Genomic DNA, 72,089 nt, shown 5'->3' on the forward strand with positions numbered 1-72,089 from the left:
ATGTGCATCTGTCTCAATGATGAGTGGTTTGAGATTTTTTTGGACAGCAATTTTCAGGCCCATGAGCAAGGCTAGAAGTTCTGTCTGAATACTTGTCCCATGTATTGATGTTCCTACAAATCCTATAATACAGTTGCCTTGGTGATTACGAAAGATACCACCAATGTCATATTTGGTCTGGTTAAGTGAGCAAGATCCATCAATGTTAATCTTATAAGTATAGTTGTTTGGGGGGGGGGGTGCCATTTTATATATAATGGTATTAGAGAATAATTTTTTGATATGGGATTTGTTAAGTAATAAAATTCTGCAGCCTTTTTAAATATGAAAGATATATGTAAAAAAACTTTTTGATGATCAAGTGTGTTTTTATTCCGTATAATCCATAGCTCCCATAATGCAAATGGGATGAAAGTGGTATTTGGAATTTTATGATGGGTGACTAGTAATGGTTGATGTATAAATTTGTATAACCAATTTATAGTAGCATTATGGGATATAGGAGAATTGGTATTGAAATTTGACATCTTAAGCATAGTCCAAAGTTGTATGGCAGTTGGATATTCCAGAAATATATGTTTTAATGTTTTAGGGGCCATATGACACTGCGCACATATAGATGAATTAAGGATACCTAATCTTGGGAGATACGTAGATGTTGGAAGTCAATCATGACAAAGTAACCATAAGAAGAATGATATATTTTGAGGAATATGGAGTTTCCAAATTCAGCTATAGCTATTTATTGGATTAGTTGTTATAGGATTTATATCATTATTGATAGAATTGTACATTGATTTAACAGAAAATATTCCATTTTCTGTGTGGGCCCAATATATTTGATCATATGTTAAGGGTGCTATTGGTATATAAATATCTTTGATTGCAGAGTGTAAATGATTTGGTAAAGTGAAAGGTAATATATTGAAATGCCATTAATGATTATAATAACAGTAATTTGAAACATTTTTGTTTTCCTCAAATTGGGGAAGAGTCTGTATAAGCAGTTACGAAGTAAGTAATTCTGACTAATCCAAGGATCATTCCAGAATTTTACATGATGTCCCGTTGTTAGATTCCATTTATACCCTAAACCACAGTAGGACCATCCTTTCATGATATTACGCCAAGTTGTTGAAATTTGTTTTTTGATGAATTGAGGTGGTCGTAAGTAATTATGTAATAACACTTGTGCCCATAGTTGATTAGGATTCTGAAATAACCTTCATACAAGACTTTCATGCAAAACTTGATTCTTTATAGTGAGGTTGTGTATTCATAACCCACCTTGATCTAGGATTGTGTGATGGTAGACCACTTGATTAAATGTAATTGTTTCTTCTGCAGGGTTGTGCCCCATAGGAAATTACGTTGATAACGATTGAGGTAGGAAAGTATATAAGTAGGTATTTTAATGTATTGCATAAGATGGTTAGGAAGATGGTTTAAAGTTGAACGAATTAAAGTAGTCCTTCCTGCTTTTGATAAAAAAATTAGTTTTCCACCCTACTAATTTATTTTTGAAATTGTCGATTAAGAATTGATAATCCCTTTTAGCAGGCTTCTGAATAAATATAGGAAATCCTAAGTATTTTCCAAAACTCTTCCCTTCATTCATGTGGAAGATTTGGAGTATAGTAGATCTTATATTAGGTGAGCAATTTTTGGAGAATTTTTTTTTTGATTTATCAAAATTGATAGTTTGTCCAGAGTGATATGTAAAATGAGTTAAGAGTATTAACAATTGCTTGACATGATTTATCTGTAATTTTAGATGTGAGAATAATATCATCAGCAAAAAATAAGTGGGGTAACCGAGGTCCTTTATTCCCAATTGAAAGTGGTATCCAAGCATTATAGTCAACTGATGTATTTATTTGTCTTGAAAGCATTTTCAAGCATAGAATAAACAAGTAAGGTGATAATGGGTCTCCTTGTCTAATACCTCTTGTGGGTGTGAAGTAGTCGGTAGGGTTACCATTAATCAAAATTGAAGTAGTAGTAGTTGTTACACAAGACATAATTAGTTTAATAAAAGAAGGTGGGAAATTAAGGGTGATTAATGTATTATGTATAAATGACCACTCTAATTTGTCAAAAGCTTTTTCAAGATCCAACTTTAACAGCATATTTAAATTATTTCCTTGCATTTTTTGAAATTTGATAATGATTTCCTGTACAATAATAGCATTGTCAGCTGCCCTTTTATTTTTCTAGAAGCTAGATTGAGTTGGATAAATAATATGATCCAGAACGATTTTTAGTCTATTTACAACTATTTTTGAGATAATCTTATGTATTGAATAGGGCAAAAGTGCGATATTGTGGATGCTTTATTATTTTTGGGAATTAAGCAAATGAAAATTGTATTAATAGAAGGATCAATATGGTGGTCGTAGAAAACTTCATGACAGTAAAATTTAACTGAGTTACCAATTATGTCCGAATATTTTTGATTAAATAAAGGGTGAAGCCCATCCGGTCCAAGTGCTTTTAGAGCTTTAAAAGAATAAATAGCACTTATAATTTCACAGTTTTGCAATGGTTTTGTTAAACTAAATTGATTATGTGTTGTTAGAACATTGAAAGGCTGTAAACTATTCTTTGTAGTAGAGGTTATTTTTTGAGTAGTAAATATATGTTGATAATACTGAGTAATATGATCCTTAATGTGATAAGGATCAGTTATCCAATTACCCCCTTGATCTTGAATCGCAGTTATACGATTATGTCTCCTACGATTTAGAGTACTAAGATGGAAAATTTTTGTATCTGCATCACCATCATTTAACTAGTCAATACGTGACTTTAATTTCCATAAATCCTCCTCAAGCCTTAGGATTTTATTAAATTCCAGTTTTAAAGCGTATTCCAAGTTATATAAAAAGGTACTAGTTGGATAGTTGATAGAGGATTAAATACTATTTAAACGAGCCATAATTTTCCTTTTACGTTTAAATATATTACCAAATGTGGATTTATTCCATTCCTGTATTGTAGTAGTGAATTGATTAATAGAAGGTATTAAATACAAATTATCTAGCCATGCTTGTTGAACTACATATGAAAATGTTGGATGTGTAATCCAAATTGTTTCAAATCTAAAAAATATTTTACGAGGTAATGGGCAATGTTGTAGTTCTAATTTAAGAGGACAATGATCTAAGTGGGTACGGGAAAGATGTGTAACCAATGCATTAGGGTATTATTTAAGCCAATCATAATTAGCCATAATACGGTTAATACGTTCAAGTATATTAGTGCTATTATGCCTACTATTCATCCATGTATAACGATTGTCTTTGTATCCCAAATCAGTTAGATGGTAATAATTTATACAGTCTAAAAATTTATTTGATCTTGAATTATTAATAGGTAAACTACCAAATTTATCATCTGAATGCAGTATTTCATTAAAATCACCACCTAATAACCAAGGACCCTTATAATTATCATATACACACATTATATTATGCCATAATGATTCTCTATTTGCTAAGTCAGTACTAGCATATATGGTAGTAAATAAACATTTAAAAGGAAAAGGAATCACCTGGATATGGCAGTGAATTTCCTGTGCAGTAATGGCCACTAATTCCACATGAAGCACACCTGAGAGCCATAATATAACAATTCCTCCGGACTGACCAATAGTAGCAACCTCAATCATACCAGTAAAACTAAAATCCTCCTTGACTGTTTGGTGTCTTTGACAGTGTGTTTCCAGCAATACCACCAAAGATGGTCGATTGTAGTCTAGTAATGAACAAAAATTCCTTCTGAAATCATCTGATTGAGCACTCCTGCAATTCCAGATAATAAAATTCATATGATTATCAATTAGTTCAAGCAGTTGGCTGCTCTTGTGGTTCCTCTGAGTGCTTGTCTGTCCTGGTCGAAGAAGAAACGTTGGAAGTAGAAGCATTGCATACTTCCCTACGTCTGGATTTGTAGTTGGCCTTAGTCGAAATGATGTTATTAGTAGATTCGGAGGACACCTTATGAATATTTTTCTTTCGTACTCCTCCTTCTGGATAAAAACCTTGATTGCATCGAGACATGCATGAATTGGGCGTGTTTCTCTATTGTAAATGACTGTTGCTGCTAGTTCTGCTTGAAAGTTCAGGTTTTGTTCTACTGGAATGAGATTGTAGAGTGGTGAGTGAGTTGGTGATGGAGTTGGGGTTGGAGGAGTCACTGGCTCCATTGGTGGTGTATTAGGTTAGGGATCCATGTATGGTTGGATCCATGGGGTGGTAGGAGTGGGATGGGGTAAAATGGAATCTGAAAAATATGTGGGTGAAGAAGGAGTGGATCCCAAGATGGTGTTGGGAGAGGAAGTGGATGATATGGTGCAAGATAAGGTGCTTGCATCATTGACCAGTGGTATCGTCCATATATTTCCGTCCCTAATTGCATGCCCTCTACTACTATTTGTGCAGCGTCCCTTGAATGGTTGATGAGAATTGTCACCTCTTGATGGTTGACCTCCATCGTAAAGGTTAGAGCGTGATTTTGTAAGCCTATCTCGAGCCAAGATATGAGATGTGTTGGTGCATGAGGTGTTTGAGCAGTGTAGACAATGGTATTGGGCTCCATTACCAGGTGTGAAAGAGGGAGGGAGTATGGAGTGTGGTTGTGACGAAGACAATGAATGGGATGCCTAGTTGTATTGTGTGGTATGTGTAGATAATTGAGATTTTGGGAGAACATCTTCCAGATTGATAGAATTGGAGAGTGGTTTGAGTGTAGTAATTGGTTTAAGTGTATTAGGTTGGTCCGGATTTAAAAGACCTATAGAAGAAACTATAGCTATGGTGGAGATGGGCGGTTGGATTGATTGATTTCTAGTTTGTGTTTTTAAGTGGTTTGTAGAGTTGAGGATTCCATCATGACCTAGTTGCATGGGAGATACAATAGGGTTAGTCAAAGGTGGTGGTATTCTAGTTGTTGGATAATTGGCTAGATTGGGTGTTAGATTTTCTTGGGGTGGTGAATAAGGTGTTTGTGGATAGTGTAGTATGCCTTGCATGTGAGAGTGGCTAATGTTACTATCTCCATGGCTTAGGATAGGTAATGAGTGTTGTTCATTTTCTAATTGGACCGAGTGGGAAGATAGTTCAGTGGAAATTAAGGGAGGTAATTGGCTATTTTTAGCAATGTGATTAGAAGGTTTAGACTTATCAAAATCATTAGGAAGTAGTGTAGAAAATTTATTATGGGTTAAAAAAGGATTTATAGACGGTTTAGAGATAATCTTATGACTAGTGGAAGGATTAATATTAGTAATGACTAATTTTATAAAAGGAAGAGTATTAGGAGGAGGTGACACATACTAACCTAAAAGTTTGTAGAATTAGCAGCCAAAGGTTGTACTTGTTGTAATTGATTTGCCTTATACGAATTGATTTTCATGGATGTTTTTTTTTTGGGGGGAATTGCACTATCTTCCATTCTTCAGTATTAGAATGATTAGGGTTAGGAATTGTTGATGGGTTGATGGTAGAGGAAGCAGTATGATTTTCATCTTGAAATTGGTAGGTACAAGCTCATTGATTGTGCCCCATCCGATCACACTTAGTACATAGCAAAATTAATCCTTCATAGAGGATATTTTGCTTATGATTCCCAATGTAAATATGTGTTCGTAAGGGTTGATCCAATGGTATTTCCACACATAATCTGGCATGTCTTCCTCTTGTTGTTGAGGAGGTACAAGTATCAACACTTAATAATTTTCCAATTTTATTCAACTTTCTGAATAATCTGAAAATCATAAAATTCAATAGATAATTCAGGCAATTACCATATAGCAGAGTAATTGATTTTTGTTTCAAAAGCCATAAATTTTGGTTCCCATTGACGAGCGGAGAGAAAGTGATTTAAAATGATCCAAAGTCCATCATGTAATACATGAATCTTATTTTCTTCCTTCTGAAATTTAAGAAGGGAAAATTCTAATCCTAAATCAATGAGATGTAGATTTTCAGTAGGTTGCCATAAAGTATAGATTTTTTGCCTAAGTATTTGATGTGCAATTTTACAACCATAAACCTTGACAATTACTGCATGTTGCCATGGTCTATAAATCCTATTTTTTTCTTCAAGAGAAAGTGGAATGAAATTAGAAGGATCAGCTGGTGCCTCTAGTTCATCAGTAAACACCAAACCAAGGTTTAATGGTTCATGTTTGATAGATGATGTATAGGAATCATTATGAGAGGTTAAGGTATTAAGATACGATGTGGTAGGAGAAGGAGTAGAATTTTTTATAGGTTCATGTATAACAATAATCATGTTGTTGTTTGGATTGTCATTGGAATTGGTTGTTGTAGTTGAATCCATGAAGATATCAGGTGGTTTAGGGGGTATAAGATTGGAAGATTCATAGTTTTGGGATTTCATGTAGACAGAGTTTTCTTCGCACATTTCTCTTATATGTGAAACAAGAGAAGTCACCAAATACTGATATCTGCCACCTTCCTGTGCACAACTACATTTGGTGTGATTATCCATACCTTTAGCATTGTTTCTGCGTGCTACAATATACAGAACTCATTCCTCTCTATTAATATCCCTTACCCTACCACTACAAAGATCCTGTAACATACAAAAATCAGGAAAAAAAATGACAGCAAGAGACTACTCTAGTTAACTTGGATACAGACATTAGATTAAATTTGAAATCTTGGACATATAATACGTTTAAAAATTGTATATTCTCAAGAAACTCTGCATTTCCCATGTGTCTTATATTAGAATTTTCTCCATTAGGCAATTGTAGTTGTTTTTTGTTAATTTTAATATATTCCTATTCTTAAGAAAATCTAAATTGGCAGCAATATGATGTGAATGACATGAATCTACAATCCATTCTTCTGAAGGTAATTTTGTCATTAGTGAGGTAACAATACCTGCAATTTTGACATGATACATGAGGTTGCTTGTTCAATATCCCCAAAATCTGTCTATACTACTTCTAAGTGAAGAAATGTCCTCCTTTGGCTGAATTACTGCTAGATTCACCTTCAACCACCTGATGTTTGTTCTTCAAATCAGTTACACTAGCAAAACTATTTACTGCATACTTCTTCCTTAAAACTAGTTGGATAATCAATTAATTTGTAACTTTTTTTCACGTGATCTTTCGTATTGCAAAAATATGCTTCTTGCCTTTGTAATGTTGTCCTCGATCAACCTGCATAACACTAGGATCAACTTTCATCGCCAATACTAGAAAAAGATTAGGTCTCTAGCTCTCTTATACTGTAATCATATCACAAGCCTGATTTAAAGTGGGTTCAATAGATTTCATGAGAATTTTCCTTCGTGCTTGCTCATATGACTCATTGAGCACCCTAAGGAGCTGCAGCAGTCTTGTCACAAACCAAACTTGTGGGGGGGGGGGGGTGAGTGGAGCGAACCAACTATCGTACTTTGTATACAGCCAAAATCATATGCATCCGATTTATAGACTTGAGGTTCCATCCTAGGCCCGAGTCCGGGCGAGGTCGAGTTCGAGACCGGCTGACCAGACTTGAGCTCGAAGACAGAGTACGATGCCTGGAGATAGGAGTGCGAGGAATATCAGGGCTAAAAGTGCTCGACCCCAAAATAGTACTGTTATGGATTTATACCAGAACGAGCGACATTCCTGCCACGTCCCCAAAGTCATGGCGCAAATCCCGGAATAGAATTGTACGATTCCGTACTAGGCGGTTAGACAACTGTACCAAAAATACTTCTTACTATAAATAGAAATATACCTTATTTAGGGGTTCCACTATTATATAAACGGGACCCAATCATTTGTAACATCATCAAATTTTTTAGAAAAGAATATACTCTCTACCTTTTTGCCTACTCTTCATCAGATTTGTCCTTAACTTTACTGCTCTTACTTTACTTTCCTTACTTAATTGTTCTTACTACTCTAAGTTCACCTCGAGGTCACTAAGCTCTAAGCTACCTCTGCCAAGTAACATGGGTTTGATTCACTTGTCTCTTTCATTTCTACTTCAGATTTTTTGATTATTAATTGTTATTTAACTAAATCACATATCTTTAAAACCATAAATCAAATTTAATTGTTACTCGTATTTTCGAGGTAAACAGTTTGGCTCCCACCGTGGATTAGTGATTTTCGTTACACACGTTGCTTTTACACTTTTTCTTATCGAGATTTTTTTATTTTTTAGGCCAAAACATGTCTAGCTCACGAAACGCATCCATTCATGATAACGAATGTCTTGGAGAAAAGAGCAATGCAGGAGTCGGTATACCAGCGATAAACTCAGGGGAAGTGCCAAATGTGGAGCCTGTTGATGTTAGTTCACGCACTGCTTTGAATGCAGATCTAGGTGCGGAGCCCGAAGGAAATATACACGAGGAAGACCGGTCTGATGGCCAAAGAACGCAAGGAATGGGAGATGGGGGAATCAGCCTCCAAGTGATATTTGAGATGCGGCAAGGTCGGCAAGTCGCCATCGCTCAACTTCAAAGTCAGAATAAGTCTATGAATACAGCTTAAATAGTAAACACTAGAAAGGCCCAATGAAAGTGGCTCGAGGACTGACCCTACGATTATGAGAAAGCTCGAGGAGCTTACCAAGAGGATTGAGTCCGAAGAAAAGAAAATTAAAGACATTGATAAAAAGGTAGAACTTACAACTCCCGTGTTGACCAAATACTGGGGGCACCTCCAGTTTTGAAACGTTTAGATGTTGTATGCAGCGAAATCAAGGGGCTTAATTTCTCGCTATAAAGCCACTTTGGAAGAATATCTCGAGACCCCAAGGATGTAGAGTTGCGACCGAGTCCCCTCCCTCGGGGCTCGTCGAGGCCTGACTCAGAGAAGACGAAGATCAAGGCTGGAACAAAAAGGGGAGTTCCCAAGGCACGTCTGAAAGAGTCGGCCTACCCAGAGCCTGTGTCGAGGCATCACATTTAGCCGTCCCATCTCCATGCTTTTACAATTAATATATGTTGTACTATAACCAGATTCCCATCCGATATAAAGGGAATTCACACCACCTTCTTAGGGGTTGTTGGTGCTCCAACTCTTCTACCAAGATCAATAATCTCTCTCTCTCTCTCTCTCTCTCTCTCTCTCTCTCTCTCTCTCTTTTCTCTCTAATTCATTTGCTCGAGGCTACTCTTTGCATTTATTGCTTTCCTACTTGTTCTTCGTGTTTACTGTGAAAATGGTAACAACAATTAAATTTATAAAATGGGATTCTAAAAATACATGATCTATTTTTATGCTAGTTGTTACAGCAGTTGATGCTAAGAATGTGAAGTTTTACGATGAGATACAAGCTAAAATGCTTCAGTAATCAAACCGAGGGGCTTGCTGTCTGGGCTTGGAACTGATTCAATGGATGGCCTCGGGGTTGATATCCGGCTCGAGCTTGAGCTATCGGGGGCAACCGAGGAAGGGATAACAATTAGAATATAATTAAAGAAGGCTCTTTATGGACAATATGAAGCAATAAATGAAGAACAAGTATGAAAGCAATTAATGCTAAGAGTGGCCTCGAGCGAGTGAGAGCGAGTAAGTTAGAGAGAAAAAAGAGAGAGATATTATTGATATTGTGGAAAATAGTTGGAGCAACATCAGTCGGGCTTTACAAAGTGATGGGGATCCCTTTTATATAGGAGGGGAATCCCGTTATAGTACAAAATGTGTTAATTATTAAGATATGGACATAGGACGGCTGACATGACATCTTGAGATAAGCCCCGGATAGGTGAGCCCTGTCAGATTAATCCATATGCCTTGGAACTCTCCTCTTTCCTGCTATAGCCTGCTACAGCCGTTGGAACGCAATGTCCTCCCGATTGGTACCTGACGACCCCCGAGGGTGAGTCTTCGACCTTGGCTTTGAGCTTCGAGGATCATGACCGCGAGATGACCTTATGACGGGGAAATTGGATGTCAAATTCGCCGTATACAGATAGTCTCCGCATTTCTTGGGGTGAAAGTGGCAAGAAATGATAAGAAATGATCCTGAACTCCTGTTTCCCTCGATGTTCTTGTAAATAGCTATGAGGTGTCAAGACTTACCATGCGCGCTATTCCTGCAGGTCTCCGCATTGACTGCAACGGTTGGCTTCCTTCAATATACACACGGTGCTTTAATAAATACTCCCCCCTTTCTTTCTAGACCCCATCTCGTGCCAAACCCCTGATAAGGTCTGTTTTTCCCTCGTTCTTGCTCCCTTTCAGGAACGCAACTTCTTTTTTCTTCCTTCAGATTCTCCTAAGGATGGCGAAAATTTCCACTTCTACTTCCCAGGAGGTTACAGGCTCATCCTCTTCGTTTTTTCTCTCAAGGCGAAGTGGCCACTTCCCCTCGCGTTGAGGAATGCGTCCCAGGATCTTTTGTAATGGCCTCCAATTTCAGGGTCGAGAGACCTTCCTCGAAGTCAGGGCAACGCGAGCCCGTAACTCGGTATATCAGCTTTATAACGGACATCGAGAGAGAGAGGGCCGACTATCGATGGGAGGATACTGTGCTCATGGAGATTCCCGATCGGGAGGAAGATATCACGTCTCATAAAGCCGACTTTATGAGTGTGTACGCCTACCCATTTACCTTGGGACCAGTGGGGCCATCCTCGCCCCAGATCGACCCTGTGATTCTCGACTTCTGCCGAAGTTATCAAGTAACTATGGGCCAAATTCATCCTATGTTCTGGAGCATGGTTTATATGATCAGGCATTACTCGAACATGCTAGAGGAAATAGCCTTTACACTCAATCATCTGATCCGGATGTATAGTCCTCGCCTTCTTTGTGGGGGTTTAATCAAGCTTCGCTGCCGAGCCCCGAGATCCCTTTTTGCCTACATCGAGGAGTTTGGCGACGAGGTATGGGTAAGCCGATTTGTCCGAGTGATGACGTTTGACCTGATTCCAGTGGAAATTATGTCGTTCCCTGAGAAGTGGAATATTGGGCGTAAGTAGACGTGATGTCTTTGCTCTTTTTTGATGATATCTCCCCATGCATCTAACTCTGCTTTTCTTGCCTTTTCAGCTGTAGCGATCTACCCTGGTGCGGTGTTGGATCTCCAGGTTTGAGTCGGCCGCTTATACTAGATTTTCCCGTATACCGAACGAGCGTGGAGGGATTTGTACCGAGCTTAGTGGGAATCCAAAGACCATGGTAAGCCTCAAGCCCTGTTGCATCCGCAGATTTTGACGTAGTTTGTTGTTAGCAGCTTTCTTCATCCTTTGCATTTAACCCCTATATTTATGTAGGTCTGGGGGAAATCCCTTTGATGAGGGAGGTACCATCCGTTGGAGGGGATGCTCTGGTGCTTGGCGAGGAGAATAAAAGGTAGGGGAATTTACCTGTTGGGCCTCCGGAGCCCAAGAGGGCCAAGGTGGAAGATTCCGAGGTTGACCCAGCAGCTTTAACCTTCGAGGTGACGGGAAACCCTCGAGCTGAAGCTGAGGGAGAAAGCATCTTCTCAATAACCCTTGATGAGCGTATAGACTTGGTATCCTTGGTCCATGGTGATGGATGCTCCCGGACCGGAGTTTAATGCCGTCGTGGCCCAGCTTCATGGTGATGAAGCAATGGATAGAGTATCGAGCACTACCCCGTCGGCGTCCTACAACTTCTGGCCTTAATTTGTGCAGTTTGAGAAGGAGAACGCCCAATTAAGAGGGGAGCTTCGGGCCAGGGATGCTGAAATCTTCGAGTTTAGTCAACGCGTGAGCGAGATAGCTTCCGAGAGGGACAGCCTTTATGGGAAGGTTACCTTGATCGAGCATCATCTTCAGGACACAAAAGAGGATAGTGATAAGTACAAGAGCCTTCACTCTAAACTGGTGGCCGCATTATCTCGGATCAAAGCTGAGGCCATCTATGCACGGGGGGAGGGGGGGGGAGCAGTCGTTGCGGATTCTTGTGTTGAGAGGATGTTTGAGGGAGCTATCCTGATTTTGCCTCAACCCGCGGATCGTGCCCGATCGGATTCCCGAAAGTAGACCGTTGGGGGCGCATTGGAAGGCAAGTCGAGTAGTATTAAGAATGGGGGCGAATTCCTGGAGAGAGATGATGCTGTTGAGAAGGGGCCGTCAGGGGACTCGTAATCGCCTAGGTGTAACCCTTGGGGAGCCGTTAAGGATGCTTGTTCGGCAATAGATTAGGATCTTTGTAATGTTTTCCTGTCGATCTTCCTGTTTGTATATAGTACTTTCATTTTGGCATATGTATAAAGTTAATCTTGCGGCTTTGTTTCCCCTATTCCCCTTTCTACCCTGAATTTAGCAAGAATTGGCGAAAACCCTTAGACCCACGATATGACAACATGGCTTTTTTAGGCCGGCTCGGGAGTTTCCATGTGCCTGGTCGATGCGACCTTTAATGTGAACTACCATTAGAGCTCTTACACTTTTGCTCAACTGTTTTGCGTTGAGTCTCTTAGTCAGGTTTTGACTCGAGCCTATTCGACCTTCAATCTTTTGTGCCTGCATAAGCGGATGAAAATGGCTTTTATATGCCTTGGGTCGAAGCGACCTTTTAGGTATGTGGCCCTGAGGCTCGTGAAGCTGGCGATGGTGGCTCCTATGTTGTGCCCTTAGGCATGTGTAGTTAACTATTTTGGATCCGGTCTCCGAATCAGGTTACGACTCAAGTTCATTTTATTCCTCAAGTTTTCAATTTTCAAACTGGCGATAGTGGCTCTTAAGCTATTGGTCGTTGCGACCTTTTAGTGTGCGACCTGGAGGCTCGTTTGGATGGCAAAAATGGCTTTTATGCTTTTTCCTGTGGGAATATTGTAGGCTTTGTTTTCCTCTCATTAAGGTCTTTGTAAAATAATTATTCCTGACCCGTCGTCGGTTTGGGAAGAACCTCAATTTCAAGTCGTTAGCAGCGATGTTCGAGCACCTAGAAAGGTTTAACTCGTAGGCTGAGTAACTCAAAGCCTTGTGATTTGGAGCTGACATGGTCGAAGCTCATTTGCCTGTTGAGGGTAGCCTGTTTTAACCGGTTCTTTTTGAAGTAGATTCAAAGTAATGGCCTACGATTTTGTTAGCGACGGTCGGGCATCCCCGAGTTGTGTTAATTTGGCTGGTGCAGCCGTTTTGACCGTAGTCATATGTGCTTGGCCGCAACCATTTTTAATCCCGAGTAATAGTTTAGGCGTCTATATCGAGGGTATGCCCTTTCGGGAGTCTTACAAATGTGACATATAGCCTAAACTTCAGGATTGAGTTTCATGCCTATTGTGGTCTTACAATTTGTCATGTCTGTTGAGGTCTTACAGTTTTTCATGCCTATTGAGGTCTTATAGTTTGCCATGCCTATTGAGGACTTACAGTTTGTCATGCCTGTTGAGGTCTTACAGTTTGTCATGCCTGTTGAGGTCTTACAGCTTTTGTTGCTATGTAAAATAGATCTGGCTAGACCGAGTCTGCCCCATTGGGTTTTTTAGGTTATGGCGATTGACGACAGTCTCCGAGTCATCAAGTTTTTTTAGCTCGAACGTCGTTATTCGTGAGCTCATAATTGCCTTGTTGGGGTCTTATGAGCTTGGAGTTCGACGCTGAGGTCGTCCGAGCGCCAAATTGTTGACGCTAAGTCTCCGAGTATTTTAGGAAGTATTCGGTGGAGTGAATCCTCGCTGTGAGCATGCCAAAATATTCTTCTTTGGAGTACGAGATGCTGGAAGATATTCTTTAATTGCTTGGCGTACATACACGTTGTTTTGTTGTCGTGAGCTCGGCCCGCACGGGCACGGTTCGTTCGACCGTTTGGCCTGATACATCATTTCCTATTGGAACCTCGTTTGTCATTTCCTCGGATGGGGCTGATTGTAAAGAAATTCCGGTAGGCTCATTGAATCCTTCTCGAGAAGTGCGCGGACGGTGCCTAGTTAAAAACATTGCCGGTAAAAACCCGTATCAGGGTAAAAAACTCGGTCGAATGAAAAAAGTGCGACGTTTGCTCGAGGATCTTTGTGGGATTTTGCTATCGCATGCCTTAGCAGTAATACCACTTAAGCATCGATACATTCCAGTTGCTCGGAAGTTGTTCGCCCTCCATGGTGCCAAGCTTATAGGATCCTTTGCTAACTATCATGAGGACACGGTATGGCCCTTCCCAATTCTGGCCCAGCTTCCCTTCATTAGGGTTTCGAGTGTTCAGGGTAACCTTCCTTAGGACAAAGTCCCCGATCCCGAAATATTGGAGATTTGTTCTCCTATTGTAGTATCTTTCAATTTTATGCTTCTGGGCAGCCATCCGAATCAGTGAGGCTTCCCGTCTTTTGTTGAGCAGCTCGAGGGTCGTTGTCATAGCCTCGTTGTTTGAGCCCTCATTAGTGTGCTAGAATCTAGCACTCGGTTCCCCGACTTCCACTGGTATCAATGCTTTGGCACCGTACACTAGAGAGAAAGGTGTTTCCCCGGTGCTTGATTTTGAAGTTGTTCGATATGCCCACAGTAACTCGGGCAGCCTTTCTCTCCATTTTCCATTGGCGCTCTCCAGTTTCTTTTTCAAGTTCTGAATGATGGTTTTATTCGTAGATTCGGCCTGACCGTTTGCACACGGGTGGTAAGGCATTGACAGGGTTCTCTTGATTTTGTTGTCTTCAAGGAACTATGTTACCTTGTTCCGGATGAACTGCCTCTCGTTATCGCAAGTTATTTCGGATGGGAATCCGAACCAGCATATGATGTGATCCCATTTAAATTGATGACTTCCTTCTCTCTTATTTTCTCGAAGGTCTGCGCTTCCACCCATTTTAAAAAGTAATCAGTCATAAACAGAATGAATCTGGCCTTACCTGGTGCCGTCAGCAAAGGGTCAACGATGTCCATTCCCCATTTCATGAATGGCCATGGAGATAAGACGGAATGTAGTTGCTCGTCGGGCTGGTGGATCATGGGAGCAAACCTCTGGCATTTCTCACATTTTCGGACTAATTCCCTGGCGTCTTTTTCCATGTTGTCCCAATGTTAGCTCGCTCTGATCACCTTTCGAACTAAAGAATCGGCCCCAGAATAATTTCCCCACGTGCCCTCATGGATCTCTCGGAGCACTTAATCCATGTCGCCCAGTCCCAAGCATACCGCTAGGGGGCCATCGAAAGTTTTCCTGTACAGAGTACCGTTTTCATCGAGTGAGAACGGGACTGCTTTGGTTCGTAGGGCCCTCAATTCTTTTGGATCTACGGGCAGCTTCCCATCCTTTAGATAAACAATATATTTATTTCTCCAACCCCAAGTCAGGCTGGTGGAGTTAATCTCCGTGTGACCTTCCTCGACTACTGATTTGAACAATTGGACGACAACTCCGTGGAGCAGGTCCTCTTCTTCAGCAAAAGATCCCAGATTTGCGAGGGCATCAGCCTCGCTGTTCCGCTCTCTGGGTACATGGACTAAGGTCCATTCTTTGAAGCGACGTAACATGCCTTGGATTTTGTCCAAGTACCTCTGTATCCTGTCCTCTCGAGCTTCGTAGCTTCTGTTCACTTGGCATACTATGAGGAGCGAATCGCATTTTGCCTCGACAGTCTCGGCCCCCAAGCGTTTGGCCAATTGTAAACCTGCAATCATAGCCTCGTATTCGGCTTCATTGTTAGTTAGTTTTGCGGTTTTTATGGATTGTTTGATTATGCCGCCAACGGGCGGCTTTAGGACTATGCCGATCTGGGATCCTCTTATGTTTTTGGCACCATTTGTGAATAGGGTCCATACCCCAGAGGACGTGTGTGATTTCAATAAAAGTTCCTTCTCTATATCGGGCATGAGAGATGGCGAGAAATCGGCCACAAAGTTTGCCAGGATTTGGGATTTGATGGTCGTTCGAGGTTGATACTCAATATCGTACCCTCCGAGTTCAATGGCTCATTTGGCCAATCGACCCGATTACTCAGGTTTGTGTTGTATGCTCCAGAGGGGATAAGTTGACAGAACGCAGATACAGTGACACTAAAAATAAGGCTTCAGCTTGCGTGAGGCGCTTATTAGTGCGAGGGCCAATATTTCTAGATGGGGGTACCGGGTTTCGACGTCCCCCAAGGTTTGGCTCACGTAATAAATAGGAAATTGTGTACCTTGCTCCTCTCGAACCAGTATGTTGCTTACTGCTATTTCAGACATGGCCAGGTATAGGTATAATGTTTCATCCTCCTTGGGTGTGTGCAACAAAGGCGGGCTAGTAAGGTTTCGTTTCAGTTCTTCTAGGACGTGTTGGAATTCAGGAGTCCATAGGAAGTTGCTCTTTCTTTTGAGTAGGGAGAAGAAAATGGTGACTTTTGTCTGATGACCTTGATATGAATCTGCCCAAAGACGCTCTCCGCCTTGTCAGCCGTTGGACAGCTTTTACATTGTTCACTACCGTGATCTCTTCGATGGCTTTTATCTTGTCATGATTGATCTCAATCACCCTGTTTGAAACCATGAAGCCCAAGAATTTGCCCGAACCTACTCCGAAGGCACACTTCTTGGGGTTGAGCTTCATGTTGTAGCTTTTGAGCATGTTGAAAGTTTCCGGCAAATGGGTCAAATGGTCCTCTGCGTGCAGGGATTTGACTAGCATATCATCAATATATACTTTTACTGATTTACCTACTTGATGCTCAAACATTTTATTAACTAGGGGCTGGTATGTTGCTCCTGCGTTTTTTAGCCTGAAGGGCATTACGTTATAGCAATATGTACCATACTTTGTAATGAACGAGGTTTTTTCTGTGTCCTCAGGGTTCATATGGATTTGATTATACCCCGAGTAGGCATCGAGAAAAGTGAGGGTTTCTTGGTCGGCCGTAGCATCAGTCAGACGATCGATATTAGGCAACGAGAAGGAATCTTTGGGGCACGCTTTATTCAAATCTTTATAATCTACGCATATTATTAGCTTGTTTCCCTTTTTGAGCACTACTACTACATTAGCCAACCATTCGGGATACTTTACCGATCTAGTGGATCCGATTTTAAGAAGTTTCGCTACCTCCTCTTTGATGAAGGCATGTTTTCCCTCGAACTGTAGTTTCTCTTCCGCTTAATGGGTTTGAATTTGGGATCAATGCTTAGCCTATGGAAGGTTATTTCCGGCGAGATTCCTGTAATATCTAGGTGGGACCTGTTACAACCCATATCCACATGTGTTAGTTCATGCCATATATTAGTTAACATAAATCCAAGAAGGAATTATCTTTGAGATTATAAGAAGTCAATCCTATTGGTCTTAAGTGATACAAGAGTGTATAAGGGTGATTAACCAGTATTAGAAGTTAAACGAATCAAGGATGTTGTAACTCGTATTTTCAGGTAATCTAGCGGTGCTTAATACACTCAAGAGGTCATTTATTAAGGTATTTTAATCATATAATATCCGTATCATAAGTCTTGAAGTCAAACGAGTTATGAAACAAAAGTCGACAAAAGTTGTCGCAACTTAGGTTCATAATTTTACTTAAACATTAGGTCAAATGTTTCTAATCTTTTCTCATAATTTACAAGGAATTACGGGGTGATATACCCACCAAATTAAAGATCTATGAGTCTAGTTTCCAACGCATTAAACCGTTCATCGATACGATCTCGGAGTAGAGAGATATTCGCGTTTTCGCGAGACTGCGCCAAGCACCTCTCTATGGGGCCCACTAAGTCGGTTTAAGATATTTGGACCTATATAGGATGACTACAACCCGTTTTAAGTCATTTCTTTTCACTATTTTCAGACCTTAGAACCCTAGGAACATCCTCTCAAGGTTCTCTCAAGATTCAAGACCCAAAAAAGGGCAAACAACACAAATCAAGTGTCGGGAATTCCGTGGCGCTAGTAAGTCTCTTGTTCTTCTTGTTGTTGCTCATTTTTGTGTCGTTCCAGCTCGTGTGGGAGGTTGTTTTAAAGGGTTTATGTTCTGTAAATACTACCTCATGTTCTTAATATCAATCCTAGGTGATTTCAAGCCTTCTAAAGTGATTCTAGTGCCGAAAAACACTAATTGATCGCTAGTTTCGCTTTTTTGTTGTTGTGGCAGCATTGGAGGGATATTTCATGGAAATTTAAGGTCAAATTGGAGTTTTTATTTCTGTATAAAGGTAAGGAACCTCTTACTCTATATGTATTTAAGATTATCCAAGTTGCGGCTAAGCCATTGAAGCTAGAACTTGTGAGATATATATCGAAAGGTTTGGTAGTAATGTTATTGTTTTGTGGACTGTTTTGCGTTGTTGTTGGGCTGCGTATTTTACTACTATCTTGTGGAGTTTTGGAGGAGTAAGGGTGTGGAGAAACACCATATATATGTAGGGTTATGGGCTGATAGTTATTCGTAACATTTCCAGGTTGTTTGACACGACTACGGTGGTCGTCGTATGTATGGAGTGATTAGGCTGTGTGTGGACTATTTTGGGAGGCTCAATATGTTTATTATTGATGTTGTTTGGGCTGTTTGGTGATTGTTTTGAATGGTGTGAGGTCATATATATAGGGGAGGTGCTGTCCGTTTCATCGTAAAATAGGTTGTGGTCGATACATAATAGTTATGACGCTTAAATGATAACGATAGTATCGTTTCTCTTATTGTAGACTAAGGAGTTTTGACAATTGCATAGCTTGAGATTGGGGAAGTATATACAAGGTATGTGAGGCTATCCCTTTCCTTCTTTTGCACGACTCCGATTGTACATAATGTAATGAACGAGCTTCCAAAGATACTCTACTCTTAGAAGCTAGCAGTACTTACATTGTTTTCCCTCTTATGGAACGATTGATGTTAATGTTGCTTCTCTTATTCTTATGTTATCAATGTTGTTGGTACTTCCTGATTCTTATAAGGTTCATAGTGAAGAGTTAGTCCTAATAACGTGTACAGAGGATACCGACCTTACGTCACTCCGAAAGGTTTAGAATGTGATTCCATGAGTCGAGCATGCATTATATATATGTATCTATTTTACTCTACCGAGCCACGCTATAGTTGGCCGGGTACGACACCTATTGTGCAACCACTGATCAGTTGGGTTTTACCGAGCTCCACGTGGCCGGGTACGATTCTACCGAGCCTATTATGGCCGGGTACGATATGATGATGATGATGCCCACAGAGGCGAATGCTTTAAAGGTTTATGTATTTATACATATGTATCATGCATTTCATGTAAGTAGCCCTCAGAGGTACTAAGATGTTACAGGTTGTATATTCTCTATCCTTGCTTACATTACTGATCATATTTATGGTTCCTTGCCTTACATACTCAGTACTTTATTCGTACTGACGTCCTTTTATTTGTGGACGCTGCATGTCGTGCTGCAGGTCCTGATAGACAGGCAGGTGCAGCTCCCCCACCACAGTAGACTGTCCAGTTCAGCGGTGATTGGCGAGATCCCTTCTCCGGACTTGCCTTGGTCTTGGTATGCAATTTTTGTTATAGACATTATGGGTATGTCGGGGCCCTGTTCCGGCTATGTTGCAACACTTATGTTCTTTTAGAGGCTCATAGACAAGTGTCGGCTCATGTATAGTTTGGTATGCCTTGTCGGCTAGTTTTTGTTGTATAGTCTTTCATAGTAGCGTGGTAGCTCATACCTTATATGTAGTTTCTTGATTGTCTGGTCATCCCCTGCTATGTATGTTCATGCCGTCATATTTTATTGCTGGTTGTCCATGATCTAGGTCTACCATTTATATTGATCTCTTTAGCCTTAAAAGATAATAATGAAGGTTAGATGAAATGTACGTTGGTGCTCGGCAAGTGTGGTCGGGTGCTAGTCATGGCCCTTCAGTTTGGGTCGTGACAAACTTGGTATCAGAGCAAGTCTGTCCTAGGGGTTGTCTATGAGCCGTGTCTAGTAGAGTCTTGATTATGGATGTGTAGCGCGCCACATTTATAATCAGGAGGCTACATGACATCTAGGGTTGTTACCTTCTTCCTGAATCTAGATCGTGCGTAGAGTTGAGTCGTAAGTGTTCGTCTCTAATATTCACCTTGTTTTTTTCAGTGATGCCTTCGACTAGGAAGCAAACGATTAGTAGACGGCTTGATACAGCAGCGGGAGAGGGTACCAGTCAGGTGCCCCAAGTCAGAGCAGGACAAAGTGAGGCTCAAAGTGAGATGCCCTCTCATACCTTATCTACTCCATCTCCTCCAGAGGATATTAGAAGGCACCCAGCGCCTCCAGTTCCTCCGTCTGGCACTCCAGACCAGGATATGCAGAGTGCTTTGCAGTTATTGACTAGCTTGGTAGCTGCTCAGGCTCAGAGGCAGAATACAGGTGCTGCTGAGAAACCAGTTAGTACAAGAGTTCGTGATTTTATTAATTTAGACCCTCCAGTGTTTACCGGATCAGACCCCAAGGAGGACCCACAGACTTTTATTGACCAGGTTCATCGTACACTTCGGGTTATGCATGTTAGTGATACAGAGGCAGTAGAGTTGGCTTCTTATCGGCTACGGGATTTAGCAGTTCTCTGGTATGATAGTTGGGAGAGATCCAGGGGTCCGAACCCTCCTCCAGCTGTGTGGAAGGAATTTTCTGAGGCCTTTCTTCGTCACTACTTGCCAGTTGAGATACGACGAGCTAGAGCTGATAAGTTCTTGAACCTTAGACAAGGTAATATGAGTGTGCGAGAGTACAGTATGCAGTTTGATTCTTTGGCAAGGTATGCTCCCCATATGGTGGCCGAGATGAGTGATAGGGTGCATATGTTCGTGAATGGGTTGGGACCACATTCTAATAAATGAGTGTACGACAGCCTCCTTGGTGGAGGGCATGGATATTTCCCGTATTCAAGCTTATGCCCAGACCCTAGAGGATCGTAAGCGCCAGCAGAGGGCAGTTAGGGAGCAGGATAGAGGCCAGCATAAGAGGGCGAGATTTGCAGGGTATTCTGATGACTTCAGAGGCCGCATCAGGCCACAGTTTTCGAGGAGTTCGGCGCCACCTGTAGCTAGTGCTCCTCCACAGTTTCAGAGGCCTCGATATGATCGATCCTATTCTGGTCCAGGTCAGAGTTCGCGGGCATCTGGCTCGCAACATCACAGGGATACTAGTCAGATGAGACCCCCAACACCACATTGTGATCAGTGCGGCAAGGCCCACTTTGGACTGTGTCGTCGAGGTTCTGATGCATGCTATTCGTGCGGGCAGCCTGGCCATATGATGCGGGATTGTCCTAATAGAGGAGGTGATGGTATGGCTCAGCCGACTGGATCTGTGTCTGGTTCTTCCTCATCAGTTCGACCTCCAGCACGGGGTTTTCAGCAGTCGACAGGTCGTGGTAGGGGTAGAGGTGCAGTGCCGAGTTCGAGTGGTGCTCAAAATCGAACCTATGCTCTAGTAGGTCGACAGGATCTCGAGTCGTCTCCAGATGTTATTACAGGTATTATATCTGTATTTTCTTATGATGTATATGCGCTGATTGATCCGGGATCTACATTATCATATGTTACACCCTTTGTGGCTAATAAGTTTGGCATTGAACCTGAATTGATAAGTAAACCCCTCGCGGTATCTACTCCGATAGGAGATTCTGTGATTGCTAGAAGGGTATATAGAGGTTGCACTGTGATGATTTGTAGTCGTCAAACCTCGGCAAATTTATTTGAGTTAGAAATGGTTGATTTTGATGTGATAATGGGAATGGACTGGTTGGCCTCATGCTATGCAAATGTTGACTGTCGTACGAAGATGGTTAGGTTCCAATTTCCGGGTGAACCCGTCATTGAATGGAAAGGGAACATTGCTACACCAAAAGGTAGGTTTATTTCCTATCTTAAGGCAAGGAAAATGATTTCAAAAGGTTACATTTATCATCTCGTTCGCGTTAGGGATGCGGAGGCGAAACCGCCTACTTTACAATCAATCCCTGTGGTCAACAAATTCCCAGATGTTTTCCCAGATGAACTCCCAGGCCTTCCTCCTGAAAGGGAGATTGAGTTAAGCATTGATGTGTTGCCTGACACTCTACCGATCTCTATTCCTCCATACAGAATGGCCCCGGCAGAGTTGCGAGAGTTGAAGGTGCAGTTGAAGGACTTGCTAGATAAGGGCTTTATTAGGCCTAGCACTTCACCTTGGGGTGCACCAGTCCTATTCGTGCGGAAGAAAGACGGGTCGTTACGGATGTGTATCGACTATCGACAGTTGAATAAGTCTACTATAAAGAACAAGTATCCACTTCCAAGAATTGATGACCTGTTTGACCAACTCCAGGGTGCCAAGTATTTCTCTAAGATTGATTTACGTTCAGGGTATCATCAGGTGAGGGTTAGGGAGAAGGATATTCCAAAGACGGCCTTCCGGACAAGATATGGGCACTTTGAGTTCTTGGTGATGTCGTTCGGGCTAACAAATGCCCCAGCAGCTTTTATGGATCTCATGAATACTATATTCAGGCCCTATCTTGATGTGTTCGTGATTGTATTCATTGATGACATTCTAGTGTATTCTCGTTCGGAGGTGGAACATGCGGGCCACTTGCGGATAGTATTACAGACGCTTCAGGATCGTAAGTTATATGCTAAGCTCTCCAAATGTGAATTCTGGCTGAACTCAGTAGCATTCCTTGGCCATGTGATATCTGATGAGGGTATTAGTGTCGACACTCAGAAGATCGATGCAGTAAAGAATTGGCCGAGACCTACAACACCATCAGAAGTCCGCAGCTTCCTAGGGCTAGCAGGATATTATAGGCGGTTTGTAGAAGGATTTTCCTCTATATCATCACCATTGACTAAGTTAACACAAAAAGCTACCAAATTCCAGTGGTCTGACACTTGTGAACGTAGTTTTCAGGAGTTGAAGAATCGATTGACATCTGCACCAGTGCTCACTCTTCCTGAAGGAACAGAAGGTTATGTGGTATATTGTGATGCCTCAGGTATAGGTTTGGGGTGCGTATTGATGCAGCATGGGAATGTGATTGCTTATGCATCAAGACAATTGAAGAAGCATGAAAAGAATTATCCAACCCATGATTTGGAATTGGCTGCAGTAATATATGCTTTGAAGATATGGCGGCACTACTTATACGGCGTCCATGTTGACATCTACACAGATCACAAGAGTTTACAATACATCTTCAAGCAGAAAGAGTTGAATTTGAGGCAGCGTAGGTGGCTTGAATTATTGAAAGACTACGACGTCGAGATATTGTATCATCCCGGTAAAGCCAATGTTGTGGCAGACGCTCTCAGCCGTAAATCAATGGGAAGCTTAGTACATATTGAGGCAGGTAGATGGGGGTTGATTAAAGAGCTTCATCAGCTAGCCAATATGAGAATCAGATTGTTAGACTCTGATGACGGAGGTGTTACTGTACAGAATACATCAGAATCATCTTTGGTAGCCGAGGTAAAAACACGACAATATGAAGATCCTATCTTAGTACGATTAAGAGAAAGCATTCAACAGTGTAAAAGTATGGCTTTTGGGATCGGAAAAGATGGGGCACTGAGATACCAGAGCCGATTGTGTGTGCCTAATGTGGCAGGGTTGCGAGAGAAGATTATGAATGAGATTCATCAATCCCGATATTCCATCCATCCCGGCTCGACAAAGATGTATCATGATGTCAAGGAGCAGTATTGGTGGGATAATATGAAGAAGTCTATTGCAGAATTTGTAGCCCAGTGTCCCAATTGTCAACAAGTAAAGATAGAACATCAGAAACCCGGTGGATTGCTTCAAAATATAGAGATTCCGACCTGGAAGTGGGAGGTGATTAATATGGACTTCATTATTGGATTACCTCGCTCTTATCATAAGTTTGACTCCATCTGGGTGATAATTGATCGACTTACAAAATGTGCCCATTTTCTGCCAGTGAAGACAACTTACACGGCTGAAGATTATGCAAAGTTGTATATCAAGGAGATTGTTAGGCTTCATGGTGTGCCCATATCTATTATATCAGACCGAGGAGCTCAATTTACGGCTAACTTTTGGAGGTCTTTCCAGAAGGGTTTAGGCACACAAGTAAATCTCAGCACTGCATTTCATCCGCAGACTGACGGACAGGCTGAACGTACCATTCAGACACTGGAAGATATGCTACGAGCATGTGTTCTAGATTTTAAGGGGAATTGGGATGATCATCTTCCACTCATAGAATTCGCCTATAACAATAGCTACCATTCCAGTATTAAAATGGCCCCATACGAGGCACTATACGGGAGGAGATGTAGATCACCAGTTGGATGGTTCGAAGTCGGTGAAACAGAATTATATGGGCCAGATTTGATTCACCAAGCTATTGAGAAGGTGAAAGTGATACAGGAGCGATTGAGGATGGCACAAAGCAGGCAAAAATCTTATTCTGATGTCCGACGTCGTGATCTAGAGTTTGAGGTTGGTGATTGGGTTTTCCTGAGGATCTCACCAATGAAGGGTATTATGCGTTTTGGGAAGAAAGGTAAGCTGAGTCCAAGGTATATCGGGCCGTATAAAATTCTTCGACGGATTGGACAGGTTGCTTATGAGTTAGAATTGCCATCCGAATTGGAATTTGTCCACCCGGTATTCCATGTATCTATGTTGAGAAAATGTATTGGAGACCCTTCTCGAGTCATCCCTATCAAAGATGTACAAGTTACAGAGGACCTATCATATGAAGAAGTGCCAGTGGCGATATTAGATCGGCAAGTCCGCAAGCTGAGAACAAAAGATGTAGCTTCCGTCAAAGTATTGTGGAGGAACAAAAATATGGAAGAAATGACATGGGAAGCAGAAAAGGAGATGAAGTCAAAATACCCTTACTTATTCCAGAATGAAGATAACAAGGATGCTGGTGGAAGACAGGATACATTGGAAGAAGAAACGGCTCTATGAGGTAAGCAATAATTTGAGAATACTCCTCCTTAATACAAAATGATGATATGTAGATAATGTAAATACGCATAATGCTTTGTGTAGACTTGTGAAACCATATGTTGGGCTTAATTACTTGCAAGTTTTGCTAGTGACCATTTTATAGGGGAAAATTGATCGGAAATTTCCATTGGAATCCACGATGATTTAAACTCCCCATAAACCCTTACATTCGAGGACGAATGTTCCTAAGGGGGGGAGGGTGTTACAACCCATATCCACATGTGTTAGTTCATGCCATATATTAGTTAACATAAATCCAAGAAGGAATTATCTTTGAGATTATAAGAAGTCAATCCTATTGGTCTTAAGTGATACAAGAGTGTATAAGGGTGATTAACCAGTATTAGAAGTTAAACGAATCAAGGATGTTGTAACTCGTATTTTCAGGTAATCTAGCGGTGCTTAATACACTCAAGAGGTCATTTATTAAGGTATTTTAATCATATAATATCCGTATCATAAGTCTTGAAGTCAAACGAGTTATGAAACAAAAGTCGACAAAAGTTGTCGCAACTTAGGTTCATAATTTTACTTAAACATTAGGTCAAATGTTTCTAATCTTTTCTCATAATTTACAAGGAATTACGGGGTGATCTACCCACCAAATTAAATATCTATGAGTCTAGTTTCCAACGCATTAAACCGTTCATCGATACGATCTCGGAGTAGAGAGATATTCGCGTTTTCGCGAGACTGCGCCAAGCACCTCTCTATGGGGCCCACTAAGTCGGTTTAAGATATTTGGACCTATATAGGATGACTACAACCCGTTTTAAGTCATTTCTTTTCACTATTTTCAGACCTTAGAACCCTAGGAACATCCTCTCAAGGTTCTCTCAAGATTCAAGACCCAAAAAAGGGCAAACAACACAAATCAAGTGTCGGGAATTCCGTGGCGCTAGTAAGTCTCTTGTTCTTCTTGTTGTTGCTCATTTTTGTGTCGTTCCAACTCGTGTGGGAGGTTTGTTTTAAAGGGTTTATGTTCTGTAAATACTACCTCATGTTCTTAATATCAATCCTAGGTGATTTCAAGCCTTCTAAAGTGATTCTAGTGCCGAAAAACACTAATTGATCGCTAGTTTCGCTTTTTTGTTGTTGTGGCAGCATTGGAGGGATATTTCATGGAAATTTAAGGTCAAATTGGAGTTTTTATTTCTGTATAAAGGTAAGGAACCTCTTACTCTATATGTATTTAAGATTATCCAAGTTGCGGCTAAGCCATTGAAGCTAGAACTTGTGAGATATATATCGAAAGGTTTGGTAGTAATGTTATTGTTTTGTGGACTGTTTTGCGTTGTTGTTGGGCTGCGTATTTTACTACTATCTTGTGGAGTTTTGGAGGAGGAAGGGTGTGGGGAAACACCATATATATGTAGGGTTATGGGCTGATAGTTATTCGTAACATTTCCAGGTTGTTTGACACGACTACGGTGGTCGTCGTATGTATGGAGTGATTAGGCTGTGTGTGGACTATTTTGGGAGGCTCAATATGTTTATTATTGATGTTGTTTGGGCTGTTTGGTGATTGTTTTGAATGGTGTGAGGTCATATATATAGGGGAGGTGCTGTCCGTTTCATCGTAAAATAGGTTGTGGTCGATACATAATAGTTATGACGCTTAAATGATAACGATAGTATCGTTTCTCTTATTGTAGACTAAGGAGTTTTGACAATTGCATAGCTTGAGATTGGGGAAGTATATACAAGGTATGTGAGGCTATCCCTTTCCTTCTTTTGCACGACTCCGATTGTACATAATGTAATGAACGAGCTTCCAAAGATACTCTACTCTTAGAAGCTAGCAGTACTTACATTGTTTTCCCTCTTATGGAACGATTGATGTTAATGTTGCTTCTCTTATTCTTATGTTATCAATGTTGTTGGTACTTCCTGATTCTTATAAGGTTCATAGTGAAGAGTTAGTCCTAATAACGTGTACAGAGGATACCGACCTTACGTCACTCCGAAAGGTTTAGAATGTGATTCCATGAGTCGAGCATGCATTATATATATGTATCTATTTTACTCTACCGAGCCACGCTATAGTTGGCCGGGTACGGCACCTATTGTGCAACCACTGATCAGTTGGGTTTTACCGAGCTCCACGTGGCCGGGTACGATTCTACCGAGCCTATTATGGCCGGGTACGATATGATGATGATGATGCCCACAGAGGCGAATGCTTTAAAGGTTTATGTATTTATACATATGTATCATGCATTTCATGTAAGTAGCCCTCAGAGGTACTAAGATGTTACAGGTTGTATATTCTCTATCCTTGCTTACATTACTGATCGTATTTATGGTTCCTTGCCTTACATACTCAGTACTTTATTCGTACTGACGTCCTTTTATTTGTGGACGCTGCATGTCGTGCTGCAGGTCCTGATAGACAGACAGGTGCAGCTCCCCCACCACAGTAGACTGTCCAGTTCAGCGGTGATTGGCGAGATCCCTTCTCCGGACTTGCCTTGGTCTTGGTATGCAATTTTTGTTATAGACATTATGGGTATGTCGGGGCCCTGTTCCGGCTATGTTGCAACACTTATGTTCTTTTAGAGGCTCATAGACAAGTGTCGGCTCATGTATAGTTTGGTATGCCTTGTCGGCTAGTTTTTGTTGTATAGTCTTTCATAGTAGCGTGGTAGCTCATACCTTATATGTAGTTTCTTGATTGTCTGGTCATCCCCTGCTATGTATGTTCATGCCGTCATATTTTATTGCTGGTTGTCCATGATCTAGGTCTACCATTTATATTGATCTCTTTAGCCTTAAAAGATAATAATGAAGGTTAGATGAAATGTACGTTGGTGCTCGGCAAGTGTGGTCGGGTGCTAGTCATGGCCCTTCAGTTTGGGTCGTGACAGGACCAGGCAAAACAGTCGATATTGTTACTAAGAAATTGAATAAACCATGTCCTGAGTTCGGGGGTCAACCCCGTTCCCAAGTATACCTTACGATCTGGGAGATACTTGATTAAAATGGTTTGCTCAGCTCTTCGACTGTTGATTTGGTCGCATCTGATTCTTCGGGGGCGATGAAGTTTATGGGGGCGAAGAAATCTTCCTCATCGTCTTCGAGGGTTTGTACACTTCTCTCCTCCTCTGAGACCGAGCCTGTGGGGGTTGGCGCCTCATTGTGGACCGTGAACATTTCTTTTGGTTCCCTCTGTTATCCATGTATGGTCGTGATGCCATTCCTCATGGGATACCTTATCACCTGGTGCAAGGTTGAGGGCACTGCCCTCATGTTGTGTACCCAAGGCCTGCTGAGTAGGGCATTGTACCTCATGTCGTCGTCGATGACCTGTAACCCGGTGTTCTGGATTGTGCTATACATGTTGATCGGGAGAGTGACCTCTCCTTTCGTGACTTCACCGGTCATGTTGAAGCCGTGGAGGATTCGAGTGACGGGAACGACTTGATTGAGCAGCCCCATCTATTCTATTACTTCCGATCTAATTATGTTGGCCGAGCTGCTCGGATCCATGAGTTCACGCTTTATCTTGGTATTGTTTAAGAGAAATGAGATCACTAGCGCGTTGTTGAGCGATTCCGTCATGGCCTCGAGGTCCTCCTCGCTAAATACGAGGGTATATTCGGGCATGCAGTTTCGGATCGGTCCTTCTCCCGTAGTGGACGTTCTCGCTCGTTTGAACACGGGCCCTTGGGGAACATTGGTTCCCCCAATAATCATGTGGACGTCATGTTGGGGAACCTTCCCTTCCGTCTGGGTTAAATTAGGTATTGCACCGGCATCCGGGGCAGTCGTGTCCTTCTCTCTGTTGCTCTCAAGGTTCCGGTTTCCCATTTTACTCACCGAGCTAGGCGCTCTATCCTGAAATCGAAGATCTTCGACCAAAAAAAGTGTGAAAGATAACTTGCATTTTTGTAATGAAACCATCAAGAAAATAATCACTCTTATTTTTAGCCCCACGGTGGGCGCCAAACTGTTTACCGTGAAAATGGTAACAACAATTAAATTTGTAAAATGCGATTTTAAAAATACGTGATCTATTTTTATGCTAGTTGTTAGAGCACTTGATGCTGAGAATGTGAAGTTTAACGATGAGATGCAAGCTAAAACGGGGCAGTAATAAAATCAAGGGGCTTGCTGCCCGGGCTAGGGATTGATTCGATGAATTGGATCGGGATCGATATCCGGCTCAAGCTCGAGCTATCGGGGGCAACAGGGGAAGGGATAACAGTTAGAATATAATTAAAGAAGGATTTTTATGGCCAATATCAAGTAATAAATGAAGAACAAGTATGAAAGCAATCAATGCTAAGAGTGGCCTCGAGGGATGAGAGCGAGTGATGGAGAATAGTACAAAATGTGTTAACTATAAAGATATGAAGATAGGACGGCTGACGTGACATCTTGAGATAGGCCCCGGATAGGTCAGCCTTGTCAAATTAATCCATCATCCTTAGGAACTCCCCTCCTGCCTGCTACAGCCGTTGGAACGCAATGCCCTCTGGACCGGTACCTAACGACCCTCGAGGGTGAGTCTTTGACCTTGGCTTCGAGCTTAGAGGAGCATGACCGCGAGACAACCTTATGACGGGAAAATCGGGCCCCCGGATTCGCCGTATACACTTCGTTTATTGCTTGGTTTTTGCCATAAGGAGCTTTCTTCAATTATATTCTTGTGAGCACGTGATTTTTGCCCTATATGAATTACTCCCACAAATTCAAAACAAAATAATTTTTTCATTATTTGCAAATTTAGTAGATTTTGTAGCATTTTTTGTTAATTGTTTGCAATTGTCTGCGCATGTTAATTTTATTTTAATTAATGAAAAATACCAAAAATATCACGCATGGCATTTAGGATTTAATTTTACATTTAGATTAATTAGCAAATTAGTTATTTTATAAAAACGGAAAAATCACAAAAAAATAGTTTATTTTGCACTTTAATTTTAATCTTTAAATTTTGGTAGTTTTCCCTTCAATTTGGATATTAATTAATTGTGATAATTATTATTTGGGTTTAATAGTATTTTTGATAGGCTAATTTAGTTTCAAGATTTAATTTAGGCTTTGATTTTTTTTTTGAATTGAAAAAAGGGGGAAAAGAATTTTGAAAAATAAAAAGAAATTGAAAGAGAAGGGAAAAACCAAAAAAAAGGGAAATCTGATTTGGGCTAAAACCATTTAAAAAGCCCAAATTTTCTGCCTTTAAACCCGTCCAAAACCAGTCCAAACCATGCCCCAACCCGATCCAACCTTCAAACTCCTAAACAATTCAAACGACGTAGTATCAGGCCAATGCTACGTCGTTTTGAGTTTCTTGAGGACAAATCAATCTGAGCCTTTCATTCCTCTTCATCAAACGGCCAACAAAGTCTTACCATAATCACATAAGAATGTCCGAAAACCTTAGAACATTAACCTAGTATCATCTTCTTCATCACACCCTCGTCTCACCACCGTCCGCCGCCCACCGGAAAACGCTAGCGGTGATAGTTGACCTCCAATCAACACCAAATTTACACCATAGCATGCTCTCCCTCCCCTCATAACGAATCCGTTGTTTGTTTCCTTCGAATCACCGTAGAGCTCGTCGAATTTTTGGTCGAAGCTTGGACCTTCAAACCTCAACTCACCCAAACCCATACCAGGTAAAGCCCAAACCGTACCAAAGCTTATCCACACGCTCGTTTCTGGAAAACCCCAACAAGACCTTCCCAACCCCAAATCTGAGCATATTCGATCCCTAATCTCTTTCTTCTTCTGATTCCGGTCAAGGCCTAATCTCGTTTCGAATTATAATCTATGCTGTTTGATTGTTCTTAATGAGAACAATCAGCCTACATTGATTTTAATTCATTTTGGGGAGGGCAGAGTTGGACAAGTTCATCAAATTTCCAAGCCAATTGTTAACTCCCCATCGACACACCTCATGTTGTCAAGGCATTCCAACATATTTGGTATTTTCCCCCCTTCCTTTCTCTCGTCAATTTTATGCACTGTAGTATTTTTCCTATTTGTCATTTGGTTCAGTTTATTTGTTTCTTTTTGTTTTGCTTTAATTTGGCTGATTAGCTTTAATAGTGAAGTTCAATTCTTAGTTTTGATTAGCTGAAGTTAGCTTAAGCCTAAAATCAGGATTATTTGGGTTTGCCCTTCAGTGTTGGATTTGTTCTTTTCTATGGTTTCGTTTAATCATTTATGAGTATTCAAGCCCCTCATAGTAACCATGGTCACAACTGACCTAGTTTAAGAGGCTGGTTTATTTTGACTATGGTCTAACTTAACCTAAGTCAATTGAATGGTAAATAACATGGGTTGTAAGGGTAATTTAGGAACTCTAGGTGAAGGGAATCTCCAATAACTGAATAGGAAGATTCTTGGAAGTTAGGGTGGGGACATATGTGAAATTCTGAGTTTTAAGCTAAGGGTATCCAAGCTAAAACAAAAATTCCAAAAGGTGTAGATTGAAAAACTGTTTTCAGCATTGCTGCCCTAATAGCTTGCCTATAAAGACATCATTACTTGAGATTGAAAAAAAAGGAAAAAAGGCATCATTACTTGGGTTTTACTGTTTTATTGCTTGAATCTCGGTTCCTGCACTGTTACACTGCCGGTTTCTGCTGTTGATACTTTCCTTTGATCTCCAACTTGATATTTTGCTCTTGTTATGTTACTTATCCAAGTATTTTTCCAAACCATTGTCAACAAGTGCTTAGGGAGATGTATGTTGAGCTGAAGCCTGATTGAATACAAGTCCTTTTGATTTCTTATTTCATTTGTTTCTTCTAGTTTCTTTGATGTCTTGTAACAAGCCTTGGATTACGTATGCTACCTCTGTTATCCTATGTCAATAACATGTCGTAAAAAATAATCTTGTGCTCTTTAAGAATTCCGGGTGTTGATTCTACTTAAGTGAACAGTGCTCAATCTCTTGTATTTCGTTACTACTGATATTGAAAAAGTAATTAATTGAGTTTAAGTTCGAGTTTTATCTTATAAGTTTGGTTTAAGACTGAATTCAAACATGAATGTCAGGTAGTTAAAGTCAAGCATACACTTTTAGTATCCTCTGAAATTGTTTTATGTCTCCATTGCTGTGCAATGATAATTTAGTAAGCTTCTTTTTGGATGCAAATGGTAGTATGCCCTAGTGTAAACTCGATAGTGCAGTCTGTCTCTTACCCTTGGCTTGAAAAGTTCTGGAATTCTTTAGGCATTGGGCGTTTAGGCCATGTGCAGGAAAGAACAGGACATCAATGCTGTTTGGGCTCGTTTTGGGAGCCCAGTAGCTTGTTCGTTTGTTGTTGGATTTTTTTTTCATAGCAGATTAAACCCCAAAAGAATGCGTCGGAAGCTTCAGTTGGTTAACTTGTTCCAAATGGTTAAAATCCAGAATTCTTTAATTAATCTAATTTCTTGTATTCACGTAGTATTGACTGGTTGGCCGTTATTGATTGTGCACAAGTGCTGGTTCTAATAATTGAGAGTAGTACTGGCCCAGTTGTGGAAGGATCAATGTCAGACTCGGCAGCCTGCTACACGCCCTTAGACATTCTTTTTCACTAAAAGATTGGGTTCATTGTGAGCCCAAGCTTCAATGTGTTTGCGTAAGGGCCCTCACTTAATTAAGTTTAACTCTTTAGAAATCGAGGTGTGCCATTAGTGAATTTTTCATGGCCCTCACAAACTTGAAAGTGCGTAATTGCTTTAGGCGCACAATTTAAGTTAATTTCCTTAAACTCGGGTGTGAATTTCATGTGACTTAAATCCAAATCTCAACAACGTTAAACAAAATGTGTCATGGACCGCAGGTGCATTTCATGTGATGTGGTTCAGGGCGTGTTTTAAATAATGTTGAATCTTTTAAAGATAGAAGATACAATGTGACATTTTAAGGTAAGTAAGGTAAAGGTGAACACCGTACGAAATACTCAAGTATAGAAGGGTGAGAATGATTCATACTTCAGGTAAAAGACTATAAGTGCTGAGATTCAGTATTCAGGAATTATAGCAGCATCGTCAGTGGCATATCTTCCAGCTTATGGTTTCTAGGTACTGAGAGATCTAGTCAAGAGAGCAAAGAAGAGTTGGAGATGGTGTGATGTCTCGGATGATGTTACAGGGTAAGACAAGGGAACCTATGATGCAAGCAAGTTGAAGGAAGGTTGCAAGTAATACAAATAGATATGTGTAGGTTGCAAGCTAAAGTATGGTAAATCAACAAGGTTTTAGGAAGACAAGAGTAAGGATAAGAAAGGGCAAGTGAGAAGGTGACGAGAATGGATAAGTCCTCAGGATTAAGCCCACAAAAACATGAAGAGCTGATGGTTTCTCTAAGTTATACAAAGCTCAATATAACCTAAAGGAACTCAAATGAGTCTAAGACTAATGACATTCAGAAGAGATGGAATACTACTATGATAGTAGAATGAAGGTGTAATTGGGATAGAGGAAGGATGACATTTGGACCTTCGATTGAGTAATGATTTCATGAATTATACAGGATTAAAATACCCACATAAGGTAATTCACATTGGGATGCTATGAACTATGATTATGGAAGTATAGTATCGTATTGCCCCAGGTTGATCAAGACAAACACTTCAAATGTTCCACGATGAGACGTGAGCCCTAGCAGCAGTGTTACATAAGAGATCAAGTTATCACTTATAGATGATACATCTACATTAAGGCGAATCTACAATGGATGGACAGAAGTCACAAAGAATTAGGTGAGATTAGGCCGTCATTCATAAGATGAATAGTAAAGAAGAAGCATTAAATTACATAGATTTATACATATAGGATAAGCAACAAGAGTAACCTGGAGATTGGTAGTAGACCTCAGTAACAATAAATCAAATTAAGAGTTATGGCAGTAAAGTTATACGAATTGATAAATGGATCTATGAAATAAGGCATAACAATATTCGTAAGTTCAACAAAGTACTCGAGTAAAGAAATTCAATATAACCATAGATGCCTAGAGGGACGTCTTATCAAGATCGGTATATGTTTACAAAGTGAGGCCTAGAGATTGGCCAAAAAAATTGGAAAAAAAGGAAAGAAGAGTCGCATAGGCACACTTACAATGTCAAAAATCGTACAAACTACATGACAGAAGGTGGCAACACTCACAAGTCATGGTGTGAGAAAGAGGCCTAAGGGGGGGAAATGCCCTGGCCTTTGGATTTATTCACATAACAGTTGCCTAGATGGAAAAAGGACTGTTAAAGTATTCACAAGAGCTATGAGATATGAGAACGATAAGCGCATCAGTGAACATTCGAGGACGAATGTTTCAAAGGGGGGAATGATGTTACATCTCGCATTTTTCCTACGTTAAAATTTCGTCTTCAGTTAATTGACGTAAACTCGGAGATGAGATTATCTGGAGGTTATCATATTTATGCGATTTATAACATGCAATAACTAAGTTCCATAAAGGAAAGGGTACACGAATTAAAGAAAATGAGTTTCGTTGAAGGTTGTCGATTTGGGATAAAATACGTGTCAAGCGTTAATACCCGATAATTATAAACTAGTACCATACAAGGTACCACATGACCATGATAGTAAGATGTATAAGGTATATTAAAAGTGAGTAATATTTTAAGTAAGTGGGAATAATTCTCAACTTTGCGGGTAATTAATTAATTACCGGGTAACAGAACATTACCTAGTTAATTAATAAGTGGGGATGGATTATTTGAAATCTTGGATAAGATAAGCTTGCCAAAAACGTGGCAACCCCTCTCTTTCATTTAGTGACTAAACCTTTAGATCATTGTGTTAATAAGACACTTGGACAATATCCTACAAATACGTATTTATCTTTTGGAGTATATGTCTTGTCGATAACTTGCTGTCTTAGGACATGTTTTTGGATGGCTATATTTAGCTCCATACAACACTAATTGAACCTTCAAGGTTCAAAATGGATTTGGAAATTGATTTTCTTGGGCTCTTTCGTTACCCTCTCTATTATGTTCATATAAAGGTGCCATATATAGCATATATGGATTACTTAAGTGTCTGAAGAAATTACTTGATGCAAATAATAACATACAACCAGAAAGAAATATATGGTGTGATTTTTGGCGGACAAGAATTCAACCGGCTTAAGTTATCTAGTGTTAGCAAAGGAAGTTTGGACAAGAACATCTGGGATTTCATAAAAGTCTTCATATTAAAATAGTAGTGTGAGTTCTTGGTTAGTAAAGGAACTCCTACAAAATTATATTGTGTAATCCTAGCAGGATTTTGATGATTTTAAGAGAGCATAGTACAATCTTTCCCAATAATATCATACGAATTTTTCCCTACTCCAGGTATGTTAAGGCTATCCCTTCTTTCTTTTGGCATGATCCATACGATATGAACGAAACGTGCAAATGCACAAATTCCATAAGTGACTCTATTAATAGAAGTATTAGAAATATCTATGTTCTTGAATTTCAATGTGTCATAATATTTTATCATATGTTCATGGGTCTCAGAAAAATACGAAAGTTGAAAAGATGTTAGTTTATGATATTGCTTAAGAGGCAAAGTGGACGTATGACCTTCCGAATGATTTTATTGACGTACTTTTCATGCATTGCATTCATGTGCATTGACCCATGACCTTATGGCGTTATATATGCGTATATATATAAATATATGTATATGGGACATGGGAAAATGTTACGACGTTATATACGCACCACCACCTGATCAACTGGTATATGATGATGATGTTGCCCAGAGTGGCTGAAATATGATTCAAACGGCGTTATATACGCATATATGGGTATATATTCAAATGGCGTTATATACGCATATATATGTATGTATTCAAACGGCGTTATATACGCGTATATATGTATGTATATATATGTATATGGGATATGGGAATTTTATGGCATTATATACGCACCACCACTTGATCAGCTGGCATACGATTATGACTTTGCCCACAGTGGCCGACATGATATAATGGGATGCCCTCAGAGGCTGATGATGTTATGAAACATATACCTATGAACGACATGACATTCATATGCATATGCATGATGCTGAAAGTAACTTATGATTTACGAAGTTATTCAGACTTATGAGTTGATTCATGTACTCCATATGTCCTCCATGTCTCCTATGTATTTATTTACGTGCCTTACATACTCGGTATATTATTCGTACTGACGTCCCTTTTGCCTAGGGACGCTGCGTTTCATGCCCGCAGGTCCTGATAGACAGGTCGAGAGCCCTCCAAGTAGGCTATCAGCTCAGCGGAAGATGTGGGTGCGCTCCATTTGCTTTGGAGTTGCGTATTTGGTTAGTATGACTTAGACGTCTATTGTTTGGTATGGCGGGACTCTGTCCCAACCTTTGTAACACTTATGTACTCTTAGAGGCTTGTAAGACATATGTCGTGTACGTGAAATATTGTACGGCCCTGTCGGCCTATGTTTGAGTTTATAAATGATTATGTTATCCTATTAGGCCCATATGTCACATGTATATAATGATGTAATAAGAAAGGTACATTACGTTGGTACTCCGTCAAGTAAGGTACTGGGTGCCCGTCGTGGCCTATCGGTTTGGGTCGTGACATGCGATGCATTCTTCCGCAGGTGCATTCCCTTGAACACAGATGCAGTAATCGCTAGGAAGAAATATATAAATACTTGCCTTCATGAAATTTAGCCATTTTTCACTTCTTTTCAAATAGGAAGAAGCTTGGGGAGCATTTTTCAAGAGGGATTTTCAGAGGAGTTTATTGGGGTAAGAGCTTTGGTCCCTAAACTCATTATTGGAACGATATTTGTCAATTTAAGCATAAAAAATTAAGAAAAATCAGTGGTAAATTGGGGGTTAGGGCTTGACTAATTAGAGACCTTTGAGTGATGATTTGAGGGACTCTTTGAGGTCCAAACTCGTGAGAGTGTGAGAAATCTGGAAATGTAAATTTTACCTGATTCTGAGATGTGGGTGTGAGGGGCGTCTTGGTCATTTTACCTAATTTCACGTATTAGCTTAGAATTTCTTTGTAGAATCAGTCACTTGAAGTGTTATTTACATTATGAAATTGAATTGAATAGATTTGGGCCATTTGGAGTTGAGTACTCGTGGCAAGAGCGTGGTTTTGGATTGATTTGAGTTGGTTCGAGGTAAGTGGCTTGTCTAACCTTGTGTGGGGGACCTTCCCCTTAGGATTTGGTATATTTGATAATTGAAATGCCCTGTATGTGAGGTGACGAGTGCATACTTGAGCTAATTATTGAAAATCCGGTTTTCTTTAAGTAATTTCAATTATGTTCCTTTTTCCTGTTTCATTTTACTTGCAATTTAAACGTGCAGTTAGCTTAGAAAATGCATGTCTTAACTATTTATTTGCTTAAACTGCCTTAACTGAATTATGTGAAGCATGTTAAATTAGAATTACCTATTTTAATTGGTACGAAATTGAGCTAAATTGAGTATTCTTGTATCGTTGCTGTGTGTTTTACTTTGGGACTACGGGATGGCATCCCGGAAGATCCCCTGTACGTATTTATGATTTGAATTGAGGTGTGAATACCAAAAAATCCCTGGCACGTATATTGAGGATACCAAGGGATCCTCGGGATACCAAGAGATCCTTGGGATACCAAGAGATCCTTGTATAAATTTCGGAAACTAAGAGATCCTCGGGATACCACGAGATCCCCGACATATATATTGAGGAGACTGAGAGATCCCTGGTTATCATCCTTGTTATGAGTGGTATTTCCTTGTGATTGTCTTTATCTCTATTTCAGTTATTTTATTCCTTAATATCCTGTATTAAATTCTTACTATAGATTGTCAATTGTACTACTTATCTTATTCTGTCAACTCTATATTTATTTAATCTCAATAGGGCCCTGACCTTCCTCGTCACTACCTGACCGAGGTTAGGCTTTGTACTTACTGAGTACCACTATGGTGTACTCATGCCCTTTCTGCGCATATTTCTCATGTGTACATCTAGGTACTTCGACTCAGTCCTATCACCCTTGAGGCGAGGCGACTGCTCCAGAGACTTCGAGGTATATTTGCCGCGTTCGTGGACCGAGATATGCCTTTCCATTCTATCTTGTAGTGATATCCCTTCTATCTTTTCTGTTGTTGTAGACATTCCGGAGTTAGAGCTTTTTTATTATATTCGTAGCTTGTGAATTCATGGGTTTTCGGGTTTTGGGAAAACTGTAATAGTTTATGAGAGTTGGTTCTATGTATGCTAAGTGGCATTTTCAAATGCTGTTTTATTACACTATTTCTGTTTTAAATTGTTTTTCTTTTCTTCTGCAAATTTGGTTCATCTTCCGCAGTTTAGGCTTACCTAGTCGTAGAGATTAGGTGCCATTACGATGGTTCACGGAGGGTGAACCGGGGTCGTGACAAGTTGGTATCAGAGCCTAGGTTCATAGGAGTCATGAATCACATGTTGGTTTATTAGAGTCTCGCCGATCAGTACGGAGACGTCTGTACTTGTCTACGAGAGGCTATGCAACTATTAGTAAAATTTCCACTTCATTTAATTTCCTTGTCGTGCGATATTTTGATATCACAACTCTAAACTTCTATCTTCTATTCTCTCACAGATGGTGAGAACACGCACTACCTGAAATGATCAAGCACTCGCACCCCTACTGCAGCCATCAAAGGTCGGGGCTGGGGTGGAGGCCGAGGACGCGCACGTGGTGCATCCAGAGCACCTGTGCGAGCTACCACCGAGGTATAACCATCAAATCCAACCGGAGCCCAGGAACCTGATACGCCTACTACTACTACTACTACTCCAGAACTTCAAGAGACTTTGGCACAGTTCATGAGCATGTAGACCACCTTGGCTCAGGCAGGATTGCTTCCCCTTGCTGCAGCTACATCTCAGGCCGGGGAAGGAGCACAGACTCCTTCCGCCCGTACTCCTGAGTAGCGAGTGCATGTTGAGCAGGTCCCTAAGATTATTCTTGTAAAGCCTGCAATGCGAGAACAACCCCAGGACAGGGCAGCGACTTCTGAAGATGAGCGGCGGAGGCTTGAGAGGTTCAGGAAGTACAAGCCTCCTGTATTCAGTGGTCTAGTATCGGATGATGGTCTAGGATTTCTAGATGAGTGTTACCGCATTCTCTATACCATGGGTATATCAGGATCGAGCAGGTTTCTTTCACTACTTTCCAGCTTCGAGGATCTGCCTATGAGTGTTGGAGAACCTATGAGTTAGATTGTCCAGATGAGGCTGCTTCACTAACTTCAATTCAGTTTTTAGATCTGTTCCTGAAAGAGTATGTTCCTCAGAGCCTTAGGGACACATGGCGCGCAGAGTTTGAGCATTTGCGCCAGGGTGCTATAACTGTCTCAGAGTATGCTATCTGTTACACTAGTTTGGCTAGGCATGAACTAGCCTTGGTTTCTACTGTTTGTGAGAGGGTTCATCGGTTTATTGAGGGCCTTATTCCAAGCATCAGGTCTAGCATGGCTCGTGAGTTGGAGATGGATATTTCTTATCAACAGGTGGTGAGCATTTCTAGGAAGATTGAGCATATACATGCTAGGGAGAGAGAGGAGAGGGAGACCAAGAGGTATCGAGAGTCGGGCCATTATTCTGGTACCCATGCCCCAGTTGCAGGTCGTCATGGTAGGAGTTATATGAGTCTCCCTATTCATTCAGCTCTTCCAGTGGCCAGTGGTATTCCAAGTCCTCCTAAGCCTCAATAGCCTTATTATGCACCTCCGGTATCTAGTGCGCCTCCTGCGCGGGGTGCTTTCAGAGGTCAGACCTGCAGACCTGGCTCAAGCTTGTCAGAGCCACCACATCCTCCCGAATCTTGTTTTGAGTGTTGTGACACACTCCATGTGGTAAAGGATTGCCCTAGACTTGGGAGGGGTGTACCTCCATAGACTTCTCAGCCACAGTATGCCCCGCAGAGTTTTCAGGCTATGGTTACAACTTCAGTTGCTACCCCACTTGCTCAACCAGCTAGAGGTGGAGGTCGGGAAGGTAGAGGTTGCCCTAGAGATGGAGGCCAGGCCAGATATTATGCCCTTCCTGCCCGTACCAAGGCTATTGCCTTCAATTCTATCATCACATGTATTATACTGGTTTGTCATAGAGATGCCTCGGATCTATTCGATCCAGGCTCCACTTACTCTTATGTGTCTTCTTATTTTTCTCTGCATTTGGGTGTACCTCAGGATTGTTTGTGTTCCCTGTTTATGTTTCTACTCTTGTGGGAAATTCTCTTGTTATGGACCGCATTTATCAGTCATGTTTGGTTTCTCTTAGTGGTTTTGAGACCAGAGCCAATTTATTGTTGCTCAGCATGGTAGATTTTGATATTATCTTGGGCATGGACTGGTTGTCGGCCCATTATGCTATTCTTGATTTTCACACCAAAACCGTGATGCTGGCTGTGCTAGGTGTACCGCGTGTTAAGTGGAGGGGTATTTTAGATCATATCCCAGTAGAGTTATTTCTTTCCTTAAGGCTCAGTGAATGGTTGAGAAGGGGTGGGACGCGTATTTAGCTTATGTGAGAGATGTTAGTATTGATACCCCTTCGGTTGATTCAATCCCAGTAGTGCGGGACTTTCCCGATGTGTTTCCAACTGATCTTCCGCGCATGCCACCTGATAGAGATATTGATTTCTGCATTGATCTGTTACCGGGCACTCAGCCCATTTCTATTCCCCCGTATCATATAGCTCCTCCTTAATTGAATGAGTTGAAGGATCAGTTACATGAATTTCTTGATAAGGGTATTATTTGGCCTAGTATATCACCTTAGGGTACTCCTGTCTTGTTTGTGAAGAAAAAGGATGGCTCTATGCGTATGTGTATTGATTATCGCCAGTTTAACAAGGTTACAGTGAAGAACCGTTATACTTTGCATCGTATTGATTATCTGTTTGACTAGCTTCAGGGTGCACGGGTGTTTTCTAAGATTGACTTGCGCTCAAGTTACCATCAGTTGAAGATTTGGGAGCCAGATATCCCGAAGACTTCTTTTAGAACTCGGTATGGTCATTACGAGTTCCTTATCATGTCATTTGGGATGACCAATGCCCCAACAACCTTTATGCATTTGATGCACAGTGTGTTCCGGCTGTATCTTGACTCGTTCGTCATTGTCTTTATTGATGATATTCTGGTGTATTCCCGGAGTTGGGAAGATCATGAGCAGCACCTGAGGATTGTGCTTCAGACTCTGAGAGAGAAGAAGTTATATGCTAAGTTCTCGAAATGTGAGTTTTTGTTGGATTTCGTGGCATTCCTAGGCCATGTGGTATCGAGTGAGGGTATTCAGGTGGATCCAAAGATAATAGAGGCCGTACAGAGTTTTCCCATACCATCCTCAGCTATAGATATCTGCAGTTTCCTTGGCTTGGAAGGTTACTACCGTCGTTTTGTGTAGGGGTTTTCATCGATTGCAGCACCTATGACTAGGTTGACACAGAAGGGTGCTCCGTTCCAGTGGACGGAGAAGTATGAGGCGAGCTTTCAGAAGCTCAAGATACCTTTGACTACATCCCCAATTTTGATACTACCTACAGGTTCAGAGTCTTATACGATCTATTGTGATGCCTCAAGGATTGGCCTTAGAGCGGTGTTGATGAATGACGACAAGGTGATTGCCTACGCGTCCAGACAGTTGAAGGTACATGAGAAGAATTAACCGGTCCATGACCTTGAGTTTGCTGCCATTGTTCACGCCCTGAAGATCTGGCATCATTATTTGTATGTTGTTCCCTGTTTTGACTTATACTGACCATCGGAGCTTGAAGCACATGTTCAAGCAAAAAGATCTAAATTTGCGCTAGAGGAGGTGGTTAGAGTTGTTGAAGGACTATGATATCACTATTCTGTATCACCTAGGAAGGACAATGTGGTGGCTGATGCCTTGAGTCACCGGGTAGAGTTTTTGGGATTTGGCTTATTTACTCGCATCGGAGAGGCCTATGGCGATGGATGTTCAGGACCTAGCTAGCCAGCTTATGAGATTGGATCTTTCGGAGCCTATTTGGGTTCTAGCTTGCGTGGTTTCTTGGTCTTCCTTATTTGATCGTAAAAGGGAGCGTCAGTATGATGACCCTCATTTGCTTGTCCTTCAGGACAAGGTTCTGCACGGTGATGCAAGAGCTGTGACTATTGGTGGTGACGATGTATTGAGGATGCAGGGTTGGATTTGTGTGCCCAATGTTGATGGGCTTCGGGAGTTGATTTTGGAGAAGGCCCATAGCTTGCGGTATTCCATTCATCCGGGTGCCTCAAAGATATATTAGGATTTGAGGTAGTACTACTGGTGGAGGCGGATAAAGAAAGATATAGCTGGATTTGTAGCTCGGTGCCTTAACTGTTAGCAGGTGAAGTATGAGCAACAAAGACCGTGTGGGTTGCTTCAACAGATAGAGATTTCAGAGTAGAAGTGGGAGCGGATCACCATGGACTTTGTAGTTGGGCTCCCATGTACTTTGAGAAAGTTCGATGCTATTTGGGTGATTGTGGATCGGCTGAGTAAGTCCGCCCACTTTATTCTTGTGTGTACTACTTATTCTTCGGAGAGGTTGGCAGAGATCTATATCTGGGAGATTGTTCTTCTGCATAGTATTCCAGTTTCCATCATATCAGATAGAGGTATTCAGTTCACATCACGATTCTGGAGAGCCGTTCAGTATGAGTTGTGTACTCGAGTGGAGTTGAGTACAACATTTCACCCTCAGACGGATAGGCAGTCTGAGCGCACTGTTCAAATTCTTGAGGATATGCTATGTGCGTGTGTGATTGATTTTGGAGGGTCTTGGGATTAGTTCATTCCATTGGCGGAGTTTGCCTACAACAATAGTTATTAATCCAGCATTCAGATGGCACCGTACGAGGCTTTATATGGTAGGTGGTGTAGATCCCCGGTGGGTTGGTTTGAGCCGGGTGAGGCCAGATTATTGGGCACAAACTTAGTTCAGGATGATTTGGAGAAGGTTAATGTGATTTAGGATAGACTCCGTACTACTCGGCCCAGACATAAGAGCTACGTAGACCAGAAGGTTTGTGATATTTCCTATATGGTTGGAGTGCGGTTTCTGCTTCGGGTTTCACCTATGAAGGGCGTCATGTGATTTGGGAAGAAGGGGAAGTTCTATCCGAGTTTATTGGCCATTTTGAGATATTGAGGTGTGTTAGGGAGGTTGCTTTTGAGCTTGCCTTACCTCCCAGCTTGGCGGGAGTTCATCCGATATTTCATGTTTCGATGCTTCGGAGGTATCATGGTGATCTGTTGCACGTGTTGGATTTTAGTTCAGTCTAGTTGGGCAAGGATCTATCCTACATTAAGGAGCCAGTGGCAATATTGGATAAGCAGGTTAGAAAGCTGAGGTCAAAGAACATTGCATTCGTCAAGGTTCGATGGCGGGGTCAGCCAGTCTATGTGTAGCCGTTACCCTCATCTTTTCACTACTTTAGGTAGGTCTCTATGCTCATTCGAGGATGGACGAATGTTTAAGTGTAGGAGGATGTGACGACCTGGCTGGTCGTCTTAAGAATTTACGCCCCGGTCCATTATTAACTATTTTCCCCGTGTTTATTTTTGCTATTTTGATTTGCCGGGTTGTTCGGTTTGAGTTTAGGAGAGTTTTGGGACACTTAGTCTCTAAATGAGAGCTTAAGTGATTGAAAGTTGACAGTAGTCACATTGTGTTTTGGAGGTCCATAACTAATTTAGGCTTGAAATGCCGAGAGTCGAATTTTGAAGTTTCCGGGTCGATAGTGAGATTTTGATCCAAGGGTTGGAATGGAATTCTCGCAGTTGGAGTAGCTCCATAGTGTTGAATGTGACGTGTGTACAAAATTTAAGGTCATTCAGACGAGGTTTGATAGACTTTTTGATCAAAAGCGTATTTTTAGAGTTTTAAAATTTTTAGGCTTGAATCCGTGGTTGATTCGTTGTTTCGATGTTGTTTTAGGTGTTTTAAGGATTGGTATTATTTTGTACAGTGGTATTAGACTTGTTCGTGCCTTTGGTTGAGGTCCCCGGGGCCTCAGGATGATTTCGGATGGTTGATGGAAGGATTTTGGAGTTTGGAGTTGCAGCTTCTGCTGCTAGTTTTCTGTCATAACCGCACCTGCGAGTGTGGGACCGTAGGTGCGGTACCGCAAAAGCGGCTATGGGTCACAAAAGCGAGATTGGCCTAGAACTCCTGGATCCGTAGGTGCGGCAGGGTTTTCGCAAATGCGGTGCCGCAGATGCGGACCAAGCCGTTAACTGACTTTTCGCACCTGGGATGTATTCTTCCGTAGGTGCGCTCCCTTGACCGCATATACGCTAATTGCTGAGCAGAAACATATAAATACTTGCCTTCGCGAAATTTAGCCATTTTTCACCTCTTTTCAAATGGGAAAAAGCCTGGGGAGCATTTTCCAAGAGGAGTTCATTGGGGGTAAGGTCTTTGTTCTTTAAACTCGTTATTGGAATGATTTTGTCAATTTAAGCATGAAGAATTAAGGAAAATCAGTGGTAAATTGGGGGTTAGGGCTTGACTAATTAGAGACCTTTGATTGATGATTTGAGGGACCCTTTGATGTCCGATTTTGGTAGTTTTGGTATGACTGAACTCTTGAGAGTGTGAGGATTTTGAAAATATAAATTTTACCCAATTCTGAGATGTGGGGCTGAGGGGCGTTTTGGTCATTTTACTTAATTTTGCGTATTAGCTTAGAATTTCTTTGCATAATTAGTTACTTCAAGTGTTATTACATTACGAAATTGAATTGAATAGATTTGGGCCATTTGGCATCGAGTACTCGTGGCAATAGCGTGGTTTCAGAATGATTTGCGATGGTTCGAGGTAAGTGGCTTGCCTAACCTTGTATGGGGGACCTTCCCCTTAAGATTTTGGTATATTTGATAATTGAAATGACCTTTTGTGAGGTGACGAGTGCACTTGAGCTAATTGTTGAAAATCCGGTTTTCTTTAAGTAATTTCAATTGTGTTCCTTTTTCCTGTTTCATTTTACTTGCAATTTAAAACTGTTGTTAGCATAGAAAAAGCATGTCTAATTGACTTAACTGTTTATTTTCTTAAACTGTCTTAACTGAATTATGTGAATCATGTTAAATAAGAATTACCTATTTTACTTGGTATGAAATTGAGCTTTATTGAGTATTCTTGTGTTGCTGTTGTGTGTTTTACTTTGGGACTATGAAACGGCATCCTGAAATATCCCTTGTACGTATTTATGATTTGAATTGTGGTGCATATACCAAGAGATCCCTGGTTATCATCCTTGTTATGAGTAGTATTTCCTTGTGATTGTCTTTATCTCTGTTTTAGTTATTTTATTCCTTAATATCCTGTATTAAATTCTTACTATAGATTCTCAATTGTACTGCTTATCTTATTCTGTCAACTCTATATTTATTTAATCTCAGTAGGGCCCTGACCTTCCTCGTCACTACCCGACCGAGGTTAGGCTTTGTACTTACTGAGTACCACTGTGGTGTACTCATGCCCTTTCTGCGCATATTTCTCATGTGTACATCCAGGTACTTCGACTCAGTCCTATTACCCTTGAGGCGAGGCGACTGCTCCAGAGACATCGAGGTATATTTGCCGCGTTCGTGGACCGAGATATCCCTTTCCATTCTATCTTGTAGTGATAGCCCTTCTATCTTTTCTGTTGATGTAAACATTCCGGAGTTAGAGCATTTTTATTATATTCATAGCTTGTGAATTCATGGGTTTTCGGGTTTTGGGAAAACTGTATTAGTTTATGAGAGTTGGTTCTATGTATGCTAAGTGGCATTTTCAAATGTTGCTTTATTACACTATTTCTGTTTTAAATTATTTTTCTTTTCTTCTGCAAATTTGGTTCATCTTCCGCAGTTTAGGCTTACCTAGTCGTAGAGATTAGGTGCCATTACGATGGTTCACGGAGGGCGAACCGGGGTCGTGACAAGTTGGTATCAGAGCCTAGGTTCATAGGAGTTATGAATCACATGTTGGTTTATTAGAGTCTCGCTGATCAGTACGGAGACGTATGTACTTGTCTACGAGAGGCTATGCAACTATTAGTAAAATTTCCACTTCATTTGATTTCCTTGTCGTGCGATATTTTGACATCACAATTCTAAACTTCTATCTTCTATTCTCTCACAGATGGTGAGAACACGCACTACCCGAGATGATCAAGCACTCGCACCCCTACTGCAGTCGTCAAAGGTCGAGGCTGGGGTAGAGGCCGAGGACGCGCACGTGGTGCAGTTAGAGCACCTGTGCGAGCTACCACAGAGGTATAACCATCAAATCCAACCGGAGCCCAGGAACCTGATACGCCTACTACTACTACTACTCCAGAACTTCAAGAGACTTTGGCACAGTTCATGAGCATGTAGACCACCTTGGATCAGGCAGGATTGCTTCCCCTTGCTGCAGCTACGTGTCAGGCCGGGGAAGGAGCACAGACTCCTTCCGCCCGCACTCATGAGTAGCGAGTGCATGTTGAGAAGGTCCCTAAGATTATTCTTGTAAAGCCTGCAATGCGAGAACAACCCCAGGACAGGGCAGCGACTTCTGAAGATGAGCGGCGGAGGCTTGAGAGGTTCAGGAAATACAAGCCTCCTATATTCAGTGGTCTAGTATCGGATGATGGTCTAGGATTTCTAGATGAGTGTTACTGCATTCTCTGTACCATGGGTATATCAGGATCGAGCAGGTTTCTTTCACTACTTTCCAGCTTCGAGGAGCTGCCTATGAGTGTTGAAGCACCTATGAGTTAGATAGTCCAGATGAGGCTGCTTCACTAACTTGGATTCAGTTTTTAGATCTGTTCCTGAGAAAGTATGTTCCTTAGAGCCTTAGGGACACATGGCGTGCAGAGTTTGAGCATTTGCGCCAGGGTGCTATGACTGTCTCAGAGTATGCTATATGTTACACTAGTTTGGCTAGACATGAACTAGCCTTGGTTTCTACTGTTTATGAGAGGGTTCGTCGGTTTATTGAGGGCCTTATTCCAAGCATCAGGTCTAGCATGGCTCGTGAGTTGGAGATGGATATTTCTTATCAGCAGGTGGTGAGAATTGCTAGGAATATTTAGTGTATGCATGCTAGGGAGAGAGAGGAGATGGAGACCAAGAGGTATCGAGAGTCGGGCCATTATTCTGGTGCCCATGCCCCAGCTGCAGGTCGTTATGGTAGGAGTTATATGAGTCTCCCTATTCATTCAGCTCTTCCAGTAGCCAGTGGTATTCCATGTCCTCCTAGGCCTCAAGAGCCTTATTATGCACCTCCGGTATCAAGTGCGCCTCCTGCGCGGGGTGCTTTCAGAGGTCAGTCTAGTAGACCTGGCTCGAGCTTGTCAGAGCCACCACGTCCTCCCAGAGCTTGTTTTGAGTGTTTTGACACACTCCATGTGGTAAAGGATTGCCCTAGACTTGGGAGGGGTGTACCTCCATAGACTTCTCAGCCACAGTGTGCCCCGCAGAGTTCTCAGGCTATGGTTACAACTTCAGTTGCTACCCCACTTGCTCAGCCAGCTAGAGGTGGAGGTCGGGAAGGTAGAGTTTGCCTTAGAGGTGGAGGCCAGGCTAGATATTATGCCCTTCCTGCCCGTACCAAGGCTATTGCCTCCAATTCTATCATCACATGTATTATACTGGTTTGTCATAGAGATGCCTCGGATCTATTCGATCCTGGCTCCACTTACTCTTATGTGTCTTCTTATTTTTCTCTGCATTTGGGTGTACCTCAGGATTCTTTGTGTTCCCTGTTTATGTTTCTACTCTTGTGGGAAATTCTCTTGTTGTGGACCGCATTTATCGGTCATGTTTGGTTGCTCTTACTAGTTTTGCGACCAGAGCCAATTTTATTGTTGCTCAGCATGGTAGATTTTGATATTATCTTAGGCATGGACTGGTTGTCGGCCCATTATGCTATTCTTGATTGTCACACCAAAACTGTGATGCTGGCTATGCTAGGTGTACCGCGTGTTGAGTGGAGGGGTATTTTAGATCATATCCCAGTAGAGTTATTTCTTTCCTTAAGGCTTAGTGAATGGTTGTGAAGGGGTGTGACGTGTATTTAGCTTATGTGAGAGATGTTAGTATTGATACCCCTTCGGTTGATTCAATCCCAGTAGTGCGGGACTTTCCCGATGTGTTTCCAACTGATTTTTCGCGCATGCCACCTGATAGAGATATTGATTTCGGTATTGATCTGTTATCGGGCACTCAGCCCATTTCTATTCCCTCGTATCATATGGCTTCTCCTTAATTAAAGGAGTTGAAGGATAAGTTACATGAATTTCTTGATAAGGGTATTATTTGGCCTAGTATATCACCTTGGGGTACTCCTGTCTTGTTTATGAAGAAAAAAGATGGCTCTATGCGTATGTGTATTGATTATCGCCAGTTGAACAAGGTTACAGTGAAGAACCGTTATACTTTGTATAGTATTGATTATCTGTTTGACCAGCTTCAGGGTGCACAGGTGTTTTCTAAGATTGACTTGCGCTCAAGTTACCATCAGTTGAAGATTTGGGAGCCAAATATCCCGAAGACTTCTTTTAGAACTCGGTATGGTCATTACGAGTTCCTTATCATGTCATTTGGGCTGACCAATGCCCCAGCAGCCTTTATGCATTTGATGAACAGTGTGTTCCGGCTGTATCTTGACTCGTTCGTCATTGTCTTTATTGATGATATTCTGGTGTATTCCCGGAGTTGGGAAAATCATGAGCAGCACCTGAGGACTATGCTTCAGACTCTGAGAGAGAAGAAGTTATATGCTAAGTTCTTTAAATGTGAGTTTTTGTTGGATTCCGTGGCATTCCTAGGCCATGTGGTATCGAGTGAGGGTATTCAGGTGGATCCAAAGAAAATAGAGGCCGTACAGAGTTTGCCCAAACCATCCTCAGCTATAGAGATCTGTAGATTCTTTGGCTTGGAAGGTTACTACCGTCGTTTTGTGTAGGGGTTTTCATCGATTGCAGCCCCTATGACTAGGTTGACCCAGAAGGGTGCTCCGTTCCAGTGGACGGAAGAGTATGAGGCGAGCTTTCAGAAGCTCAAGATACCTTTGACTCCAACCCCAATTTTGATACTACCTACAGGTTCAGAGTCTTATACGATCTATTGTGATGCCTCAAGGATTGGCCTCAGAGCGGTGTTGATGAAGGACGACAAGGTGATTGCCTACGGGTACAGATAGTTGAAGGTACATGAGAAGAATTAACCGGTCCATGACCTTGAGTTTGTTGCCATTGTTCACGCCTGAAGATCTGGCGTCATTATTTGTATGGTGTTCCCTGTTTGACTTATACTGACCATCGGAGCTTGCAGCACATGTTCAAGCAAAAAGATCTAAATTTGCGCTAGAGGAGGTGGTTAGAGTTGTTGAATGACTATGATATCACTATTCTGTATCACCTAGGAAGGCCAATGTGGTGGTTGATGCCTTGAGTCACCGGGTAGAGTGCTTGGGGATTTGGCTTATTTACTCGCATCGGAGAGGCCTATGGCGATGGATGTTCAGGACCTAGCTAGCCAGCTTATGAGATTGGATCTTTCGGAGCCTAGTCGGGTTCTAGCTTGCGTGGTTTCTTGGTCTTCCTTATTTGATCGTAAAAGGGAGCGTCAATATGATGACCCTCATTTGCTTGTCCTCCAGGACAAGGTTCTGCACGGTGATGCCAGAGCTGTGACTATTGGTGGTGACGGTGTATTGAGGATGCAGGGTTGGATTTGTGTGCCAAATGTTGATGGGCTTCGGGAGTTGATTTTGGAGAAGCCCATAGCTTGCGGTATTCCATTCATCCGGGTGCCTCGAAGATATATCAGGATTTGAGGCAGTACTACTGGTGGAGGCGGATAAAGAAAGATATAGCTGGATTTGTAGCTCGGTGCCTTAACTATCAGCAGGTGAAGTATGAACAACAAAGACCGTGTGGGTTGCTTTAGCAGATAGAGATTTCAGAGTGGAAGTGGGAGCGGATCACCATGGACTTTGTAGTTGGGCTCCCATGTACTTTGAGAAAGTTCGATGCTATTTGGGTGATTGTGGATCGACTGACTAAGTCCGCCCAGTTTATTCTTGTGTGTACTACTTATTCTTCGGAGGGGTTGGTAGAGATCTATATCTGGGAGATTGTTCGTCTGCATAGTATTCTAGTTTCCATCATATCAGATAGAGGTATTCAGTTCACATCACGATTCTGGAGAGTCGTTCAGCATGAGTTGTATACTCGGGTGGAGTTGAGTACAACATTTCACCCTCAGACGGATAGGCAGTCTGAGTGCACTATTCAAATTCTTGAGGATATGCTACGTGCGTGTGTGATTGATTTTGGAGGGTCTTGGGATTATTTCTTTCCATTGGCGGAGTTTGCCTACAACAACAGTTATTAATCCAGCATTCAGATGGCACCGTACGAGGCTTTATATGGTAGGTGGTGTAGATCCCCGGTGGGTTGGTTTGAGCCGGGTGAGGCCAGATTATTGGGCACAAACTTAGTTCAGGATGATTTGGAGAAGGTTAATGTGACTCAGGATAGACTCCGTACTACTCAGCCCAGACAGAAGAGCTACGCAGACCGGAAGGTTTGTGATATTTCCTATATGGTTGGAGTGCGGTTTCTGCTTCGGGTTTCACCTATGAAGGGCGTCATGAGATTTGGGAAGAAGGGGAAGTTCTATCCGAGTTTATTGGCCGTTTTGAGATATTGAGGTATGTTAGGGAGGTTGCTTATGAGCTTGTCTTACCTCCCAGCTTGGCGGGAGTTCATCCGATATTTCATGTTTCGATGCTTCGGAGGTATCACGGTGATCCGTCGCACGTGTTGGATTTTAGTTCAGTCTAGTTGGACAAGGATCTATCCTACGTTAAGGAGAAAGTGGCAATATTGGATAGGCAGGTTAGAAAGTTGAGGTCAAAGAACATTGCATCCGTGAAGGTTCGATGGCGGGGTCAGCCGGTCGAGGAGGCGACCTGGGAGACCAAGCAGGTTATGTGTAGCCGTTACCCTCATCTTTTCACTACTTTAGGTAGGTCTCTATGCTCGTTCGAGGATGGACGAATGTTTAAGTGTAGGAGGATGTGACGACCTGGCTGGTCGTCTTAAGAATTTACGCCCCGGTCCATTATTAACTATTTTCCCCGTGTTTATTTTTGTTATTTTGATTTGCCGGGTTGTTCGGTTTGAGTTTAGGAGAGTTTTGGGACACTTAGTCTCTAAATGAGAGCTTAAGTGATTGAAAGTTGACAGTAGTCACATTGTGTTTTGGAGGTCCGCAGCTAATTTAGGCTTGAAATGCCGAAAGTCGAATTTTGAAGTTTCCGGTTCGATAGTGAGATTTTGATCCAAGGGTTGGAATGGAATTCCCGCAGTTGGAGTAGCTCCATAGTGTTGAATGTGACGTGTGTACAAAATTTTAGGTCATTCGGATGAGGTTTGATAGACTTTTTGATCGAAAGCGTATTTTTAGAGTTTTGAAATTTTTAGGCTTGAATCTGTGGTTGATTCATTGTTTCAATGTTGTTTTAGGTGTTTTAAGGATTGGTATTATTTTGTACAGTGGTATTAGACTTGTTGGTGCCTTTGGTTGAGGTCCCCGGGGCCTAAGGATGATTTCGGATGATTGATGGAAGGGTTTTGGAGTTTGGAGTTGCAGCTTCTGCTGCTAGTTTTCTATCATAACCGCACCTTCGAGTGTGGGACCGCAGGTGCGGCACCGCAAAAGCGGCTATGGGTCACAAAAGAGAGATTGGCCTAGAACTCCTGGATTCGTAGGTGCGACAGGGTTTTCGCAAATGCGGTGCCGCAGATTCGGCCGCAGATGCGGACCCAGCCGTTAACTGACTTTTCGCACCTGGGATGCATTCTTCCGCAGGTGCTCTCCCTTGACCGCAGATGCGCTAATCGCTGGGCAGAAACATATAAATACTTCCCTTCGTGAAATTTAGCCATTTTTCACCTCTTTTCAAATGGGAAGAAGTTTGGGGAGCATTTTCCAAGAGGAGTTCATTGGGGGTAAGGTCTTTGTTCTCTAAACTCGTTATTGGAATGATTTTGTCAATTTAAGCATGAAGAATTAAGGAAAATCAGGGGTAAATTGGGGGTTAGGTCTTGACTAATTAGAGACCATTGAGTGATGATTTGAGGGACCTTTTGATGTCCGATTTTGGTAGTTTTGGTATGACAGAACTCGTGAGAGTGTGAGGATTTTGAAAATATAAATTTTACCCAATTCTGAGATGTGGGACTGAGGGGCGTTTTGGTCATTTTACTTAATTTTGCGTATTAGCTTAGAATTTCTTTGCATAATTAGTTACTTCAAGTGTTATTACATTACGAAATTGAATTGAATAGATTTGGGACATTTGGCATCGAGTACTCGTGGCAAGAGCGTGGTTTCAGAATGATTTGAGATGGTTCGAGGTAAGTGGCTTGCCTAACCTTGTATGGGGGACCTTCCCCTTAAGATTTTGGTATATTTGATAATTGAAATGACCTTTTGTGAGGTGACGAGTGCACTTGAGCTAATTGTTGAAAATCCGGTTTTCTTTAAGTAATTTCAATTGTGTTCCTTTTTCCTGTTTCATTTTACTTGCAATTTAAAACTGTTGTTAGCATAGAAAAAGCATGTCTAATTGACTTAACTGTTTATTTTCTTAAACTGTCTTAACTGAATTATGTGAAGCATGTTAAATAAGAATTACCTATTTTACTTGGTATGAAATTGAGCTTAATTGAGTATTCTTGTGTTGTTGCTGTGTGTTTTACATTGGGACTATGAAACGGCATCCTGAAAAATCCCCTGTACGTATTTATGATTTGGAATGTGGTGCGGATACAAAAAGATCCCTGTCACGTATATTGAGGATACCAAGAGATCTTCGGGATACCAAGAGACCCCTAGCATATATTGAGGATACCAAGAGATCCTCGGGATACCAAGAGATCCAAGAGATCCTCGGGATACCAAGAGATACCCGACATATATATTGAGGATACTGAGACATCCTCGGTTATCATCCTTGTTATGAGTTGTATTTCCTTGTGATTATCTTTATCTTTGTTTCAGTTATTGTATTCCTTATTATCCTGTATTAAATTTTTACTGTAGATTCTCAATTGTACTTCTTATATTATTCTGTCATCTCTATATTTATTTAATCTCAGTAAGGCCCTGACCTTCCTCATCACTACTCCTCAGAGGTTAGGCTTGACACTTACTATGTACCACTATAATGTACTCATGCCCTTTCTGTGCATGTTTTTCATGTGCAGATCCAAGTAGTTTGACTCAATCCTATCACCCTTGAGGCGAGGTGACTGCTCCAGAGACTTCGAGGTATATCTGTCACGTCAGCAGACCGAGGAGTCCCTTTCCATTCTATCTTGTAGTGATAGCCCTTCTATATTTTCTGTTGATGTAGACATTCTAGAGTTAGAGCATTTTTATTATATTCGTAGCCTGTGAATTCATGGGTTTTCGGGTTCTAGGAAAACTGTATTAGTTTATGAGAGTTGGTTCAGTGTATGCCAAGTGGCACTTTCAAATGCTGTTTTATTACACTATTTCTGTTTTAAATTATTTTTCTTTTCTTCCGCAAATTTGGTTTATCTTCCGCATTTTAGCCTTACCTAGTCGTAGAGACTAGGTGCCGTCATGATGCTTCAAGGAGGGCGAACAATGATCGTGACACAAAGAAAGTAATTCGAGATCTCGGGCTTTCTTACCAAAAGATTGATGCTTGTAAAAACAATTGCATGTTATATATGAAGGAGGATAAACTGCTTTAATCGTGAAATGTTTGTGGCACGTACAGATGGAAATTGGATAAACATAGTGGGGAAACAGGGAATAAAAATGATAAAAAGATAGCATCAAAGACTTTACACTGTTTTCCATTAAAGCCTAGGCTTCAGAGGATGTTCATGTCTTCAAAGACATCTTCTCTAATGATATGACATCAAGATAAAAGAGTTGATAAAGGAACGATGAGGCACCCAACTGATTCAATGGCATGGAAGTCTTTTGATAAACTTCATCCCTCATTTGCAGCCGAGCCTCATAATGTTCGACTTTGACTTACTAGTGATGGATTAAAGCCATTTTGAAATTCAAAAACCTCATTGCATTTGGCCTATGGTACTTATTCCCTATAATTTACCACCTTGGTTGTGTATGAAGCAAGAAAATTTTATTTTATCAATGCTTATTCTAGGTCTGGTCCAGATATTCCAGGAGATGCAATTGATATTTATCTTCAACCCTTGATAGACGAATTGAAGGAGTTATGGGAAATTGGTATTATGACCTTTGATGCATCAATCAAACAGAATTTTAAGTTGCACGCTTCTTTGTTATGGATCATCAATGGCTTTCTAGCATATGAGAATTTATTTGGATGGAGCACAAAAGGAAAATTGGTATGCCCATGTTGCAACAAAGATACTTCCCAATTAGATTGGATAATAGTAAGAAACAATATTTTATGGGTCATCGGCGTTACCTTTCTTTAAATCATAAATGGAGGAATGATAAGGAGTCATTTGATGGCACAAAAGAGCGATGGCTCCCACCAAAAGAGTGTCGTGGTATTTAGATACTTAATCAAGTAAGAGATCTTGAAGTTCTACTATTAACAAAGGATCCAAGGAAATGGATCAAAATATCACATGATGCTCGAAAGGATAATTGGAACAAGAAGAGTATTTTCTTTGAACTTCCGTATTGCAAATCTCTTTTGTTACGATATAATTTGTATGTTATGCATATTGAGAAGAACATATGTGATAACATTTTGGGTACTATCATGAATGTCAAAGGAAAGACCAAGGACACAATTAAAACTCGTCTAGCTTTGCAAGAAATGTACATCAGGCCGGAATTACACCGCATCAAAAAAGGGGAAAAATACGAAGTTCTAATTGAATATTACAAATTGTCTCTTGAAGCAAAACACAAGTTATGCCTTTTCTTAAAGAATTTAAAAGTTCCTGATAGATTTTCATCTAATATTTCTCAATGTGTGAATATGAAATATCACAAGATTTCTTGCTCAAAGAGTGATGATTGTCATGTTCTTCTAAAAAATTTACTCCAACTTGCATTACGTCGTATGTTGTCCAAAGAAGTGTGTGAACCACTTATTGAGTTATCTTTATTTTTTAATGTCCTTGGATCAAAGGAGTTAAGGAGGAAAGACTTGGAGCAAATTGAAGCTCAGATTCCTCTAACTCTTTGCAAGTTAGAAAAAGTATTCTCTCCTTCATTTTTTTATGTCATGGTGCACTTGCTTAATCATTTAGCTAATGAAGCTAAGATTGCTGGGCCTATTCATTACCGGTGGATGTATCCTGTGGAGCGATGGTTATATTTCTTGAAAACTCTTATTGTTAATCAGGCTTTTCCGGAAGGGTCAATTGCAGTGAGATACATCACAACTGAATTCATGACATTATACTCAAGGTATCTACATAGAATTGACACAAAGTTCAATCGTCTTGAACAAAAGTATGATTGTGGTTTGAAGAATTTTGTTGGAGGTTTATCTCTATTTTGTCAACCTGGCAAAACTTTAGGGGCTGGAAAACAAAAAGAGCTTGAAGAAAATGAATTGGAACAGGCACATATATACATACTGAAGAATTGAGATGAAGTTCTACCATATCTCGAGTATGAAAGATTATATTTCATATCATTTCATTCTCTCCCTATTAACATAGGATTATTTCTCCTTCCGTATGTCAATTGTGGTTGATCAAATTTTTATAGAGAGTTTGCACAAATTCATGACAATAATCTTCAACACTTGTCTGATGCAGAATGGAACGGACGGTTTATTGAATGGCTTAAATATAGAGTGAGTAATAGATAAACATTAAATATGAAAAATTTAATATTATATTACTTATACTAAAGTGTTCAATTTAATCTTATTGATAGATTGCACAATTGTATAAAAGAAGATAATAGTAAGATAATGAAAGATTTACTCTTACTTTTACGTGGTCCAACAGGATATGTGAGACCATTTTATGGATACATTGTTAATGGATACAGATTTTATGTGGAAGATCATGATAAATAGTTAAAGACCCAAAATTATGGTGTGGTTGTAGTTGGTGCGACTGATAAAGATAGTGAGAACCTTGATTACTATGGAGTTTTGACTAATATACTTGAATTGCAATTCATCCCCAGTAGAAGAGTGATTTTGTTTTGATGTAATTAGTTTGATGTGTATAATAAAATAAAAAGAGGTAAACAAGATGAATATGATTTTATAAGTATAAATTGGGGGCGACTTTGAAAACAGATGAGCCTTTTGTATTAACGAACCAAGCATCTCGAGTATTTTATGCTAATAACAACTCCAATAACGGTTGGCGTGTGGTGAGGAAGACGAAACCTCATGATTCTTATGATATTGTGCAATAAATAGATGACAATATTGTATATTCAGAAAATCCTACACAAACTAAATGAAAAAGAACGAATGAGGTAAAACATCTATTTATGCATTGATATATTAAATGTTCTACATTCTGATTGCATAATTTTTTTGTTAATATATTGTTTTCATTATGTTATTCTTATTTTGGTTTATTTTGATTTTCTTGTAGGCCTAACATGAAACGATCAAAGCTTGAAATTAAGGTCGGATTCACTATGAGGATGCTAAATATGGATTCCTTCCACCTGGTGCTCTAGTGAAGGGACGAGGGCAAGGGATTAGATCAATGTACTCTATAGGGGTGATTGGGAATACTGTGGGATCCTTCCATCAAAATGCTTTTCTTAATGCTCAAAGTATGTCTAAACCTTCTACTGGTGAGAGAAGTCAAAGTATGTCTAAACTTTCTACTGGTGAAAGAAGTAAAAGTATGTTAATATCTTCTAATGATACATGATCAAATTCTTTCCTATCTGTTGGTCAAGGAATGCAAGCAACAAAGAGAAACTCCCTAGTTCCTGAAAAAGAGCAGATGCAACTTAATTTTTCATTGCCTCCATATACTGATAGTCTACTGTCTGCATCTACAAAGAAAATTCACTTGTTCCTAGGAAAGAGCAGATGCAAACTGGGACTCCATTTTCTCCACCCACTGATCATGCTATACAAAAAGTTGAAACATGTATGGTTTCACAATTATATGATTATAAATTAACTTGAGACATACAATAGTTTTAGATATTACTAAATCGTGCAATGCAGGTTCAGGTACTACGGAAAAAGTGAAAAAAGTTAGAGGAAGGAACAAAGGGAAAGAAGTTGCATGACTTGAAGTTGGAGATAAGTTGTAAGTAACATTTAACAATAATTGAACTGTTGGAAAGAATAACACTCTATTTTCGGCTGCTAAATCATATGTGGGCAGCTATTGAGGTAACAAATGTGTCCAATTTTCTTATAAGCTATTTGCTACAACTCAAAATACATTTTCAGAACCTTATAATTTTTTTTTGGCTAAAGTAGTTTCATGCTTTTCTTTTTCTATGTTCTATCAATCCTAAAGGTTTTATCATTTTTTTGCTAAAGTTATAATACATGATATGTTTAATTTATTGTACGATAAATTTGATAACAATGACCTTGATATTCATCACAATCATATTTTGGGATGGATGAAAGGATTGTTGAACAAATGGAGAGGATAATTGCATGCAAAGTACATGAGGGGTAAATCAATCTAAGAGGCTCTTACGAATATATCAAAGGGGGTAGACAAGAAACAATGGGAGTGGTTGGTAAAAGAATATTTTTGTACAAAAAGTTTTCAGGAAAAAAGCAAAAGGAATGTATCAAATAGAGCTAAGTTAAAGATGCCTCATCATATTGGTAGCAAGCCTAATAGAGAAATTATTTATCAAAAGGTATTATAATATATGCTCTTTTTGTTTTTCAAATATTGAGGAGGCAATATTTGACATTTTTACTTTAATGTGAAGGGCGGAAAGGATGGCAATCTACCAGATTTGCAACTATTTTTTTTTTGAAACTCACAAGAAGAACAACAAGCTTATTGAATCTGAGACAATTATAAAACATGTGTGTTTAGTCAATTAAACATGTAAAAACTTTTAGTTGTTGGTTCTAATGGGAATTTTTCTTTATATAGTTTGAATGCTCAAATCCAAGAATTGGTGTAGTCCAAACCATCTCTTCCTAATATAGAGATACCGAAAAAATGCTTTGGACCTCAATCTAATAGTCATGTATTTGGCTTTGGGGGTGGAGTAAAAGCAAAAGAATTTTGAAGGTCGAATTAAGATCCTAGTTACGTTCAGCTCTAGAGCAAAATCAATCATTGAAGGATCGGTTGTCTACTGTAGAAAATGAGGTGAAAGAACTGCAGGAACTAAAAAAAATTTTCTTGAGCCAACAACCTAATGTCCAGCCTCGGGTGGCTCAACATGCTAATTTCCAGCCTTCGACATCACCATATCAGGAGAATGACCATTGATGAACATACCAAGTTAGTAACAACTTACTCATTTCAAACATTTTTTAGTTAGTAAATATTTGAATGCAATACCTGATGTCTAGCATCGTGCTTCTATTCTAAGTGGATTGATGTGTTTTATCTTCTTGAAAAACTGTCTTAGATGAAATGTTATATTGTTGCAACTAGTAAAATCCTTCTTGTCTTTTAGCTTCTCACTATAAATGCTATATTGAATGTTTGGTCTTTTTTGGATTTAATAATTGCTTAATGTGTTAGTAAGTTTCATGGTGCTATAACAGCTAAAGAAGAGATTTTTAAAGCTGAAAAATCTCTCAGTAGTACTCCATTTAACTTGTTGATCAATGAGCTGAATCAATAAGAAATACCATTGACAGCAACATGCAGCTCAAACCCCACCCATGATGCTTCTTAAATCCTACACCAATTATCTTTTCTTAATTTCAATTTCTCTGTGCTCACCCAACGTGTGTTACCAAAGAGTTCCACCTAATTGATGCTGAATGAAATCGGTCAATTCCACTCTATGCAAATAATATGGACGGGACAATCTGCTTCACCAGAAGATGAGTCCAATACATATATCTAAGAATGCTTGTTTTACTACATTATCTGGTGTAATTTTCATTTTCTAATTGATGTAAAAGCCTTTGTGAAGTTAACGGAGTACATGGACTATTTACATGTAAAAAACATTTGTGGAGTCACTGGATTTCATCAACTTATATGTATGGTATTGCATTGAAAAGTGGGCTGGTATGTGTAGTGTTACCCGTCACATGTATGGTATTGTATTGATTTTATTTCGCTGTGAGTTTTTTCATGAATGTCCGAGTGGCGACAATTTATTGAGAGGATTAATATAATCGACCTCAATTTGTTTGGAATTAAGGCTTAGTCTATTATTGATGGAGAGATCTGTACTAAAGAGCTTTCTCGTGTATTTACTATGTAGTATATGATGACAATTGCTGCAATTAGTGATTTCATCTGCTGGTACTTCCAGAAAATAAATATATGCTATAGCTTTCTCACATTGTAATGGTCCTGTTTTTTTCATGTTTATCATCTTACCATGATGGCCCAGGAGATGGAGTCTTTAAGGAAGGAATTACAACATATCAGGGAACTAGCATGTCTGGCCGTGACAGGACTCCCTCAACCACCACGTTTTCCTTCTTAAGATTCAATTCTTGACCACTTTCCTTCCACATCACACCAAAACCACAACACCCCAATTTCTATCCCCACCACTCAAGTCATCCCTCCAATAACCCTCGCTAACCCACCAAATCTCCCATATCCACACTCCTTACATACCACAATATATTCAAACCCCATACTGCCTTTGAACCTACCCTTACAGCGCCTGTCACGGTCATGGTGCCTTATGAGATTCACCAATATGTTGAGATGGTGAGGGAAGCTAGGCATAAGGAAGAGGACTCAGTGTTTGAGCAGCTGCAAATCTTGAGAAAACAAATAAAGAACCTCCAAGTCGCCCGGGGAAGTGAAATTTTGGACTACGATGATTTGGGTATCCATCCTGATGTGGATATGACAATGGGGTATAAGCCTTCAAAGTTTGATATCTTTCAAAGGACGGGTGATCCCCATGCACATTTGAGGGAATATTGTGACAAGTTAGTCGGAGAGGGAAGGAACGAGCAACTAAGAATGAAGATGTTCATAAGAAGCGTGATGGGAGAAGCACTCACCTAATATACTCGATAAGATCTGCGAAATTGGAGAACCTGGCAAGATATGCCTAATGACATCATGAATCACTTTTGATTCAACACAGAAATCACTCATGATAGGTTCGCACTTGTAAACCTGCAGGAAAAGCCATCCAAGTCATTCCAAGAATATGCACGTTGGTGCAGGTCAGAAGTCACCATGGAACAATCTCTGTTGGACGACAGTGAATTAACCAAGTATTTCATCAGGACACGGGAAGGCATATACTTCGAAAAAATAATGGGAATGATGGGACAGAAGTTCCCCCTGGTCAAACTGGGAGATTTCTTGATATAAGGTATAAAATATGGTAAAGTACAATCCATGGCTGCACTACAAGTGGCCAGCAAGTAAATCTAGCCAGGGTCAATTGGTAGTGGAACGATGAATAAAGAGGTTGTATCAGCAGTCGTCCCTTACTATCAAGCCAACCCACATCATAGAAACACTTCCTATTCCTCAAACAACCATTCACCGGCACCCGCTTTTGCTCCAGTCTATTCCCCTCATTGTGGGTGTCACTGATTGAGGCCTCGAAGTGAGGCTGATCTCCTCAAACCTCGGGGTTATGCCTGTTGTTAACAGTGTAATATGCCATATCTTATGATATTTTCTAATACAAAATACTCAAAGTACGTTACTAAAAAGGCAAGGATCAATTAAATTGCACGGCTGTCTGAGACCCATGGCGGGCACAAAAATTTTTACCCGTAAAATAGTATAGTTAAATTCATACGTGGTTTCTAGTCAAGTGAACTAATTTGATCATGAAAATAATAAAATAAGTAAAGAATTATGTAGTACTTAGTCTTAAAATGTAGATGAAACAACAGAGATGAAAGTTCTAGGAACAAGATTTCCGGGCACAGCAACGATGAAATCAAAAAGCAAAAATGTAAAATTGTACTAAGAAGAATATAGTATAAGTTTGCCAGAAAATTCGTGTCATTTACAATAGTAACTGAGCTCATTATTTATAGCTGCGTCTAGGGAATGAGGCCCTAGGATCGTTCCCTCTTTTAATGTCAATTATGAGGGTCATTGACGAAGATGTAACAGTGGACATAAATGTCAAATTCCCTGTAATGGGCTATCGCACTTATTGCCGCAAAATATTTTTTATTAAATTCTACCGGGCGCAAAGTATTTAACACGATTTTATGAACGTTATCCTTTCTGGTGACAAGCGGAACATCTATGTTAGGTCTTTGCCTATTCCCTTACTTTAAATGACCACGTGTCATATATAATTTACCCTATAGAATAGAGCTTAATAATGATTTGGTGACCTTAGATATTATTGGGATTGAACTTATTGGGTGGTAAAATAGTTTAGCCACATTTCATTTGATGGATAAACTAAAAATTTTGCAGTTGTCACACATGCTTCACATTTTGCCTGTGCTTATGTTTTTTTCTAGCTTATTTTTGTGCTCTTTTATTGGGAAATTAACGATCTTGTATTAGGCAGCTTTTAGTTTGGCTTGTATGACTGATTAATACAGAGACTACGAGCATTGAAAAAATGTGTGTCAGAAAGTTTGAGATGAATCGCTTAATCAATACAAAAGAAAAAGAATTCCAAAGGGCGGAAGAGTTAAAGGCATTTTAACATTACTTCCTCTACTTCGAGGAAAAAAAGAGGAAGAGGAAGAGCTTTTTTTTAAAGTTGCTGAAATTATGAATATATGTGACAACTCGGTAGGCCGTCTTGTACATTGTAATATCGTTTCCTTGTTTATTACTTATTTTATGTTCACTTGTGATTACGTGACTTGTCGGGTTGGTTGGCTGGGGTCCGGAGAAGTTTCAGAATGAATTAGGATACTTAGTCCCAAGGTTGGAAGCTTCTGTTGAAAGAGTTGAACGACTATCGAATTTTGCGAAAACGACTCCGGAATGGAGTTTTGATGGCTCTAATAGCTCTGTATGGTGATTTTGGACTTTGTTGTATATCTATATTTGGATTTAGATGTCCGTAGGTCGTTTTGGTTTGAATTGACGAAAGTTGAAAAGTTGAAGGTTTGGAAGGTTAAGAGTTTGACCAAGAGTTGACTTTGTTAATAACGGGCCCGGATTTTTGTTCCGGAAGTCGGAATAGATACGTTGTGTCAGTTATGAGTTGTGTGCAAAATTTGAGGTCAATCAAAATTGATTTGATAGGGTTCCACATTGGGTTTAGAAGTTGGAAATTCATTATTTTTAATAGGCTTGGATTGGGGTGTGATTCATGATTTTTATGTTGTTTGATGTGATTTGAGGCTTCGATAAATTTCATATAATATTTTACGAAGTGTTATGTTTGGATAGGGTCCCGAGGGGTCTCGGGTGTGATTCAGATGGTTGGCAGAGATTGGTTACACTTTGGAGAAGTACTGATGTTTCAGGCATCCTGTATATTCGCACCGATGGGATTGGCCGCAGATGCGGTATCGTAGGTGCGGTGTCTCGGTCGCACGTATGGAAGTTAATGGAATCTGTGAGGTCACCAGATGCATGGGATTTTCCGTATAACAGAAAGCGCTTCTGCAATGAGAGGACCACAAGTGCGGAGTCAGGTAGTTTGGCCTTGGTAGCAGATGCGTGAGGTGATCTGCAGGTGTGGATGCACATGTGCGGGCGAGGAACCGCTTAAGATGTCTAGCAGGTGCTTTTCTTGGGCCACAAAAATTACAGGTCGGGATCTTTAGTGTGCTTCGTAGGGGTGACGGGTTTTCCGCAAAAATGGAAGCGCATATGCACGTATTTGGTCTACAAAAGCGAGATTGTTGGTAGTGTTTTTAAAAATAAAGGGTTTGATTTTTTTTCTCATTTTTGGGATTTTGAAGTAACGATTTATGAGAGACATCCACCTTAATTAAAGAGATAAGTGACTTTTAATCACTTTTGTCCACAAAATGTTGAATACCCATTGATTATTTTACCTATTTCTCATAAATCTAAGTTAGAATTTGGGAATTTTTGGATTATGTTGCTGAGAGTGACATTTAAGGATTTCAAGGGCGATTTCTTTTGTTGGAATTGTATGAATTTTGTAAGGTTGGACTTGTAATTGAATGGGTATTTGAAATTGGTAAATTTTGTCGGCATCTGAGGTGCGGGCCGGTGGTTGACTTTTTGGGTTGACTTTTTGATTTTGGTTAAAGATATTAGCTTTATCATTTGGAATCAATTAAAATAGGTTTGATTGATAGTATTATGTCATCTTGGCTAGATTTGAGACTTCCGGAGGTTGATACACACGGGAGGCTTTGTCAACGAAGTGATTTGGTTTGTTTGAGGTAATTATCTTATCTAAACTGGTTGAGGCGCTAGTTACTGAATTATTCATGATAGCTACATGATATGGGTGCACACATGTGTGTGTTGTGTGCAAATGTGCTAACACCGGGGGTATTTATCCATGCTCGAGTTGTGACCATGCCAGGAGGATTATAATATTTAGCATGTGCCATGACGGGCTAGTAGCACGTTGAATTGGTTTTGCTTGCATGTGGATATGGATTCATCACCCTAGGTTCACCCTTTCATGTTTCTCTCTTTATAGTGTACACGTAGATATTGAGAAAAACTGATAGTTGTTTGCTGTGGAATTGGAAAGGTTGAGGAAATCTAGCTAGTGTTTGCTTGAATTTTGTATTTCATCTTTACTTGCAATTTCCATGATTATTTACCTGATTTAATAGCATATTATCTCTATATGCCGAACATTAACTGAGCAGAGTATTAGAGAAATTGTACGCATACGCACACATATGCTTCTTCATGTACTTTATGAATTGATATTATTATTGTTCTGTACTTGTTAAAAGGATAAAACTGTAAAGGTTATAGCTAGCATCCTTATTAATTCGTGCTTGTTTTACCTTGTCAGCGCTAGTTATGATACTTATTATGCATATTGGGTTGGTTTTACTCATACTACACTATGCACTAAATTATGTAGATCCATTTGTGGGGACTATTTACCAGTAGTAGGCTTGCTTGTTGGACTATCTTCGAGAGACGAGGTAGAGTTGCATCCTTGGTCGTAATTTGACTTGTCTTTTCCTTACCTACTAAAAAGTTGGTATTTTACCAACTTATCTTATTTTTAAGCTTAGATTTTTGCTATGTATGAGTGATAACATCATGTGTTTAATGTTGTTTACTTCTATTTTATAGGTTCTATGTGATTTTGAAGTGGTCATAAAGAAACTAAGTGAAAAAGAGTCAAAAGGAAGTTGAAAAGAAGAAAATCTGGAAAATGGCCTCAAGTGTCGCAATTGCGACACACATGTGGGAAATACGAAGAAAGCGGTAATCGCAATGTCACGCCCTGAACCTGGGCCTGGATGTAACACGGCACTCGGTGCCTGACTACATGTGACCGAGCGAACCAACTGGCTGGCTGAATCAACATGTGATATCATAACATACTAAATGCGGAAGATAAGCTAACACATGCTGACATACTGAAAGTCCGAATGTTATAAATCAAAGTGCGGAAGTACTAATACCATTCTGAAACATATATGCAACCAACATGGCTTAACATGAAAAGTCTGAGACTGTGTCTAACTGTTACTCTAGTCTATGAAGCCCTAAAAAGTACTGAAAACACTGACTGTAACAAAATAATACTGAAGACTGTAAGGTAATGATAATGCCCCGGAAGAACTGGGATAACCAAATAGCTGGTACGAGAATCCTAGAGCTCGGAATCATCAACATGTAAATCATTACCTGCATTGTGAAATGCAGGCCCCGGGCAAAAGGGACGTCAGTACATTTGAATTGTACTGGTATGTAAAGCAACTGAAAGAAAGAATTATAAATGTTGAAACTGAAATTAAGCTGATAACTGAGATTTGATAATTGATAACTGAAATGATAACTATTGAAACTGAAACTGAAATGATAACTGATAACTGAACTGATATCTAATAGCTGAACTGGTAACTGATAACTGATAGCCGAACTGATAACTGATAACTAAACTGATAACTAGCAACTAAAATGGTAACTGATAATCGAACTGAACAAAGGAAGTAAGGATATGAATACTCCCTCTCCTGAATGATGAACAACCTGTTTATCTGAATAATAAACTGCGGCCTCAGGCCCAATATATATATATATATATATGTGCACAAACTGCGGCCTCGGGCCCAAGTATACGTATACATAACTGCGACCTCAGGTCCAAAATGCATAAAGCATAAACTGCGGCCTCAGGCCCAAAGATGCATAAATCATAAACTGCGGCCTCAGGCCCAAATACAGGTGTTCAACATTCAGGGATCAGGCCCAAAGATGCATAAAGCATTGACTGTGGCCTCAGGCCCAAATACAGGTGTTCTATATTCTGGGATTTAAAATCATGAACTGGGAATCATATTGTAATACATGATAGTGAAATACTGAATCACGGTGTGTTACATGATACTAGAATACTAGACCATACTAAGTACATAATACTGGAATACTGAATCATACTAAGTTACATGATACTGGAATACTAGACCATACTGAGTACATAATACTAGAATACTGAATCATACTGAGTTACATGATACTGGAATGGGACATGTATTCTTGAACATTGAAACTTCAACTGTCTATGACATATTGGGTAAGCTGTACTGAGACTTAGGGATATCAAACCCAAGTCTATATTGAATATGAACTGAGCTCACGACATTCAGAATGAAAGTCATGAACAAGTTATGAAGCTAGAGAATAGAAGTTCTACAACTATTCAAGGAACTAGACTTAACTATATTTCTGAGGCAATTGATACTTCATAAAAGGAACGTAGTGTAGGGAGGATCATTAACATTTCCAAATATAGAGAGTTAGCCTCACATACCTCAATGTCTCCCCTTAGTGATACTACAATGATCCACAACACTTAGAACCTTCAATCTACAATAGCAATATCCAATTGAACCAATATTAGTAACAAATTCCATAACTTAAGCCATTTAGGCATATTATCAAACACCTTATAGGCATAAACCTCTACATCTCATCACCATATAATTAGTTCATCTAATTACCACCATTCATCAACAATTTATCTTACCATCATGATTAACCAATTTATAACTTTCAACATCACGTATATGACCATCCATTCACACCCAACCAACAAATCCTATCAAATAATCACCCTTAAATACCTACCATGATCATGTATTTGAATTGGAAATTTATCGTTTCCAATCACCATACCATAAGTTGTAATACTTGATTTATACTCATGATTCCATAATAATACCATATATGTAAGTCTAAAGGTGTAGGATTACCTCTTGTAGACCAAATCTTGAAAGACAACTTTTGGGGTATTCTTGAGATTTTGAAGAAATCCTATGAAACCCAATCAAAATCATGTTGTAACTAGTGATTGAGAAGTGAAATCACCATGAAAACACACTTAAAAACTCACCTTAGGTGTGCAATTGGATGCATTGGTCGAGTTGGGGTGTAGAGGAAACCCTAAACTTGAGAAGTGACTCAATTTCAATTATTTCCGGCCTTTAGAGTACTTAAAAACCTTCAGTCGCGTAGTTCGCGCGTTTGTTTGCGCGTTTTGCTGAGCATTCTGCCTCAGACGCGCGAAATGCGCGACTTCACGCGCTCTGACACCTGACCAGTGAAATGATCATAACTTTCTGTATACACCTCCAAATGACAAACGGTTTGTTGAGTTGGAAACTAGACTCAACGGGATTTAATTTAATAGGTTATAAATCACACAACTCGTTATAGAACCGGAGATATGATCGTTCAAAGTGAGGTCATGTGCGTATTCATTCACAGCTTTAGTCCATTTTGAAATTTTCCAACTTGGCTTAGACTTAGGCCTCTCCTTAGACCCCAATTAACCTCTAACATAACTTATACCCCTATTAACAAAACCACTCAATTACCATCACGCTAATACTCATTTAATGCATCCACAACCGATTCAAATTACGGGGTATTACATAAATAGTCCTTGTCCGTATACAGCCGATTCATATTTACGGAGTATTACATTACCCATACTCATCTTGATAGGGCTTCACATGTCTAAAAGATAACATTAATAGTCATCTAACACATCCACAACTAATCCAGATTTATGGGGTGTTACACGCAAATACCAAAAAGGGCTTCTCAAATGCGAAGTCAACCTAGGCAAGCAGCTTTTGCAAATGCGATAAAAGACTTCGCAAATGCGAAGTCAAACCAGACAGTCAAACTTCGCAAATGCAAAGTCTTTGTCCCAAATGTGATGGTCAACAGGAAAATTATTGTTCGCAAATGCGAAAATTGCGCTTCAGTTCAAGATACTTCTGTAATTTCACACTTTTTGGCCCCAAACCATTTTAATACATGACCTAGATCATTTATAAAACATCTTTGGCAAATCATTGACTTATTTTCAGTCCTTAGACTAGAGAAGACAAGTTTTGGAAGCTAGGGTTCTTGAACACACGCTTGGATCTTGAAGATTTGAAGCTTTTGGTTGTGAATTTCTTACTCATTTACGCTCATTTCTTCATTTCCCTGCTTTGTATTGTATATCTAAGTGTGCAGTATTTTTCAACACCTTAATATTGTTTATGGGAATATTCATATTTAAAGTTTAGATTAAATATCTTGTTGTGCTTTTGTATTGAACAATTTTTAGTTATTGTTTACCGGAAAAATAGTAATAACAATTAGATTTGATTTTGTGGTTCTAAAAATACGTAATTTATTTTTATGCAAGTTGTTAGGCAGTAGATGCTAAGTGTGAGGCTATGAAATAAAGCAAGGGTAAAGGATAGTGTTACTCTCCAAACCGAGTTGCTAGAATCAGAGGCCTCGAGCTAGACTACGTTGGGCCTCGAGGTCGAGCTAAGCGTTAGGCTGTAGGTAGCCGATGAAGGAATAACAATTCTAAGAGCTTTTATGAGGGCTCTTTATGATCAATGATGAGTAATAAATGAAGAACAATCAATGAAACAAAATAAATATAAGCAATAAATCAAAGTTGAGATAGTGGAGAATGTTAAGGTTAGAGAGCAGGGAATATTCTTGTTCTTGTATTGAATATCATGTGTGCAAAAAGTAACAAGGGCCCCCTTTATATAGGAGAGGAAATCCCAACATGTTATATGTATCATTATTACAAGGAAAAGTAGATGGTACAGCTACTTAAAGGTCTGGTACAGACTTGTACTATCCTTGCAGGCGTTGTCAGCTTTGACCACGTGCCTCGGGAATTTCCTGCTTGTCCATGATAGCCGTCCATATATGCAGCCCTGAGGTCGAGCATAGGGAACCCTCAGGATCGGACTAGAGCTGGGCCTCGAGTCTTCCGAGCCACGGAATGCCATATTGATCATAAAATCGGAGCATCCAATTTTAGCCGTGTACAGATAGTCCCCGCATTTCTTAGAGTGGAAATGATATGAAATGGACTTGAATTCTTGCCTCTTCAATATACCCATCATGACGTCTATCGCATCATATCAAGCAATCGATGTGACAAAACGGATGACCAAAAGTCGCATCCATAATGCTTTCGGAAAGCCTTTGAATTAACTATAGCGGTTGGTTATCGTTTGGCCTGCTCCAACGCACATGTTTGGTGTCTATAAATACTTCTTCCTTCACTCCCTATTTTCCACTATAAAAAAGAGTTCTTCTTACTTCTCTCTTGTGCTCTTTCTCTGATTATGATCCCATCTTTCCTCCGAAACCGTTTAACAAGAATGGTGAAGTCTTCCATCTCTGTCCATCAGGATGATGTGCCTCCCTCTTCTCCACGCTCGTCTAAGAGTAAGGCAATAGTACCCCCTAACCTTGAGGAATTCATCCCAGGATCCTGCGAAATGATCTCCGATTTCAAGGTCGAGAAGCCTTCTTTGAAACCAGGACGATGCGAACCCGTGTTCCGATACATTAGTTTAATAGCAGACGTTGAGAAGGTGAAGATTAACTGCCACCTGGGGGATGCGGTGTTGGTGGAGATTCCTTCTCGGGAAGAGGCCATAACGACATACAAGGCCGGCTTCCTTAGTGTGTATACCTATCCATTTACTCTTGGCCCGGTGGAGCTGTCTTCGCCTTCAATAGACCCCATGATCCTCGACTTATGTGAACGATACTGTTATACCCCATATTTTCGTACGTGTAAGTACACCATAAGTAAATTGATCTAAGCTAAAAAATGAGATGTTACATCCTTTATTTTCATATATTAAAGTTTCGTCGTAAGTTAATCGACGTAAGTTCGGGAATGAGATTACTTAGGGATTATAAGTATTATGCTTTTTCAAACAAGTGATAAGTAAATTCGTGAAGGGGGTAAGTAAATCGAAGGAAATGAGTTTCGTCAAAGTTTGGCAATTTAGGGATAAAATACGGTCCAAGTTATAATACCTCGTATTTATAGACTAGTGCCATACAAGGTACCACATGACCATGAGAAAAAGGAGTATAAAGTTTGTTAAAAGTGAGAAGTATTTTGTGTAACTTGAGATAATTCTTGATTATGTTGATAATTGGATAATTATTGATTAGTGGGAGATTAACAAGTTAATCACGAGATTAGTGAATAATTAATTATAATTGTGAATAAGTTTAAGGTGCCTCAACGTGGCTGCCAAGGGACTAAGTAATAAGTGACTCTTAAGTGACAATTCAAGGTGTAAAAATTAGTATGTTTAGTTGGCTTAGTCACCATACAAAGTGGGGCCCACAAGTCTTAATGTTAAAAAGTCTTTCAATATTATTATGTGAAGTACATGCACATATTTTCTAGGTAACGGATGGATTCTAAATAAGCTAATATGAAGCCTTGTAACGATAAAGCAACGTGAGATGTGATTTTAAGAAAGCACGGTACAATCTTTCTCAAGAATATCATATGGATTTTTCCTACTTCGATCCGCTGTTACGTGTTGTCGCAATTGATGTGTGTTTGAGAAATTGTAAAGAGAATTGGCTCGCGTATGTTAAGGTTATCCCTTCTTTCTTTTGGCATGATCCATACGATACAAATGAAATGTGCAAATGTATAATTTTCATACATGGCTCTATTCATAGAAATATTAAAGATGCTTATGTTCTTGATTCCCCATGTGTCATATTATTGTATCATCTGTTCGTGGGTCTAAAAAAAATACGTAAGTTTGAAAAGTTTACTTCATGATATTATTCAAAGGCATAATGGTCTTATGACACTCCAAGAAATTTTATTGACATACTTTTCATGCATTGCATTTATGTACATTGAACCATGACCAGATGGCGCTATATACGCGTATATATGTATATATATGTATATGGGATATGGAAAAAAGTTACGACATTATAATCATGACCCCAAATGCCCGGTCGTGATGGCGCCTATCAAATTACTAGGCAAGCCAACCTAACCATATAGCCACAACAAATTTCTTTTATAAGACCATTTTCTAACACGGATTTAAATATCAATTTTTATAAGAAATGTTTAAAACAGCTAAAAATATGCGGAAATTAATAAAATATTAAACTAACATAGCCGAAACATCTGGTGTCACGAGTCTATAGCCTCTAAATATACAACCAACTATCTAAAACATCATAAGTCTAAAATGCAGAAAAGAACAAGATTGGAAGGAGGAAAGTAGGGTTGCGGATGCCATGCAGCTACCTTGCAGTCTCTGGCAAACTCTGAAAATGCAGAGGACCCTAACTCTACCGCTAGGGAACCTGGATATGCACACAAGGTGCAGAGAGTAACATGAGTACGCCAACTCAGTAAGTAACTAAAGTAAATAAGGTCTGAAAGCAGTGACGAACAATTTAAAAATAAAGGAGTAAACAACAGAATAACATATCAAACTCCACAGTTTAAAAACCAGTTTCGTCATAAAACTTTAGTTTCAATTGAAATACTTGAAATCTTTTACTTAGCAATTTTTCAATAGAGGCTTATTTTAAAAGAAGAGTAAAATCAGTGAAAATATTATAAATGGGCCCCTCGGGCAAGGTATCACTCAGAATATGGCCTCTCAGGCAGCCTCTCAGTCACTCATGACTCAGCTCTCGTGACTCAGTACTTACTCTCAACACTCAGGCTCAATAATATCTCATAATATTAATAATCATAGTAACCGCTGCGGCATGCAGCCCGATACATAGTTTATAGTCGACTACGCTCACTAGGGGTGTACAGACTCCAGAGGGGCTCCTACAGCCCAAACATCATATCGCTGCAGCGCGCAACCCGATCTAATGTATATGTCGCTGCAGCATGCAACCCGATCCATATAAGTATCGCTGGGCGTGCAGCCCGATCCATATAAGTATTGTTACGACGTGCAGCCTCATCCATAATATATACATATAATATAATTCTGCGGCGTGCAACCCGATCCGTAATATTTATAATCCTCACCGTTAGGTCCTCAAACTCACAGTCGCTTGGGCATAATAGTATAAATCAGGGAACTCAGTCCGAACAATTCTCACATTTTAAAAAGTACAGTGATAAAACCAGTTTTAGAAAATAAATAGGTAAAACATGACTGATGATATTCTTTCCAACAAATAGAGTGAGGAAAAACATTAAAAATGCCCTTAAGGTCCTCAACAGGTCGGCACAAGGCCCAAAACATGGCATACAACCTATAATATAGTGTAAATGTCTAAAATACGGAATATTATAAGATTTCAAATCAAATACGCGGCTTAGAAGTTGCTACGGGATGGACCAAGTCACAATCCCTACCGGTGCACGCCAACACGCTCGTCACCTAGCATGTGTATCACCTCATTTATCAAAACGATTCGAAATATCGGGGTTTGTACACTCAGTTCCAGATTTACAATGGTTACTTACCTCAAACTGGATGAAAATACTACTCTGCAATGCCTTTGCCTCTCTCCTTGGCCTTAACTCGCGCCGAATCTACCCAAAATCAGAATCATAACATTAGAATAGGCTAAAGGGACGAAGCCCATGCGAAATAAATCAAATTATACCAAAAATCTCAAAATTGGACAAAACCCGACCCCGGGCCCACGTCTTGAAATTCGATAAAAATTACAT

The sequence above is a fragment of the Nicotiana sylvestris genome, chromosome 8 (genome assembly GCF_000393655.2).
Source record: "Nicotiana sylvestris chromosome 8, ASM39365v2, whole genome shotgun sequence".
Classification (NCBI taxonomy): domain Eukaryota; kingdom Viridiplantae; phylum Streptophyta; class Magnoliopsida; order Solanales; family Solanaceae; genus Nicotiana; species Nicotiana sylvestris.